Below are 60,948 nucleotides of genomic sequence, written 5' to 3' on the forward strand. Positions count from 1 at the left end.
ATTAATTATGGGTTAGTATTACCATCCCCATTTTATAGACAAGGAAACTAAGACTCATTCAGTTAAGAAAAACTTGCCCTGTGGAACAGTTTTACAAATTTACTTCTGGCTCAGCATGCCCTAATACACTTTGAAGTTAAAGGTACATAGTAACTTTATTTTAGTTCCCAGATAATATACCTCATTCTTAGTATGCTATAACTTCAAGCCATGGAAATGAATCTGAAAAAGATCTAAAGACCCAAGCAATTACATATTTTCCATTATCTCTATACTCTTGTTGGGTGGTGAGGAACACTTTTCAAATCCTTCATAAGCAACTTCGTGCTTCTATATATTTAATGGCATAAAGGAAGATAAGAATGATTGGACATAAAGTGGGTGCATAAAGCAGAGAAGAAATGGAAAAGGAAACCAAATAAAAATAAAAGAAAGGGAAGAAGGAGAAAGGGATGGAAAAAAGATGTTTCACTCCCTGGCTGATATACATTTTGTTTTGTTGTTTCTTTTTTTTTTTTCTTTTTAAGTTTTTTATTTGTTCAAATTTGTTGTACATGACAGTAGAATGCATTTGTACATTTTGATAGATCATACATAAATGGAGTGTAATCTCTCATTTTTCTAATTATATATATTATAGAATTATGTAGGTCATGCAGTCATATATGTACATGAGATAATAATGTCTGTTTGAGAAGAAATAGGTAAATTGTATATAAGTATGCATCCATAAGGACACCTTTCACAAGAGGGCACTGGTACACAGGATGAAGAGGTGACTTAGTGAATGTACCTCAGAGCAAAAGAAAGAAGGACTTCCTCACACTGTTTGGCACTTGTTAGAGAACCATTCTCTGTGCATTTCATGTCCTCTGTAATCCAGAGTATGCTCTGGGACATATGAAGTATAAACAGCCTCATCTGTCACTACATCCAGATGAACACAGACCTTTTTAGATCCAAATAGAAAAAATGAAAGAAAAATCATAAATTCTGTAATACCAAAGAAAGCCCAGCACTGTAAAGTATTATGTGAAATGGCTGATATTTTAGAAGTCTTACAAAACCCTTCCGTCTAGCTGTTTTTATATTAGGCAACAGTTGCACTCTCGCCCAAGCAAAACTGCAAAAATTGTTTTCATTGCTAGATCTATTTGAGGTCCTTTCTGAGCATTTTTACACAACTCAATTCAATAGACCTGTAAAAAAATAATAGTGGTTGTTTTGTTAAGTCTTTTCATTTCCCAAACTGGAAGGCCACTGGAGAGGCCATCAATCAGGTTTGAGTGAGATTTTAAGTTGAAAGTCAACTTTGATGGAAACAAACACTGCACTTAGATGGGGTAACTCAAAAATGCAATTCTGTCTGTGAAACTGCAAATGATTCTAATAAAAAGGAGAAAAGGTGGTGATATCCAAATAAACCAATGTCATCACACAAGTAGCTTTCTGATGAGTTATTTCAGAAAAAATATTTGTAATGTGAAAAAAGAAGCCACTATAGAATATTTATTTAATTGCAACATAAGCAACATTCTACAAAATATTTCCCACATGAACATTGTCTGATTGCAGAACTCCAGTCAGTAATGTGCACCCAAGGATTCACTAAGTAAAGCAAAGGGTCCTGTTCATCTCATTTGCCATAAAATATTAAAGAACAGTGAATAAGATAATTAATTTGTAGAGTGCTTTTGTGAACATTATTTAATTTGAGAACCCTTAAGGAATATATCGCTAATTTCTCCACTTTATAGAAGTAAAAATGAGAGGTCAGAGAAAAATAATTGACCCTGCCAATAGGTTGTGGCCCAGGGACTAGAAGTCAGTGCTCCTTTCTCTAAGAGCTCATGCTCATTGCTCTTAGTTATTTCCTTTTTCCTTTTATTTATTTTTTAAATTTTTTGTACTGGGTATTAAACTCAGGGATGCTCTATCACTGAGCTACACACTCAACTCTTTTTAATTTTTTAATTTAATTTAGTGAGACAAGTTCTCACTAAATTATTATTATTATTTTTTTGCGGTACTGGGGATCGAACTCGGCCTTGTGCTTTCGAGGCAAGCACTCTACCGCTGAGCTATCTCCCCAGCCCCTCACTAAATTATTTAGGGCCTCACTAAATTGCTGAAGCTGGCCTCAAACTTGTGATCCTCCTATCTCAGCCTCCTGAGTGACTGGGATTACAGGAATGTCCCTCCATGCCCAGAGGCTGCTTTTCTTTAAAGTGTATTATTGCCATAATTAACATTTTTACCCATCAATATATGTGTTTCTGAATATTTCTTTTTATACGATCCTAAAAGGAGTAATGAGACAACTAATATGAAAACTATAAAGCTTTTAATTTGTTCTGCCAAGTTATTTTCTGGAAATGTAAAACCTTTGTTAAGTTTTTATATACTTAAAATGGTGGTATGTTCTGTGGTACAAGCTACAAATACATGTTTTTTTCTTTTCTTAAAAACATAAACTGAATTGATTGCCATACAATTGAGAGAAGAAAGCCCAAATCTACTGTTTGTGTTTCACAGAAATTGACATATATATTTAAAATAAAACATACAACTGTTAGAATTAAATTTATCCTAAGACAAATAAGACTATGACTGCACTTTAATATTGCATTATAGTTGCTCCTTGGTGTTCATTGGAATGGGTTCCAACATTCCTCCCCTATACCAAAAATTCTTACATGAAATGGTGTGGTGTTTGCATATAACCCATACGCATCTTTCCATATACTTTAAATCATCCCTACATTATTTAATAGAATAACTTAGTGCAATTTCTATGTAAATAGTTGTTATACTATACTGTTTAGGGAATAATGGCAAGGAAAAAGTCTGCACATATTCAGTGGAGGCACAATTTTTTTTTTTTGAGATGGAACTCTCATTATGTTATCCTGGCTGGTCTCCAACTCATGAGCTTAAGATATCCTCCTGCCTCAGCCTTCCAAGTAGCTGGGATTTCAGGAAAATGCTACTACTCTTGGCTACAATTATTTTTTCCCAAATATTTTTTATCTGTTGTTGGTTGCATGCACAAATATGGAAACCACAGATAAGAAGGGCCAACTGTATTGTCATCTTCATAAATTTAAGAACTTTTGCTTTATTATTCTCCATCATTATGAAAGTGTAAGTTTCTGAATAATTGAGGTTTTAATTACACAGATGGCTTTGTCACTTTTAATGTAGATTGGAAGAGTTCATTTAAAATTTTTTTTAACTTAGTTTTGTCCCATTTATAGGATTCATATGTTAGCATTATAGAAAGTTTGAAAAAGAGAAATTTAATGTTTTTTAAACCAGATTTTCAGACATACCTAAATAATTATATTCACATTTTGATTTTACAAAAATTGAATTTATTTTATAGCCTTATAATGTAATTTTTTAAAAATCATTATCACTATCTAGTTCGTATAAAATATTCCTGTAAATGTAACTTTGTATGGTTGTAAACTATTGATCAAGTAATGTACTGTAATACTGATTATTAGAAGATGAAGTTCTCCAGTTTTCCCATTTTAAATTATGGTACTCTGAATGTGCATATGTATAAATATTCATGTAGGAAAGAAACTTTTAGCACCCAGAACATCTGAGTCCCTCACCTCCAATATAGTAATCTTATTGCCCTTTTAAAGCTGAATCAACAAAATGCATTATTTCAGGTAGTCTAAGTGCTATAAATGGAATCTTCATTGGATAAAATCTATTTTTTTAATATTCAATATTTAGATTTTTTAAATTTTTATTTTTATAGTGCTGAGGATTGAGCCCAGGACCCCCTGCATGCTAGGCAAATGCTCTACCACTGAGTTGCATTACCAGCCCCTTTTTAAACCATTCTGATAAGTATATAGTGATATCTCAGTGTTTTATTTGCATTTCTCAGATGGCTAGTGACATTGAACATTTTCTCATGTTCTTGCTTGTCATTTCTAATATCTTCTTTCATGAAATGTCTTTTCCTGTCTTTTGCCCATTTTCTACTGGGGATTTTTTTTACTGTAGAGTTTTGAGGCCTTTTTATAGATGATGGTATGAGTCCTTTGAAAATATATAATTTGAAAAAATTTTCTCACAGTCTACAGTTTTCATTTAAAGTTTGAAATTTGATGAAGCCCAATTTATCAATTTTTCTTTTATGGATTATACTTTGTATATAAAATCTAAGAACTCTGCCTATCCTTACACACCAAAGATTTTTCTCTTTTATTTTTCAAAAAGTTTTGAAGTTTACTTTTTATAGCTGGGTACAGTGGTGTGCATCTGTAATCTCAGCTACCTGGGAGTCTGAGGCCGAAGGATCCAAAGTTTGAGGACACCTGAACAAGTGAGAGTGACCCTATCTCAAAATAAAAAGTACAAAAAAGATCTGGGGTGTAGCTTAGTAGTCAGTGCCCCTGGGTTCAATTCCCAGTATCAAATAAATAAGTAAAATGTCCATGATCTATGTTAAGCTAACATTTACAGTAAGGTGTTAGGCTTTGTTCAAGGTTATTTATTTATTTATTTTGTTCTATGGCTATCCAATTACTTCAGCACCATTTGTTGAACAAATTATCTTTCCTCCATCTAATTGGTTTTACATCTTTGTCAAAAATCATTGGACATATTTGTGTGAATTTATTTCTGAGTTCTCTGTTCTGGTCCATTGTTCTATTTATCTATCACTCCATCAATATTGCACAGTTTTAATTATGGTAGCCATATAATAAACCTTGAAACTGGGTAGACTGATTCCTCCCACATTTTTCGTCTTTTCAAAAATGTTTTAGCTATTTCCCCCATGTAAATTTTAGAATAATCTCATCTATATCTACAAAAATTCTTTCTGGGATTTTGATAGGAATCAAGTTAAACCTGTATATTGACTTGGAGAAAATTAACAACTTTGTGGAGTCTTTCAATCCATGAACAAGATAATGTATCTGTTTATTTAGATTTTCTTTGAGTCTCTCCTCTGTGTTTCAGCATACAAAATTTGTACATTTTGTTAGATTTATACCTGCATGCTTCTTTATTTTCAATGACGGCATATATTGTTAGATTTTTCATTTTGGTGTCCATATGTTCACTGTTAGTATAAAGGAATACAAATACATTTTATATATTTATCTTATGTCTTGAGACATTGCTGAATTCACTTATTAGTTCTAGGAGTTCTCTGAGATCTCTAACATAGACAAACATGTCATCTGTAATGAGGGACAGATTTACTTCTTCCTTTCTGGTCTGCATGATATTTATTTCCTTTTCTGGCCTTATTATGTTGCATAGAATTTCCAGAAATATGTTGAATAAGCATGGTGAGAATAACCATCTCTACATTTGTTCATGATATTAGAGCAAACTCATTCAATCTCTCACTAATAAGCATAATGTTAACTGTAGGGATTTTATACATGTTCTTCCTCAAGTTGAGGATGTTCCTCCCTATATGTACTTTTCTGAATTTTTGTCATGAATGGGTGTTGAATTCTTTTCAATGTTTTTTTCTGTCTATTGATATGATCATGTGGTTTTTGTTCTTTATTCTCTGAATTTGGTATACTATATTGATTTATTTTTGCACATTGAACACACTTGTATTCCTGGGACATAATTCACTTGACCATGGTATGTAGTCATTTGCATATGTTCCTGGATTTGTTTGCTAGTATTTTGTTGAGGATTTTTGCACCTATAGTCATAAGGATATTGGTCTGTTGTTTTCTTTTGTGGTGATGTCATGGTCTTGTTTTGGTATCAGGTTAATACTATCTTCATAGCACTAATTGGTATTCTGTTTTCTGAAAAAGATAGTATAGAATTGATCTTATCTTGGTCTAGATTTTGTAGCTTATGATTTTCAAAAATGGGTCCATTTTCTAGTTCTTCAAACTTATGAGCTCAAAGTTGTTCAAAGTAGTCTCATCATTCTAGTAAGGAGCCACCAGTATCACCTAAACAAAAACTAGAAATAAAATTTTTCATCTGTAGAGGATTCATTAAATAGATTATTGCACATCTCTGATTGCCATTTTTCCAGCATGCACAAATTAAGGTAAATTGGTTAATAAAATAATGACATAATTCCAGAATGATCCATTAGTAGTTTCTGCTTTAATTATCAACACTGAGCGCACTCATCTAGCACTCTTGTCAGCTCAGTTTTTTCCACCAGATACCTTGAACCTGCACATAATCTAGCAACTAAAGGTGTATCCCTTGCACAGTAGGGGATTCAAGGCCTCTATTTGCTACAATGATTGATGCCCATTCTGATTGATTGGGGCTCAGGTCCTAAAGGATATGAAATATTTTGTATATCACTTGTTGGTCCATACATACTATGGAATATCATACTAAAGTTAATAAAGGGACCTCCATTTAAGCATAGCATATTGAGTAATGCACTTCTCTTCACTCATTCCTAAAACCTCACTAGAATAGCAAAAGGAACCTTTAAAAAAAAAAAGAAAAGGAAAAGCAAGTCACAAAACCTAAAAGGACAAAGAAAACATGAAAAAAGGTGACAGTGGAAAAGAAATGTCAACACACATTTTATAAGTTGAAAAGTAGATGGACAGGTGGTAACTGACTTAGCAGAGCAGATAATACCGAAACCTAAGCCTGAAACTGGGGAGAAGCCAACAAAATCCAGGCAATTCATGCTGCAGAACCTCGGAAAGTCTGAAGATTTGGAGGCATCAAGAATCTTTTGAGGTGGGGAGTGGGTAGTACTGAAAACAGAAAGATAGGTTGGCATTTGGTATAAAGAGCTTAGAGCACATCCCCCAAATTTGTTCACACACTCCTTAAGTAACTTCCCTTTGCTAATGCATGTACAAAACTGGAGATTTTTCTTTGCTGGAAAATTTTATGTAAGAACTGGCGTGAGTTGCCACACTGAAAATGGGCATATAAAGTCTGCATATTAAGTTATTCAATCTTTAGACTGCACCCACTCCTCTCTTGCACCCCAGAACACTGAAAGCCAGAATTGTAGCATCCTAAGGAAACTGGACTACTTCTATCTGGGGAAATTAAATTGCCCAATAGAAAGAGCTAAATATAATGACATTTTGGATAATCCCAGTGAGAAAGTTTAGTTTTCTCAACTTAAAGGGAAATTTACCATATAACAGGGCCTACTCATATATACAGAACTTCTAATCAACTTCTCAGTGTCTTGTTATTCTATCAAGAAGGAAAAACAAGCCCGGTGTGGTGGCACACACCTGTAATTCAAGTAACTCAGGAGGCTGAGGCAAGAATGTCACAAGTTTGAGGTCAACCCCAGTAATTAAGTGAGACCCTGTCTCAAATAAAAAAATAAAAGGGGTTGGGGATGTAGCTCAGTGGTAAATTGTCCCTGGGTTCAATCCACTGTACTACAAAAAAAAAAAAAAAAAAAAAAATGTTGCGGGGACATATTGAGGAATGAGAGAAAAACAATAGAACAGAAAAGGGGAACTTGTCAGAAACAAAGGCAATGCCAGAAACCAAAGAATATTTTAAAAGTCTTACCTTTAACATGAGAATACTCAAATACTCAGCATTCATGCACAATTGGCCATAAAGGAGAAGGAGGAGGAGGAAGAGGAGGAGATTAAGATTCAGAGAATGAAGAAAAAAGTTTTGAAAATTAAAGATGAAATAAAAATATTAGTGTTGGAATGTAAATTGGAAGAAACCTCTTGGAAGATAGAACAAAGAGAAAAAGATGGAAAATAAGAAGAGATAATCTGAGGTTCAGTCTAGAATGTCCAACATCTGGATGATAACATGTATAGAGAATAGAGAAACGGACAAAGGGCAATTATCCGAGATGGCAATAAATTTTTCCAGAACTGAAAAGTATGAATTCTCAAACTGGAAGGGCCTTCAAGTGCCTAATGTAATGAACAAAACCAGACTCATCAGAACAAATTATAGTAAAATTTCAGAATACCATGGAATCAACATTGACTCAACAGCAGCACTAGAAATTGTAAACCAATGAACCAATACTTTTAAAAGTATACACCATGCCAGGCATGGTGGTGCACACCTGTAATCCCAGCAGCTTGGGAGACTGAGGCAGGAGGACAGTGAGTTCAAAGCCAGCCTCAGCAACATCAAGGCACAAAGCAGCTCAGCGAGACCCTGTCTTTAAATAAAATACAAAAAAGGACTGGGGATGTGGCTCAGTGGTTGAGTATTTCTGAGTTCAATGCCTGGTAACCCCCCTCAAAAAAAGTATATGGACCAATTTTTTCCAATGTAGAAGCTTATACCCATTCAATGTTAATGGTAGAATAAAGTTCTTTTCAGACTTAACACGTTTTAATTAACATTTTTTTCTCTCCAGTAGCCTTGCACAGAGGAAGTTTGAAAGGTTGTGTTCAATCAAGATAAAGGACTAAAGCCAAAAAGCGTGTGTGGAAAATAATATTGAGAATGGTTTTCAAGGTCTTTCCATAAGAAGCTACAGAATCTGTCCTAGGCTCCCTCCCTCCCACCAGAGGGCCAACAAGGTAAAATCTATTTTAATGAGATCACTTTTGTGGGAAAAGTTGAATAGAATTGCCTGGATGAAAGGGGGAAACACTGAGAACATTAGGCAATGAGAATGTTTTCAAGGAAAGGTTTTCCAAAATTGCAAGAAGACACCTAAGGAAACTGTGAAAGGAGGAAGATGTTATAGTATTGCATCCTAGATACTCACATCAAGAACACCCCACTCTCTAAAATAGTCTGAAAGTTACTCTGGTGGATGAATAGCAGAATGGCAACCTGGCAGTTCAACTTCCCTGTGACTTGCAGACAATGATTGACTTTCAGGAAAATGGGAAATTGGGTAAATTGGTGTAACCATTTGGTTATATCTCTTTCCTTGCCTGCACTCAGATCCCTTATGCCATCATGCTTTCCTTGCCCAGCCAAACCTTATCACTACTTTAAATATACACGTCCTCCACTTAAACCGTTATAAAGCTTTGAAAAGCTGTCATCCACCTCAACTGAGATCAAAAGTTGCTCTTCTAGTCCTTTTCAACTAATTATCAGATATCTTTTAAGTAAATCTGTTCTAGGATGTTAATGACAGGTAATAATTGATATACTATCCAATTTGCATTTCAAGAAACTACTCATACAGACCAAAGACTATGAGGATCAACTTCCTAATTTTAAATAAGCTAGTGAGGAGAATATTTTTAAAGGTAAGACTCATCAGATCTCACAATATACACAGCCACCTATGAGAAAAACTACCTAGAAACTGGTGTCTAAACCATGTCAATACCTTTTCTAGAAATTCCTTACTCAGAGTCATGTTAAGACATACATTGCTCTCCAAAGTGAATGAATTTTAAAAGTAGGAATATTTTTCAGTTAATGGCATGCTTACTCTAGCTTGGTATGTAGGAACTTAAAAACAATTTTGAACACAACCCAAGACGTGTAAGAGGTTAATAAATTTGCAACTAAAGCATGCCTCCAATTTAAGATATGGCATGCTTAAAATTAAAGCACTGAGAGAGGATCCACTTAAAACTGCATTGTATCAAGATGTCATATTATAATCTGATTTAATGAAATGTCTGAAAAGGAATAGAATGTAATTACAATAGAAAATACAAAGGAATCATATGCAATCAACTCATTTATATTGGTAATGCAAATCATATTAAAGCATGTGGACCAATGTAATTGGCAACAGCATCATGCCCAGAATAACACTTGAGTCACATCAGGTCATTCTGAGCAAACATACTGGACAATTCCATAACTTTGAAATCTAAGGAAAGTGATAGGGGACTGAGGGATTTCAGTAAACACAGCAAGCACATATCTCATGTTTAGAGCTATCAAATTCACATTGTGAACTTTAGCACAAATCTCATTGCAAGTCAGGGGAGATGTTCTAATTCTGGTAATAGCATTTACCAAAGTATTTTGAGGACTTTAGCTAAATAATATCTAAGTCAAAATTAAAATCTAAATTGAGGCATAAGGAAGAATATGAAAATAAATACATTACAATAGATAAGGTGAGGATATTACTTAAGTACTTTGTAATGTACAATGAGGCCAGGAACACACTTTGGTAAGCCGGGTACAGTGGCAAGAGCCCAATACTCAATGCCACATTCTCTGAGGGGCAGGAGGCAATGATGCCATAACATTCCACAAACGTCCTTTCACATGGTAAAAATATTTCTGACAGTCACTCTGCCCAAACCTTCTTATTCATAACACTGTCCAGCTGGTGTGTCAATCATGGCAACAGGAAAGAAAAGAGGCAAAGATGATTTGGTAAAGAATATGGTAAGGTTAAGTCACTGTGTAGTGATGAAGGAGTTAAAGACCTGCCATCTCAAAATATGCCAAATTGGTATATTGATTACTTGAAGCTGAAGAAATCACTTGAGGAATGTATTTTCCTACAGGCAGCAGGCCATAAAGTCTCTTTGGGGAGGGATGTCCTTCACATACCAAGGCTGGAAAATAGTCTTGATCACCAGAGACTTGTCATCAGTGCTATAGTGAACCTGAATAAACAAACTGAAGAAACCCTTATCTTCCACAAGCTTCTACACCCCCTGTATCTCTTAGTAACCTCCCTAGAATTTACTACCCTAGTCCAGATATCTATTTGCTGTGTCATTCCTTAACGTACTTATTATTCTTTGCCTAAAATGTATTAAAGCATCATTCTTTGGCCTTCACTTTCTTGTGAAGATGCCCATGCACATGTAAAAATAATACATCTTTTGTATTTTTCTTTTGTTAATTGGCTTTTATATTAGTTAGTTTCCTAGATCCAGCCAAAGAACCCACATAAGAACTAAGGGGGAAGTAGAAGGGATCTCTCACTACCCAACAGTGCATAAGCAAGAAACACCTGAACTGCCCATTGTCACAGAGATTGTGAACACAGTCATATCCTAAATGATTAAGAGGAAAATAGTCCACTGGCCTTATGGAATGGATAGTTCCAACATTCAAGTGATTGCGATTTAAAATGATTATATGATGTCAATTTGAATCAGAATGTTAAAAAGTGGTAGAGTGTGAACACATCTTAGCGGGAGGAACACTTCATACAGTGATTTGGGGAGCACCTGTCTTAGTCCCTTCAGACTGATATAACAAAGGACCAGAGACTGGATAAATTATAAACAAAAGACATTTCTCACCATTCTGGACATTGAGAAGCCTAAAATGGAGTCATTGACAGATTTGGTATCTGGTGAGGGTCCATTTTCTGGTTCATAGCTGATGCCTTCTTGCTGTGCCCTCACATATTGAAAAGGCAAAGATCTTTCTGGGGTCTCTTTTATAGGGCCCTAATCCCTCCCTAACTCCCATTGCTCTGGGGAATAGGATTTCAAAACATGAATTTAGGGGGAGCATAAACATTCAGATCATAACAGAGCCCAGAGAAGCCTAGATCCAAATTAAATCTTACATAGAAGATCAATTTGTTAAACAAATTAAAAAGAGCTACTTTAATTGAAGGGTCATCTAGAACTTTCTAATCATTCTTTCTTAACCACCAGTTATCTTTAAGATGTCTCCAGGGAATTCCAGGGCTCTCCCCACATCCTTGGAAAATGACCTATCTAAGCCCCAAATTATCCTGTTCATGTTTACCTGTGATAATTTAGTGTCAACCTGGACTTTCCCCCAAATCTCCTGACTCCTAAAGCTACACACAATTCCCAGCAATACTCTATCATCCCAATGTCATGTAGCTATCTTTGGTTTCCTCATATGAGTACATGACATCTTTATTGTCAATTCACTGAGCAGTTTCAGCATATAGGAATATACATTGTACACAAATGTAAGGGACACTAATTTCAGAGAAGTGTTCACAATGTTAGAAACCAACTATGACAGTCTTAATTATAAGACATTTGCTACCTTTTTTTAGTATACTGACCAAATTGGATACCAGACCCATTGTAATTTCTCAAATAATAAACTATTTTTGCATTTTTCTGATTAGCATATAAATTGGCATTCTGTGGCAATTTCAGAAAGGATCCATGAGGTGCAAGCTGAACTATTTCCTTTTTAGGTACATATAAAATAGATGATTGTTAGGAACTTAATTGTCTTTGTAGAAAAAGTATTACCAAAATATTTGTAATATATTTGGATATGCCAAGCTGTGAACTATGTAAAAAATATAAATGTGACTAGCTGTGAAGTTTGTAGTCTTTATTTACAACTAACACCAGAGTCTGGCATTCAAATACCTGTGTTTCAAGAAGGAAAAAAGTGAATAAGCTGGCCATGGGGCATCTTAATACCCAAAACAATCTCACGGTTTCATTTCAGACTGTTTGTATAAGACAGCAATTGATCAAATCCAGCAAATTCTCCTCCCTTTGCCCTGCAAAAGTATCAATGGTCTTTTAAAACCCCAAATAGATTTGAGTGGTTTTGCTTTTGCCTCTACTCACATATTCCTTCCAAATGTCCCTCACTTGTCCTGTGGTTAGGAATTTCACAGCCACAGTAGTCACTTCTCCCTAGAAGCCGATCTTTTTCGTTTAGGGTTTCTTTTAAAGCAAGATGAGAGAGAGAGAGGTTCATGGCCCTTCTGCTCTGAACTTTTACTTTCATTTGTATTCAAAACACCCATGATTTTCGGCATTTCAAAGGTCAGTTTGATTTTGAAGTGCGGTGACAAAATGACCCCGGAAGGAAAACCTTCATATCCACAGTTGTCTGAAAATTTTTGTTAGTTTTATGACACCCATCTACCCAGCCTCACTACCCAATTCTGGATGGCTTCTGCTACTTCTACAGGCCGTGCAGGGTACAAAGGTCTCTTCCCATCTATCTTGACGGATATCTAGAAAGTCCCTTTACTGTGGGTTCAGTCAAGATAAGATTGATTCGTTGTAACCAGAGCTTTCATAAGAAAACTAAAAGACAATAAAACACAATCAGAAATACAGTGATAACATCTCAGAGCAAACTTGTTATTCTAACATAAAGTCCACTTCAGCTCAGTTTGACTAATGCAGTCAAAACAATCAAGTTTCTTTCCTTCACCTCATTCTTTCTAGGGCAACAAAGGTTTGGTAGAATAACCCATTCAGGCTTTTAATCTGTGATAGATTTCAGATGACACCCACTTTTAGATGGGCAGGTTCCTTGGTTTCTGTTAGAGCTTATTTCTCATAACTTTCTGAACGTGAAGTCTTCATTTCCTCCACTCTGATCCTTGACTGTTGCAAATTTCCACTTGGCTAATGCCCTAATTCTCTTAAGTCCAACCTCATTCAGGTCTCACTCAGTTCTTGGTATGCCTCAAAAGGAAGAGGAATTCATACTAGGTCTCAAAGATTTCTTCTTCAGTTGTAGGTTATCAACCCTAATTCCTGTTCCATTCATTTCAGACAGGTTCTGCCACCCAACTTAACTTCTTTTCGTAATGTTCTAGCCATTTTAGTTTCCTCAAATTTATCAGAGACTACTTACCTCTTCCTTTTGAAGAGCCTGTGCTCTTTTCAGGAATACTCACCAAGTTCCACTTGTCCTTGGTTCATTCTCAGAGTAGAGATCACTGGCATGCCCTCAGCCCAATGGATAGCCAGGACATTCCAGGTTACCAGATATGCTGGTTTCTCCATGTCCCCAGGAGGCAAACTCGTAGAAACCATGACCACAATTTTTTGATGCCAAAAATTCTTTGTGCATCCATTACGTAAAACAACTTCTAACAAAGTTAATGTTTCTTTATAGCCACATTTGTCATTCTATTGAAATTTTAGAAAATCACGTTGGCTTTTATCTATTCTCAATACTTTGTTAACACATAAACAGCTGGATTAAAAAAAACTGGCAAAGAAACAACACCCAGAATTGCTTAGTATGAATAGATATCACAGAAACTCCTTCTCAACTCTTGGGTAGGATCTGAGGAACTGAATCTAGAGTAAATTGATATGACATCCTTCATTATTTATTCACAACTATGCATAACCAAAGAATAAATAACATGCAAACTTGACCTTCAAAATAAAAGATAGCTAAGAAATGCAACTTTCAATAGAATGTTACATTTAATGTATTTCATAGGCAAAGGTAAAGTAGCATGTTGTCACAGATGAGTAGTTTGTGTAATACTATAAAACTATATACATAAGTAGTTAAAGAGAGTCACTATGGGTATAATGTGGATGCAACAAACATGGTAGTTTGAGATCAAAAAGTTTTGTCTTAGAAGGGCTCATTTGGTAATTTGGTCATGACTCATTACTCAGAAACAATAGCTGACTTCTGCCAGTATTGGTTCTTCCCCTGATCTATTCTTGCCCACATTGAAGCCAAAATGATTACCAAAAAAATTTAAATCATGCCAGGCATGGTGGTGCACACCTGTAAACCCAGTGGCTTGGGAGGTTGAAGCATAAGGATCTCAAGTTCAAAGACAAAAGAACTGGGGATGTACCTCAGTGGTAGAGCACCCCTGGGTTCAATACCCAATATAACAAAAAAAATTAATATGATCATATTGTTCCCCTGCTTAAGACCTTATAAGGACTCTCCTTCACATTTCTAATAACATGCAAAATTTAAAGACTTCAAAGCCCTACATTATCTGGTTCCTACCTGCCATTCCCATCTCTTCTCATGCTAATGTCCAGCTCTCACTCCAATCTTTAGCCACACTGAACTTTCAGCTACTCCAGAATGCTTTACATCTTCATAGAGAATGTTCTTTCTTCCTAGAACATTCTTCCACCCACCCTCTGCATGGCTGACTCCTTGGAGAAAGCTTTCCTTTCACCTAAGCTAAACAACCAAATTAAAGTATATAATTCCAGTTGTTTTCTCTTTGTGTATCTATTTGTTTCTTCTGTAGAATTTACCAATATTTGTAATTATGTATCTATTTGACCAGTTAATTATCTAATATCTCTCCACTAAAGACTTCATGAGAGCTAGGAAAAATACACTTATTTTATTCTAAGAATGTAATGCCTAGTATAGACACTGGTACATAGGAAACAAATCAAAAAATATTTCTCTATTAAATGAGTGATAAATAGAAAATTCGCTGCCAAAATTAGTTTTATTTAAACCAGGAAAATAAGACAAAATTGGCCAGCTGAAAGGAAGAACCTGATTTCATTCATAATTATAAACTTGAGCACAACAAGCTTTTGAAAGAAACGTATTAGATGGTATCAACATATTTCTTAGTACCTTCAATTTACAAAAAGAAACATAAATGATTTTTAAAATGTTTTATTCCACTTGCTTCAACAGTACATATACTAAAATAGGAATGATACTGAAAAGATTGGCATGGCCCCTGCATAAGGATGACATGCAAATTTGTGAAGTGTTCCATATTTATGTCATCTGCAGGAAAATGGATGGAACTAGAGACCATTATACTAAGTAATATAAGCCAAACTCAAAAGTTCAAGGGTCATAAACTTTCTCTCATATGTAGACACTAAAGGGAAAAAAGGATAAGAAATTCAGTGAGATCTCATGAAATTCAAAGGGAGATCAGTAGAGGAAAGGGACTAAGGAGTTGGGGGTGGGAAAAGACAGGGAAAGTGCTGGGGAGCAATATTGGCCAAATTATATTGTTATATTGTGTGCACATACAAATATGTAACATCAAATCCCATCATTACATACAACTATAACACAAAATAAAATGTGGAAAGAAAGGAAATGCTTTCTCTTCAATCTAGTTCTGACTGGTTGAGAACAATTTTGTTTTCCTAAACAAATATAATTTCATATATTTTAAGTTAATTTTTAAAAAGTTACAGGACTGAGGTTATAGCTCAGTGGTAGAACATTTGCCTAACAAAAGCAAGATCGAGATCAATTCCAAGCACGAAAGACAGAAAGAAGGAATAAAGAAAAAGAGAGAGAGGGAGGGGAGGGAGGGAGAGGAGGAAGGAAGGAAGGAAGGAAGGAAGGAAGGAAGGAAGGAAGGAAGGAAGGAAGGAAGGAAGGAAGGAAGGAAGGAAGAAAGAAAGAAAGAAAGAAAGAAAGAAAGAAAGAAAGAAAGAAAGAAAGAAAGAAAGAAAGAAAGAAAGAAAGAAAGAAAGAAAGAAAGAAAAGGTACACATTTGGTTCCATATACTGTAGAGTAGCACTAAGGATAGGCAATTGAGATTCATTTGTCTCCTTTGCTTTTAAAATGAAGCTTGCCAAAAGATAAGATTATGATGCTACATTAATAGATGTGCAAACTGAGGTAATCACTTCAGGGAAGTAGAATTTTGAAATTACGTTTAAAACTGCTCTTTAGATCAAAGAGTAGAAATATGACATGTCATTGTTTTAACCTGACACCTTCAAAAGGAAAATCCAGAGGTAGTGCTAACCTTCTAAGTATTTAAATCCATCTGCCAAAACAAGCAATTCAATCCTTGTTGCATACACGTTCATAAGGAAAGAAAAGGAAACATTAGAAGAAATCCTTGGTCTATGAAAACCACGCCCACTAACTTTCCCTAGGAGCTTCTAGAAGACTGTCAAGGACTCTATCTGGCAGGGTTCTGTTCAAAATAATCCAGGAACTCAGCAGAATAGCAACAGCTGCCACAACACAAATCCTTTTATCACTGTGCTAACACAGGTCCAAAATGGCGCATGCCTTAACTTGCAGGGAAACACATTAAGTTCTATTTCACTATTTTGGAGCTTTACAATTTAGTACATTTATTTGGTTTTTTTTGTTTGTTTGTTTGTTTGTTGTTGTTGTTGTTGTTTTTGATTTTTTTGTTTTGTTTTGTTTTTTTAAGCCATGTGCCAGTACCATACTGCTTTAATCACCATATTGTAATTTTGAACCAGATTTTATTGTTACAATGAATCCTCCTCATTAGTGTTCTTCTTCAGAAGATATTTGTTCCTGGCTATGTATTCTTTAGAATAGAGTTTAAAATTACTTCATCAAGTTACAAAATATTTGGAATCTTTTTCTTTTCTTGTTCTTTTTTTTTTTTTTTTTCTTTCTGGTTCTACAAATGGAACCCAGGGTCTCATGTATGCTAAACCTGCACTTTACTACTTAGTTACCCACTATACTCCCAGCCCCATCTTTGGGATTTTTCTTATAAATTTTATTAAAACTGTTTTAAAGGAATTAACAATACAAAAATTTTTATCTTAACCATTTTTTTGGTGTTACAGTCAATGGGTTCTCCACTGTGTTTTCTAACTGACTACTGAAATGTTTAGGGGAGCTGGTAAACTTTTAAACTCACATTTTAAATGCATTTCATTTTGATACCCCTGGATTAGGAAAGTATCTTATTTGTAGATATTAATTGAGTCTCTTGATTTCCAGTATTTCTGTTTCCTGCTTTATTGTACTGGCTAAGGAATAAAAATATTAATTATAATAGTGATAGTAGGTCTTTTTATCTTGCTCCTGATTTTAATGGGAATACATCTGTAATGTTTTACCACTGCATATGATGGAACTGATTGATTTAGGGCAGACACTTCCTGGCCCAGTAAGGAAAAAAGAATATATGGCTTCTTTGTGAATTGATGTATCATCCTTGCTCTTCTAATCTTCTCCATATTGTTCCAAATTTAGGACATGTGCCACACAAGAGAGAACTGCATTATTCTTTAACTAAAACTGGTCTGTCATATTTAAATGTCTTTTAAAACATTTTGAGGGGAAAGGTCAAAGCATGTTTTCAAAGCAGTCTGCATTAAAAGTAGGGCTATAGAAGTTTGTAGCAGGTTGTAAAATATTCAACCTGAAGCAGTATGATAATGAAAGCTTTTTCTATGGATATGAGCCATTCATCTAGAAGAAGTGAAGTTAAGTGAATGAGATGGTAACTTGGCTGCCAGAAAGAGCTGTTCCCTGATTCGAGGTCAGGCATTTAAGAAGAAAATAAACGAAAGAGGACTGAACCAAAAAGCTTTTTTCCCCCTGAATATTGAAGAAAAGTGGACTTTGCACTGCCACTTTCCTCCAAATCTAATTAGCAGCCTTGAGAAAGGGAGTTGTTTCCAGAAAGGGGAGAAGAGAATAGTTAACAGCTTTTGAAACCTGTAGAAAGGAGAGGGAAGGAGAACTTGACCACTAAAGATTTTTAGGTATGGTAGTGTCATTGGAGAAAACTACTAGCCCTTGTCAGGATGCTGTGAAAATAAGAACACCAGACCTTTTAAGAGCCTGGAAATATTGCAGCTGAGAATGGTAAACAGTTTACTTGAGCACCAGAAGATATAGAAAGCTTTATTTTGGGTGATTACCAATAGTTGAGCTTGATGAATAAAGAGGCTAGCCTAAGTCATGGTAATATTTCTTTTTGTTTTGTGTATATTGCATATCTAAGCTAATACCTACTTGATATAATGTATGCTAAATGTTTACCCTTCTTTTTTCTTTCCCATTTATTCATTCTAATTTAAGATATTGCATTTCCACAACACCTTTCGGCATTTTGAAGCGTTTTCCTTCTCTCTCTTTATATGAACTTACTGCTTATAAAATAAATAAGCATTTTAAAAAGTTTAAATCTAAGTTTAGGATGATTTATTAAAACAGGCTACCCTTTTGTACTACTTGAATTATTTATTATATGGGTATTACTTTTTCAATGAAAAGCTCTTCTATTAAAATAGTTTATTAATAATATATATTCATCATGACAAATTCAAAAATGGAAAAGTGGATAAAGTAAAGTTTGAAAATACACTAGTCCCCCCTTATCTGCAGGGGACAACTTCCTAGACCCCCAGTGAATGCCTGAATGCACAGATAGCACCAAATTCTACATATATTATGCTTTTTTTCTTCTCATTCTTACTGTAGATCTTAGCAAACTTAGCATATGATTTTTTTCCCCTAAATTGAGAACATCTACCTTTTCACTTACTGGAAGCACATCTAAGGCTTCTCTTTGGCATATTCAAGTCACCAACATCAGTGCTCTTGCACATTGGGGCCACTATTGTGTAAAATAATGTTACTTGATCCCAAGTGGTACAATATTGTCACAGTGGATCTGATACAGCTATTGAGTGAATAACAGGTTGGTTGTGCATAACATCATGGATGTACCCAATGATTCACATCATGGTCATGAAGAACCAATGTAGTGCAAGAGTTCATAACACTACTCAGAGCAGTGTGCAATTTCAAACTGATGAATTATTTCTGGAATTTTCCATTTAATATTTTTGAACCACGTTTGACCAAGAAGTAGCTGAAACCACATAAGGTGGGAACAACTGTAGCTGTCACATCCAACCCTATTATGCCCAGGTAGCTACTCTTAACAGTAATTATTTCCTTTGTATTTCTATTCATAAGCAAACATGCAGTTTCTCAATGTAATCATATCGCATTACACAGATTTTCTGCAATTCACTTTTCCCCACCACAAAATTGATGTCTTTCCACATCTACACATCAATTTTATTAATACTTACATTTTTTGTAGAAAAATCAGAACCTAAATTTCTACTTTTTTCTATTGTAAATTGGCCCTTTCTGGGTAAATGTCACAATTGTACCAAGCCTGTAAACCTAATTTAGCACCATCCACTTTGTGGCAGCTATTGGAATTGCTGGTAACATCTTAAAATAGTGATTCTCAAATTTTAGCGTACATCAGAGTTGTACCACAAAATTATCTTCTGCTCAGTTCTTGGGGGACAAGGCTGATTTATAAGTTTCTTGAGAGCAAGGCTTTGAAACTGAGAGACTGTTCCTTCTTCCAATCACCCACTACAAATCACATATTAACTATTCACTAACACAACACAGTTGTCCTCCTAGCAGAACAACAAGAGAACATGCAGATCCTTGTCTCCAGGACAGCTTGGGTCAGCAGTTCTTAAACTGTAGCATGCACCAAAAATCACCTGGAGGGCTTGACAAAACAGAGACTGCTGGGCTCTGACACCAGAGTTTGTTTCTCAGATTGGAGCCTGAGAATTTGCATTTATAACAAGGTTCTGGGTGACACATCTCCTGATTCCAGAACCACACTTAGAGAAACATAGTCTCAAAGGAAATAATAAACATCAGCATCCATTTTCCAAAGTATTTGACTTAAGATAAACAAACATCACATAACAGAAATGATCAAAAATCAAAAAAGGATACCCAAACTAGTGTTCTTAACCTCTGGCTGTTAAAACCTAACTGAAGTAACAAATGCTGAAACTCTCATCTCTATCCACTGAATTGAAAACACAACTTTTCTTTTTCCAAGATTGTTATACTATGTTTTGAATGTTTATGTCCCCTCAAAATGCATGCTGAAGTTAACTCCCCAAGGTAGCAGTATTAGGAGGTATGGCTTTTGGGAAATGATGGCGTCATGAGGGTGGGACATTGAAGGTGATCCTGATGAGAACTCAGGAGAGAAGATATAAGGAAAGCTTCATTTTTCTCAGAGATTACTTAAGTAGTCATGACATCGAAGATTATTCTAATGAAGTCTCAGATGGAAATATAGAACAAGGTATTAGAAACTGGAAGGAGGGCCATCTTTGTTATGAAATAACAAAGAACTTGGCTGGATTATGTGCATGTCCTAGGACTTTGTGGAAGGCATAATTTAAGAAGGATGAACTAGGATACTTGTTAGAAAAAAAATCAGCAAAGTATCCAGGATGCTGTGTGGTTTCTCTTAACCTCTTTTAGTAAAATGCAAGAAAAGAGAAATGATTTGAAGATGGAATTTATAATTAAAAGAGAAGCGGAATGTAAAGAACTGGAAAACTCTCAGCCTGGCCATATAAAGAATAAATAAGCATGAGCTGGTCTTGTGGCTCAGTGGTAGAGCACTTGCCTGGCACATGTAAGGCACTGGGTTCAATCCTCATCACCACATAAAAATAAGTAAATAAAATAAAGATATTGTGTCCACCTACAGCTAAAAAATATGTTAAATTTTTTAAATAAAAGAATAAATAAGCATGCTCAGGAGAGAAAACAATAAGTATAGCAAGCTATCATTTGATAAGGAGATTAATATCAATAAAAGGAAGCCAGGTATTATTCATCAAGACAATAAGATAGTGACACCAAAAGCATTTTGGAGATCTCTGGGGCTATCACACCAGTCACAGGTCCAGAGTAGTAGGGTCTTCAGGACAGAATGATTTTGGGAGAGGGGCCCAGAACACCCACTGGGCAATACTGCTCAGTGTAGCCTCTAGTCTCTGCTCCCTGCGTTTCATTGAAATGCTTCTTAGTCACCCCAACTGTGTCTCAAATGGGCCCAGGTGTCAGCTTGAGCTGCTGCTCTAGAGGGCACAGGCTATAAACTTTGGTGGTGTGCCTGTGATCCTAACTCTACAGGCATGCAGAATGTAAGTATGAAAGACTGCCTCCGTCTAGATTTCAAAGGATGCTTCATAGAGCCGCAGGGCCCACAGAGCTGCCACAGGAGTGGAGTTGCCATAGACACTCCCTGGGGCAATGCCCAGCAGAACTGTGCAGATGGGGCCACTGCTGAGTCCTTACTAGGGCAACGCCTAGTGGAGTTGTGGGAGCAGGGCTTCCCCCAAACCTCAGAACTATATAACAACCAGCATGTAACACAGCCTGGGAGAGCAGCAGGCATGTAACTAGAGTTCCCCAGAGCTGAAATGAGAGCTGTGTCTCCAAAGCCATGGGGGTAGAGCTGCCTGAGGCCTTGGGGACCCAACCCCCAGCCCAGTGTGTCTGGATGGCAGACATGGAGTCAAAAAGATAATTCTCAAGCTGCAAGATTTAATGATGTTTGCCCAGTTGGGCTTTGGACTTGCTTGAGGCCTGTTACTCTCTTTTTCTATTTCTCCCTTTTGAAATAGAAATGTCTATCCTATGACTGTCCCACCACTGTGTTTTGGAAGTACATGAACTGTTGAATTTCACAGGCTTATAGCTGGAGGGAAATTGACCTCGGGATGAATCATGCCTTGAGTTTCACTCATATCTGATTGAGATAAGTCTCTGGACTTAGATTTTTAAAGCAGATTCTGGAATGACTTAAGACTTGGGGCTATTGTGATGGAATGAGTGTATTTTGTAACATAAAAACATGAATAGAGGGGCAAGGGTGGAAAGCTGTGGTCTGAACGTTTCCTCTACAAAATCCATATATTGATAATGTTATAGTAGTGAGAGGTGGGGTCTTTAAGAGACGATTAGGACATAAGGGCACCTCCCCTGTGAATGGGATTAGATACCTTCATAAAGGGGCTTGATGGAGGCCATCAGTCCTTTTTTTGCCCTTCTGCCTTTTGTCATGTAAAAATTCAAGTTCTTCTTCTCCAGAGTTCAGTGTTCAAAGCACCATCTTGGAATCAGAGGGCAACCCTCCTCAGATTTCAGGGCCTTGATCTTATATTTCCCACGCTCTAGGACTGTAAGAAATTTCTATTTTTTATGAATTACCTAGACTGTGTTGTTTTGTTGTAGCAGCATAAACAGACTTAAACATAGGTCTTCTTATCTTCAACTTAACTAGGTGCCTAGTTAAGGATGGATCAGACAGCATCTAAGAGCCACTGCTTTTTTAAAACCTATCATAACCCTAGAGTAAAAATGAGTGCCTACAAATGGTTCATTAGTATATTTCTGTTCAGACTAAATAGAAGCTACTGGCAGAAATTGAATATTTCATTGAAACCCTTTTTTATTCCCAGCATCAACCCAGGTTCTTTTTCTATCCAAGTGATTCTTATTGTCCAACATTCATCTGAAAAAAACATAATAAATGGGCAAAGAGCACTGGGCTCCAGACTCAGGTTCACATTTCCTAGCTGCAGGTTTACCTTCAGTTTTCTCATCTATAATATAGTTATGATATTAACACTTACTTGAAAGGTTATCAGGATTCAACAGGAAAATGCATGTAAATCATGATAGTATCTGGTACATAATAAATGTCCATAACTAGATATTTCACTAATACTGCTAATTCATAGCAAATAATTTGAAAAGAGAATTGGGTTACTGGGGAAAATCTCTTTCTTTGAAAAGAAACATAACTAACAATGTGCCATTAAATTTTTTTAGGTTGGGTGTTAGGATCAAATTTGCTTATTGAGTAATTTGTGTGATTGTTGTATGAAGAGTGAACTATAGATACACATAGATTGAAACAAGAGACTAGCCAGGGAATGATGGCAATAATTGAGGTCAGAGATCATGGTGACTTGGACTAGAGTAAAGGCAATAACAGTGAATATGAGATTAATATGTTTCTGTCAGCTTTCCATCACTACAAAAAAATGTTTGAAATAATCAACTTATGAAGAAAAAAAAGCTTATTTTGGTTCATATTCTTGGAGTTTCCAACTCATAATTAGTTGTCCCCCTTGTTTTGGGCCTGTGGCCCAGAGCACATCATGGTGGAAGCATGTGGTAGAGCAAACCTGTTCACCTCACGACCTGGAAGCCGAAAGAGAAAAAGAGGAATTGGCTGATGCCACTAATCCCTTCTGGGGCATGCCCTAGGGACCTTAATACCTCCCACTAGGCCCCACCTCTTAAAGTTTCTACTACCTCCCAAATGGCAGCACCACATTAGTTTTGGGGGAACTTTCAGAATACAAACTATGAAAATTAGAGAGATTTTAGAAATAAAAACAGACTTGGTGATGGATTAGATATTAGAAAGTTGGAAAACTTAAAGATAACTGCTAATTCTCTGTCATGGGTAATTAGGGGAATGCTGATATCATTAACTGACATGAAAGTAAGCAAAGTTTTGGGGGAGTAGAAATGGAAGCAAAATAATGGAAGTTGAGAAATATCTGCTCTGGACCCAAGTACTCCTGCAAGTCATTGGCCAGCAAAGTCATACTGCAAATCCTGATCATTCTCTGATCCTAAACCTTGTTTTTAGCTAGTCACATAAACAATGAAGTAAAGTAGGTCAAGGTATGACTACCATATAACCACCATGCAACTCTCTCATTCCTGTAATGACACACTGTGTTGTTTACTGCTTGCATTAAAAGGTACTCAGGGTTCCTCAAGTTGCATGCAACTTATTCTATGTGCGATTATCAACAAGGCCCATTGTGGTGTTGCATGGGACTTAGAGCAAGGAAACAACATGTGAATGCTCTTTCTGCTTACTGTGCTGTGAGTAATTGTCTTTCTCTGATCCAGAGGTCAAAAAACTTCCTGGAAAGGAGCAGATAGCAAATATTTTAGGCTTTACAAGCCAACTGAAACAATTGCTCAATTTTGTCACAGTAGCATGAAAGCAGTCACAAACAATGCGTAAACAAGTGAGTGTAGATGCGTTACATTAACACTTTATTATGGACACAGAAAGTTACCTGTCATGTAGTTTTTATCTGTCGTGAAATGTTGTTCTTTTGACTGTTTTAACCATTAAAAATGCAAAAAATGTTCCTTCTATACTAAAACCAATTGCTGGACTGAATTTTGCCAGAGAGTATATTTTGCCAAACCCATCTCTGAGAAACTGACTTAAGTTGTCTACTTTTTGACATCAGCATAACTGTGCTAAGTGAAGCTGCTTGTTTGATTACTCATCTCTTTAAGGCTTCTGTTGTTCCTTAGTATTCTCTATGAGATTTGGAATTCTTTCTTAACACTGGGTGCTTTAAACATGTTTCACTTGAAGTCTGGCATGGTGGTACACACCTGTAATCTCAGCTACTCTGGAGGATGAGATAAGGGGATGGCAAGTTTGAGGCTAGTCTCACCAACTTAGTAGGATTCTGTCTGAAAATGAAAAATAAAAAGGACAATGGATGTCACTCAGTGATAGAGCATCTCTGGATTCAATCACCAGTACTGGAAAAATAAATAAATGAATAAATGTCTAATTTGAGGTATAGAACTATAACTCCTGAATTGAGGATATGCATGCTTTTCCTTAGGAAAAAAATCAGAGGTAAAGATATATATTTGAAATACGTTAGTCGAGGGATGATATTTAAAACTAAGAGAATGACTAAGTTTGTTCAAGAATTATAAATAGTAAGAAAAGAACCAGGGAAATTATGTGAAATCCTGATAAACCAGTACATTTACAGTGGTAGTTCTCAACTGGGAATCATTTTGCCTCCCAGGGGACATTTGGAAATGTCTAAAGACATTTTTGATTGTCACAGCTGGCAGAAGTTGCTACTGGCATCTAGTGAGTAGAAGCCAGGAATGCTCCTAAACATCACACAATGCACAAGAGAGTTCCCTACAACAACAATGAAAAAAATTCTCGCTCAAAATGACAATAGTGCGGGGCACAGTGGCGCATGCCTGTAATCTCAGTGGCTTGGGAGGCTGAGGCAGGAGGATCTCGAGTTCAAAGCCAGGCTCAGGAAAAGTGAGGTCCTAAGCAACTCAGTGAGACCCTGTCGCTAAGTAAAATACAAAATAAGGCTGGGGATGTGGCTCAGTGGTTGAGTGCCCCTGAGTTCAATCCTTGGTTGACCCCACAAAAAAATGTCAATAGTGCAGAGGCTAAGAAACTCTGATTTAGAGGAAAGAAAGAAAAAAAATTAGAAAGAAAACAAGATCCATAGAGCACACCCAGTGCTTAGATCATGGATTGTAATATCATTCCAAATAAAAGGAAGCAGCAATACTTAAAGAAGTGGATGCTTCTAGGACTGGGAATGAAAAAGTACAAGTGAGCGTGGGTCATCTTGTGGTGCCAGAAAGGAAGATTGTGCTCTCATACATGTATGTGACAGTACACATGTGTGCATGCACATATGCTCACACACACTGATGGGATATGTCAAAGGAATAAAGGAGCCAACTGATAGAGCTCCTGATGACTAAAGTTGGGACAATTTGAGTAACAAAATAAATATGTTGTATTGGATTATAACAGCCTGTTTTTCAGCATTATAATAAAATAGTTGAAGTCAACTAACTTTAAAAAGAAGTCTATTTAACTCACCATTTGGGAGACCAAAGGTCCAAATATGTTTGCAAAGGCTGTGGCAAATGTGTCCCTTGGCTGTTTCACCCCATAGTCGGTGGTAATGTTGCCAGACTCAGGCTTTTCTAACAATCCTCTTGAAACAACTACCAGGAGTCACCATGATAACTACATTAATCCTTTCTGAGGGGCAGCATACTCAATGACCATCCCCAACTTGGTCCCAAATATTAAAGATTCCAAACCATCTCCCAACATCACCACACTGAGGACCAAGCTTCCAACAAATGAACCTTTGGAGGACACACTTAAATTATATTCAACTCATAGCACAAGTCAAGCATAAAATATATATCCATGAGTTCATGTTGATATAAATGAACAATTGAAAAAAATAAATAAATGAGAGTAGAACCAAATCTCCAGTGCAAAAAAAATGAAATACTTTATGTAGATACTCCACCAAAAAAGGAGGTAAAGTACCACTACCCATCCCATTCCAATCATATGGTATGAACTATATAGAATGACTTCCTTCCAAGGAGAACAGTGTGAAAAGGGAGAAAAATCTCTATCCAAACCAGGCAATTAAAGTCAACATCAACTGATAAATCATGTCAAAGCTCGTCAATGCTAAGTACCCTTGATATAAAGTGAAGAGAATGGCAATATACTTCTGTCACCTTCTTCCCCCAAACCCAGAACCCCAGTCTATTCATGAGGAAAACATCAGACAAATCTTAATAGAAGGACATTCTACAAAATACATGACCATTACTTCTCAACACCTTCAAGGTATCAAAAACAAGGAAAGTTCTTAGAGCCTGTCACAACCAAGTGGAAGCTAACAATATAGGACAACTAATTGCAATATAGTATCCTATGTGGGATCCTGGGCCCAAACAAACAAAAAACACATTAGATAAAACCAAAGGAATTTGAAGAAAATATGTACTGTAGTTAGATATAACATACCAATATTTTTTTTATTAATTGTAACAAATACACCATACTGGTATAAGATCTTTTTTTCTCTTTTGATATCAGGGATTGAACCCAGGGGTACTTAACCACTGAGTTACATCCCCAGTCTTTGTTATTTTTAATTAGAGACAGGCTCTTACTAAGTTGCTTAAGGCCTCACTAAGTTGCTGAGGCTGGCTTTGAACTCCTGATCCTCAGCCTCCCAAGCTGCTGGGATTACAGGTGTATGCCACCATGCTTGACCTGGCATAAGATCTTAATAGAGACAACTGGGTATGGGTTTATATGGGAACTCTCTGCACTATCTTCACAATTTTTTTTTTTTACTTTTTTAAATTTATTTTTGTGTGGTGTTGAGGATTTAGCCCAGTGCCTCACATGTGTGAGGCAAGTGCTCTATCCCTGAGCTAAAACCCAAACCCCTCTTCACAGTTTTTCTGGAAACCTAAAACTATTCTAAAATAGTTTTAAAGTTTATTTTTAAACATAATTCTCAAGAAATCATGAAATTCTTTTGGAAAAATAAGAGACCCAGAATAGCCAAAGCAATCTTTAGCAAGAAGAGTGAAGCAGGAGGCACCACAATACCAGTTCTTAAACTATACTACAGAGCTATATTAACAAAAACAGCATGGTATTGGCACCAAAACAAACATGAAGAACAATGTTACACAATAGAAGACAGAGACAACCCCACATAAATACAGTTATCTCAAACTAGACAAAGGTGCCATAAACATACGTTGGAGAAAAGATAGCTGTGCAGTGGTTAGAATCAATGGATCAATATGGGCACATCATTATCACACAAAGTCCATAGTTGACACTAGCAGTGTATATTCTATAGGATTTGGGCAAATGTATAATGACAGGTGTATCTATCCTTTATAGTATCAAACAAAACATCAAATGATGTAAATATCCTCAGTGCTCCACCTACTCATCCTTCTCTCCTCCCAACCTATGGCATCCATTGGTCTTTTAACTGTCTCTATAGTTGAACTTTTTCCAGAATGTGATAGAGTGGAAATCATACAGTATATATTCTTTTCAGATTGATTTCCATCATTAGCAGTATGCATTTAAGTTTTCTCCATTTCTTTTCATGGTTTGATGCCTCATTTATTTTTAGCACTAAAAAAAATTCCATTGTCTGGCTGTACCAGTTTAGCTATTTACCTACTAAAGGATATCTTAATTGTTTCCATGTTTGAGCAATTATAAATAAATATTCTACAAACATTCATGTGCAAGATTTTGTGTAAACATAAGGTTTCAGCTTTTTATTTATTTTTATTTTAAAAAATATTTTTGGTACTGGGGATTGAACCCAGGGGCACTTAACCACTGAGCAACATCCCCAGCCTTTTTTATTTTTTATTTTGAGTTGGTCTCTCTAAGTTGCTGTTTTGATATAGATGTGGTGTCCTCCAAAACCTCACATGCGAGACAATGCAAGAAGGTTTAGAGGAGAAATGATTGTGTGGTGAGAGTCTTAACCCAAACAGTGAATTAATTCCCTGATAGGGGTTAACTGAGTGGTAACTGAAGTAGAAGGGTGTGGCTGGAGGAGGTGTGAATTTGGGGCCTGACGTTGGGTATATATTTATATCTGACAAGTAGAGACCTCAGTCTCTGCTGCCTGATCACCATGTGAGCTGCTCTCCTCTGCCACACTCCCCCACCATGATGTTCAACCTCACCTCCAGCCCTGAGGAATGGAGTCTGCTGTCTATGAATTGAAACCTCTGAAACCATAAGCCTTCAAATAAACTTTTCCTCCTCTACAGTTGTTCTGGGCAGATATTTTAGTCACAGCAGCAAAAAAGCTGACTAAAGCAGTTGCTTAGGGCCTCACTGAGTTGCTGAGACTGGCTTTGAACTTGCGATCCTCCTGCCTCAGCCTCCCACACACTGGGATTACAGGCATGTGCCACTGTGCCCAGCTAAGTTTCAACTTCTTTAGGTAAATACCAAGAGGCATCATTGCTGGATTATATAGTAAGAATGTGTTTTGTTTTATAAGAAACTACAAAACTGTCTTCAAGTGACTACACCATTTCGCATTCCTACCAGTAATGAATAACAGTTCCTCTTGTTCCACATTCTTACCTGTACTTGGTGGTGTCAGTGTTCTGGATTTGGGAATTCTAAGAGTTGTGTAGTGGTATCTCATTGTTGATTTAATTTATCATTCCCTAATGATATATGATGTGGAGCACATTTTCACATGCTTATTTTCCATCCGTATATCTTCTTTGATGAGGTGTCTATTAAGTCTTCTGCCTTTTTGTGTGTGTTTGTGTGTGTGCTAGAGATAGAACCCAGGGCCCTCTACATGGTAAGAATGTCCTCTACCACCAAGCTATACCCCCAGCCCAAGGCCCATTTCTTGATCAGGCTGTTTGTTTTCTTATTGTTGAGTTTTAAGGGTTATTTCTATATTTGGAATAACATTCGTTTATCAGAGATGTCTTATGTAAATATGTTCCCAATCTGTGAATTGTTTTATAATTATTGATATAGTAAGACTAATATTCACCATATTTTTTACTGTTTTCTATTTGTTGTCTTTGTTCTTATCTTCATCTTTCACCCTCTTCCTGCTATTGTGATTTTAATTGAGCATTTTCAAATTCCTTTTTCTCTCCTTTCAGTTATCCTTCCTTTTTCTCCCAACTTTTAGTGATTGCCCCGGAGTGTGCAATATAAATTTGCAACTAACCCAAATCCACTTTTGAACAACACTATACTTCTTCATGGGCAGTGTGCATCCCTTGTTATAACAAAACAATCCTTATTCCTTCTCTCAGTCTTGCATTATTGCTGTCATTCATATTACTTAAGCATAAACAAACATATATAAAAGAACATACATATTTGAATACGTTTTGCTATTATGTTGAACAGACTGTTATGTTAGATTAATTAAGAATGAGCAATATGACACATGAACAAAAAGGGAGAGAAATACCCTATTTTACCTTCATTTATTCCTTCTCTAATACTTTCATTTCTTCATGTAGATCCAAGTTTCTGCATATTTTATATTCCTTCTCTCTAAAGAATGTCTTGTAAAATTTCTTGTAAGACAGGCCTACCAGCATCATACTCCCCCAATTTCTGTGTGTCTGAGGAAGCTTTTATTTCTTTTCTATTCTTCAAGTATAATTCTGCCAGCATACAGATTTCTGGTTTGGTGACTTTGTATCTCAATATTTAAATATTTCACTCTTCTCTTTTGCTTGTATGCATGGTTTCTGAGAAGTCAAATATAAGTCTTATCTTTGTTCTTCTATAGGCAAGATGTTTTATCCCCTAACTTCTTTCAAGTTTTTTTCTTTACCTTTGATTTTCTGTAATTTATTTGAAATATAATAGGCTCAGATGTAGGTCATCATGGTTTTCTGATGTTTTGGTTGTTGCATTAATGCTTCTTGGTGTTCTCTGAACTTCCTTTATCTGTGGTTTAGTGTTTGACATTAATTTGGAGACATTTTCCATCATTATTACTTCAAATGTTTCTTCTATTCCTTTCTCTCTTTTTCCTTCTGGCATTCCCATTATGTGTATATTACACTTATTGTAGTTGTCTCATGGTTCTTGGTATTCTGCTCTGATTTTCTTTCACTCATTTTTCTCTTTGGGTTTCAGTTCTGGAAGTTTCTACCATGATATCCTCAAACTCAGCAATTATTTCCTTAGTTGTATCCAATCTATTTAATGCACCCATCAAAAGCATTCTTCATTTACTTTGCAATGTTTTTAATCTCTAGCAATTCTTTTTCATTCTTTCTTACAATTTCCTTCTCTCTGATCACATTGCACATCTCTTCTTGAATATTGTCTATTTTATCCTTTAGAGTTTTTAGCATGTTAATCAAACTCTCTTCAAACTCATGTTCTGATCATTTGAAAATCCTTACTATACATGAATCTGTTTCTGATGCTTGCACTGTCTCTTCAACTATTTTTCACTTTTCAGGTGACTTGTAATTTTTGATGAAAGGCAAATCTGATGTACTGGATAATATAAGCTTCTATAAATAGGCCTTTAGTGTTATGGCAGAAAATTGTGGAGGAGGGAAGTGTTTTATGGCCATAAGATTTGATCTCATGCTTTAAGTGAGCTTGTGCCTCTATGCTGTCTACTTTTTTTTTTTTTTAACATGCTGTCAACTTCTTAAGTGCTTCATATTTTTCCCGCCTTATGTGGGACAGGATGGCTGGAGTGGGTTAGCCTTGTATATTTTCCTTCCTCTACATGTAAAACTGAAGGGTGCTCTAAATGGGTATTTCCCTTCTCCCAGGTCTATTAGGTTCTGGAAAAAAAACATTAATTTAGGTTTTGTTAAAATAATTTCTCTTTAAGACAGGCCTGTTAAGAAGAACAGAATGTTCCTACATATTTTGAAATACTTTCTTCCCCCGCCCCTCTGAGTGGAAGCTTGAAGGAATTTTTCTTTGATCTTCACTGTGAGAACCCGATTATGCTACTGGAGGCAAAGTTCACAAAAGTGTAAGCATACCCCTGCCATGGCTAGTACCCCTTGAGTTTAATTCTCAGAGTTGAACAGTGGGATTCTGCTTTGGTGACTTGTGCTGCTTTGTATCCACCCTTCTGTCTCTCCAATTTGGGGAGCAACGATTTGTTCTATGACCTCACTTTTTTTGGTGGAACTAAGAAGAGTTGCTGGGTTTTGTTTGTTTGTTTAGTTTGTTCAGCTTTTTACTTCTTGTTAGGATTGAGTGGAGTCATTCAAACTCCGTATGTGCAGGATTGGTATACATAAGTCCTGAATTTTTCATCACTCTTGTAAATAGACCTTATTTACAAGACCTTATCTTATAAATATCAACACATGATATTGAAATCCATAGAGCATGCTACTGCTTCTTTACACTATTCCTGAGAGTTGAATGGTTTTGCAAAGGCTTTGTCCGCACATAATATCAGTACTCACAAGGAAACAATGTGATTCAATGTTGTAGTTTAGATATAAGATATCTCCCAAAAGCTCATGTGTGAGACAATGTAAGGAGGTTTAGAGGGGAAATGATTGGGTTGTAAGAGTCTTAACCCAAACTGTGTTGGTGATTAACTGAGTGGTGAATGTAGGCAGGTAGGGTGTGATTGGAGAAGGTGGATCATTGGGGATGAGCCTTAGGGGTATATATTTTGTCCCTGGAGAGAAGAGTGACTCTCTCTCTCTCTCTCTCTCTCTCTCTCTCTCTCTCTCTCTCTCTCTCTCTCTCTCTCTCTCTCAGTATAATGTCCTGAGCTCCTTTTCTCTCCACCACATACTTCTGCTGTGATGTTCAGCCTCACAAAACAGGTGACTCTCTCTCTCTCCAGCCCTGAGGAATGGAGTCAGCTATCTATGGACTAAGACCCCTGAAACAATGAGCCCCCAAATGAACTTTTCATCCTCTGATTATTCTTGTCAGTTCCTTTGATCACAGCAACAAAAAAGCTGACTGAAACATTTAGGAAGCACAAAATGAAAATCCAACAGCCTGTAAAAGTAAAACATTCTGTGATTCCATGACAAACTGAGCATTCACCATGTGTTGGTTCCCTAACGCATTTTCCCTGAAGCAGAGATACTTTTTGCTCCTTTAAAAAATTTTGTTAATAGACAACATTGATAAATGTTTCTGGGTGTCATGCAGGGCATGTATGAAACGTCTCAGGCCCAGAGGCAGAGGCCTAATATCAGGAGCCCTTTCATACTGTTGAACAGGTTAATGGCTGGACCTCAGTCAAGTTTTACTCTTCTTCAACCTATCTCCCTTCTGCAAAATGAAAAATATTACTTCTGAATGAACCTATTTGGACTGGTAGAAGACCCAACAACTTCTTGAGTCTAAGTGCTTTTAGAAACTGTTTTGCTCTTTTGAGCTGTTTAGTTTCAAATTAAACTTGCCACACCAAGCAAGAAGATTGCCTCAGTTAGTCCCAGAAAATAGGTCACCCTCCATGTCATGCTCCCTTCATCCCTACAACTGCCTCAGATGACTACCAGCACACGTAGGTATGTCTTTCTTCAAACTAATTGATGGTAGCACTTCCTTTTGAGCCAGATGCTGTATTGTTAATTTGCTGGAAGACATGCTATTATTAGCAAGACTGGCCTTACACAAAGATGGGATAGGCAGCCTCTTAGTGTTATTTCAGTGACAACGGGAAGGCACCCTTTGCCAAAAATATCTCTCCAGGCTGTTCTCTGAGGCTTAAAATCTTTTAATGAGGACTTTGCATTCCCTCTCAGAGTTGGAGATAAAGATGATAAATCAGATACCCTTGAGAGAGAGAACTGGACTCCCACAGTATTTGACTCTTATCTGGCAAAGCACTTAACTATGTTACTTTATAATTTTTCTGTTTGCTTGTCTGTCTACCCCCAAGAGGTTGTGGATTCCTTAAGGGCAATGGCTGGGTCTCACTTTCCTCTGACTTTTCAACCTCGCAGAAAACAATGTGTATATAAAATGGCAAAGGAATAGATTGATGAAAGAGCAAACCTGTTTCTCATGAACTCTACAAGACTAAAAAGAAACACTTTCTTAGGAACGGGGATGGAGGGAAAAACAAAAACATTATCAGGGCTCCAAAACAGGTGACTCTCTCTCGAATAACAATAGCCATGACCGCTGAATGCCCACTGCCAAGGAAATTGTCATCTTTCTCTTCCAGCATTGCTGCATTCATTTACTTTTCAAGACGCTACAACTGCGGGTTTATATTTTTTTAAGAAAAAAATATTGAGCCCATTTTCTAAATGTTTTATTTCTAAAGAAGCCAAAAAGGCTTAGCAGAGTTTGCCTCCCAAGGATTGGGCTTTGCAACTCTTTTAGAAAATTACCTCTCACTACAGGAGGTGATTTGTGAAAACTAATACTGAACTCCAACCTTATATGAAATAAAAGTTTGTCTGAAGTTCAAGCCTATATTGGGGAAATTAAAAACCTCAGCCTGCCTACTTCATTCTTATGTTCTGTGTTTGGAATAAGATGCACACTACACAAATGAACTGATTGCAATAATTGGGTTCATGATATTTTAACACACTAAAAAAACCCAAGACATTAAATTTTCAGCTCTTAAAAATGTCAAATAATTTGTTCATTTTGCAAGTATTTATTGAGCACCTGCCACATGATAGCCTCTGCACTGAGTGCTGAGCTTTAGTGAAGAAGGCCAACAAGGTCATATCCTGTCACCAACCACCTTGCACCATTTATGACTCCCAATCCTTTCATGAGGTTGAGCTTTACTGAGCCTTGCTGAGAAGTTTAAGGTGGTGGATGGAATAAGTGCCAAGAATGTCGGTGGTACCCATTGCTTGTTGATAAAAAGTAATGTTTTAACTAGCTGTTTTATCAGAATTATTGTCACAAATTGTGTAATTGGTAATCAGAGTTGGTTAGAAAGATGATACAAGTCTTTAGTGTGTGTGCGTGTATGTGTGCAGTGTTTTGTTTTGTTTTGTTTTTGGTACTAGGGATTGACCCAGGGACGCTCAACCACTGAACCACATCCCCAGACCTTTTCATATCCTATTTAGAGACAAGGTCTAAGGTAAGTTGCTTAAGGCCTCACTAAGTTACTGAGGCTTACTTTGAACTTGTGATCCTCATGCCTCAGCCTCCTGAGCCACTGGGATTACAGGCATGCACCACCATGTGTGACCCATACATCTTTGAAATACTTTGCTCTAGGTAGAACATCTGGTTGTGTCCTGAAAGCCTATGCCTTAGTCTGGCTCTATCAGGATATAAGGCAAATCAGTTAAACTCTATGTACCATTTTTTCAAAGGCAAGGTGAGAATCATCTTTCCTGCTACTTTGATGCCATAAGATACTTTCTTTTTTTTTTTTTTTTGATACTTTCAATGATAAGATTTATGTTAGTAGGAAACAACAATAATAGTGAACATTTGGGCACACCTATCATGTGCCATACATGTGCTAAGCCTTTTTTATAATCATTCAACACTTATGACTGCATGAGATTGGTGCCACTATTTTTCAATTAGATTGTAGGTGGATAACCCAGCTCAGAGAGGCTAGGTAATTTGTTCAAGATCAGACAGTAAAACGGAAGATGGAATTGAAACTTCGATTTGATCTGTTCCAGGGACTGGGTGTAGCTCAGTGGTAATGCAAGGTCCTGGCATGCATAAGACCCTGGGTTTGATCCCCCACACTACAAAAATTTTTAGTTAAAACTAAATTTAAAATTAAAGATCTGATCTATTCTGGACCCTGACCTAGATATGGTAGTATAAATACAGCAAAGCAATTTAGCATGTTATATCAGAGATAGATATCAACTTTATTATAAATAAATTCATGATATCCTGAGCTCTAGGAACTGAAGGGGAAAAATGGTTAATGGTTATCTATTTGGGACCTATCCTCCAGTCTTTAACCTACTCTCACTTATTATTGGAAAGATCTGATCACAAAATTCATAGTAAAACTCTATTGCCTGACAAATGGTTTACTATGTTATCCTTCTTAGGTCATTAAATTATATCAGGTAATATGAGCCACAAGAATTGTGAAGAAGGCATTTTTAGACTTAGGAGACTCCTTTAATACTCCTTATATTAGATTCATAGACAATCACTCTGCTTCTGCATGGAACCAATATTTTATATCTTCACTAAAATTATTTGTACAAGCCGAGACAAATACTACAGATAAAAATCAGGGAGCATGTTTAAAAGTTTATTATTCTTGAGCCTTGTCTAATTGTTTATATAAGAAATGCTTATTGAACACATACTACATGCAAGGGATTTTTATAAGCAGCATTTCATTTGATGCTTGTAGCCACTTTATGAGCTAAATATTATTATTTCCAACTTTTCAGATGCATGAACTGAAAATAGAAAGGTTGGACAATTTGTACAATATAATGTAGCTAATATACACACAGAATAATAAACAGTCTGACACATGTGATTAGAGTTCCAGCCAATAGGCATTTCTCACTTTCTCTCCTATCAGATCCCAATATTTTCAAGGTGACCACATGTCCAGACCTAGAGGATAAACCACATATCATTTCCTCCAGCAATGTGTTTCTATAACCCTTTACCAATGAGTAAAACTCAGCTGAATATTCTGAAAAAGTCATAGGAGGAGAAGGTTTTCTGGGGACATCATAGTGTCACAACATGGTATGTGGAGCTATACAGAGGAGCCATTTTTAGATCATGTGGAAAGTTATCACTAACTCACAGAAGAAGACAGGACCAAAGTATCTGGCTCCTTAATGACATTGTGGAGATGCAGATCAACCCTGGGTCCACTTCCTTCTTGACTGCTATATGATCCAGCTGCTATTAATTATTTTATTATCTGCAACCAGAAGCATTTTTTTTTTAAAGAATGAACTTTTTTTTCTTTTTTTTTATTGTAAACAAATGGGATACATGTTGTTTCTCTGTTTGTACATGGCATAAAGGCATACCATTTGTGTAATCATAAATTTACATAGGGTAATGTTGTTTGATTCATTCTGTTATTTTTTCCCTTCCCCCCCAGAAGCATTTTTAACAACTACTGCAGGATTGAAAAGATAACAAGAGTCAAATGAATGGTGTATCATTTGAGTGCTAGTTAAGAGCAAGAACAGATCCTGTAGGTTGAGTTTTTTAGAGAGAGGGACCTGAACTAGAATGATATAGAGCTGGGTCTTAAAGGATGGTGAGCATTTATAAAGGAAGAGGAAGAGTATTTCAGGCCAGGAGCACATTGGTCTTATTTTCTTCTGTAGTTCCCGTTCTTTGCACAGTTCACAGCTTATAGCAGGTGCTCGATAACATGTTTGTGAAATGACTTAATAAATGAGCAAAGACATGGAAGCAAGAAAGCAGGGAGCATTTTAGACACATAAGGGCTAAGAAGAATATATGGGATGAGGAGTGGTGGGAGCTTAATGTAAGGCACAGGCTGAAGATTGAAGGTTGAAGCTGTCCCTTGAAAGATTAGTCTTTTATCTTACCCCTTCTTTTCCTCCCCAACCTAATAATCATGATAAAATCAGACAGGGAATTTGACATGGTGACCTACAGCATATCAAATGTACATTTGGTTGACAAAACAAACAAATTAGGAAAGTCATGGGTCAGAAGCATTGCTAGGTGGCCTTATAAACTCAAATATCACAGAAAACATTAAAATAAAGAATTTAGCATCTGGAAAGTAACTAAATCAGTCTTTCAGCTTAGATAGTAGACTCTAAACCCACACCCCAATGACTTTTCCTCTGAACAAGAAATATGTTTGTCTTGAGAAAGCTTTTCTCTATGTTAAATTGTTGCTTCTCTTCTGATAGTGATTTCTTGGAAACTGAGCTCTGACACCCTTAACAGTATTCTTTTGCAGTTGCCATATTGAGTGCTGTGGTATAACAGACAAAATCATTTATCAGGAGCCAATACTTGCATAAAAATTAAAATTAGGTTACTAAGGTCATTTTCTACTCCAATGCAATGAAGCAAGCTAATCTTTAAAAATCTAAAATAACACATAGATATAATAATAAAATAAACCTCATCTGTAATGAGACTTTACAAACCGTGAAAAAGTTAAGAGTGAATTGGAATTCCATGAAACAGATCTAATCCTCATCAAGTAAATTTTCTAATCCCCAACCCCACTTTCTAGTCCTAACTATTTTACTCTCTTCCTAGCAATTCTGGTTCAGAAAAATGTCAGAAACTCATTCACAGCAATGTATCAATGTTTGATAATAATAACAGCTATCATTTACTAAAAACTTTTCACTGTAGTATGCTAATTTTAAGTCTTGGGGTATAAACCAAGGAGTGGGATAGCTGGGTCAAATGGTGGTTCCATTCAAAGCTTTCTGAGGAATCTCCATACTGCTTTCCAGAGTGGCTGCACCAATTTGCAGTCCCACCAGCAATGTATGAGTGTGCCTTTTTCCCCACATCCAGGTCAATATTTATTATTGCTTGTGTTCTTGATAATAGACATACTAATTGAACTTAGACGAAATCTGAGAGTGGTTTTAATTTGCTTAAAACCAGCATACTACAGTGACATAGCCACATCAATGTTCATAGCTGCTCAATTTGCAATAGCTAGATTGTGGAACTAATCTAGATGCACTTTGATTAATGAATGGATAAAGAAACTTTGGTATATATACATCATGGACTATCACTCAGCCATAAAGAAGAATAAATTTATGGCATTTGCTGGTAAATGGATGGAGTTGGAGAATATCATGCTAAGTGAAATAAACCAAGCCCCAAATTCAAAAGCCAAATGTTTTCTCTGATAAGTGGATGATGATTCATAATGAGGGGCATGGGAGGGCAAGAGAAGAATGGAGGAACTTTGAATTGTATAGAGGGAAATGGGGTGGGAGGAGTGGGGGAAGGAAAGATAGTGGACTGAGACAGACATTATTACCCTATATACATGTATGATTACATGAATGGTGTGAATCTACATTGTGAACAATCATAGAAATGAAAAGTTGTACCCCATTTTTGTACAATGAATCAAAATGCAGTCTATAAAAATAAAAATGTTAAAAAGGGAAAATAACTTTTAATATGCAAGGTGCTATTATGAGTGCTTTACAAATATTACCTTTTTAAATACATAGAATCTTGTGAGATAGATGTGATGATCATTCCATAGTCTACACGGGAGGAAATAAACATTAGGAGAGGCAATACAACTTATTCAATATCACTCAGTACAGAGTAGGACTTACATTTGAACCCAGGTGTTTCAGTCAGCTTTTTTGCTGCTGTGACCAAAAGATCTGACAAGAACAACTTTAGAGGAGGAAAGCTTATTTGTGAGCTCACAGTTTCAATGGTCTCAGTCCATAGACAACTGACTGCATTCTTCAGAGACTAAGGTGAGACAGAACATCGTGGTGGAAGAGTGTGGCAGAGGAAAGCAGCTGAGGTCATGGCACCAAGAAGCAGAGAGAGAGATTCCACTCAACAAAGACAAAATATATACTCCAAAGGCATGCCCCCAATGATCCACCTCCTCCAACCACACCCTACTTGTTTACAGTCACAACTCAGTTAATCCCTTTCAGGGGATTAATGCACTAATTGGATTAAGGTTCTCAAAACACAGTCACTTCACCTCTAAGCTTTCTTGCATTGTCTTACACATGAGCTTTAGGGGGACACCTCATACCTAATTTATAACACCAAGTGTTCCACCTTGTACGTCTATTAGTTTACCCACCATCCTATGATATCTCTCATACATTTGTTTTGCTTTCTTTTAATATCAGAGATAAAATTTTAGAAAAGAAAAAATAAAATCCTTCAGGATGAATTTCACTTTTCAGGGGAGGGGTATAATCGACTTAATGTTTCAGCACCTTTCCATCCATGTTGGGTATATACTGCCAGATTAAGGACATCATTTTTTAGTAATTTTTTCCCCCAAGATCATTTAGCTCTGGAAATCGACTATATTAATTTGGTTGATGTTGCTGTTATTCATCTTCTCACAGAACCTATCAAATGACCTGTGTCAATTGAATATGAGTTCATGCTGATTTAACAAATTTGTTGCCTACAGTTATTTTTGTACTGTATTCTCATATGTGCATGTTTATTTGTATTCTTCTTGAATTTCTTCTTCTAACTTAATTCCCTGCCTGTCTTTCCTAGTGTTTGTCTCACATGTAGACAATAACTCAGACAGAAATAGATCCTGCTACTGTACCACTGTGCAAGGAATACCCTTTCATTTAACAGCCCAGTCCGCGGACAAGATCATGATCACACTATTTGAAGAGCATCCAGTTCAAATACATCAGTAATGACAAAAGACATTCTTAAATCAAGACCTATAGCTCACAAGTTACTTTTTCTTCTTTTTTATTGTACTTATTTTTTGTGGTGCTTGCATTGAACCCAGGGCCTTGGGCAGGTACTCTACCACTGGGCTACCATCCCAGCACTATTAAATGTTACTTTAGCATGAGTATGTTTACACCAATATGCAAATAATTTCAAGTATCACTAACAGGGAGTTAGGATGTGCTTTCTTTCAATCCCTTCATGAGACCTTTAGTCAAAAGGATCTGTCCTGGCTGTAGCCATGTTGTCATTCTTTCTTCTTTTGTGGTATTGGGGATGGGACCCAGGATATCATGCATGCTAGACAAGTATTCTAACACGGAGCTACATAACCACTCTTAAGTTGTCTTTTTAAAAGTTTTTTAGTTGTTGATGGACCTTTATTTTTATTTATTTATATATGGTGCTGAGAATCAAACCCAGTGCCTCACAAATGCTCTACCACTGAGCCACAACCCCATCCACGAGTTGTTTTTTTTTTTTTTTTATCTTGTCTTCATCCATGCTCTGTGTCCTGGTTTTCTTAGAGTTGATATGCAAATTTCAATCTCTCTGCATACAATTATTCAAAATCCAAATTTCTAAAGCAGTGTTTCTCAAATATTGCAGATCATCCAAAGTACTAAATTGGAAACTCCAAGTAGTGAGGCCTAAACTCGTATTTTAAAGCAACCCAGGATATTCATCTGGATTTGAAAACCACTGGAATAAGTACAGCTTTTATCAAATGTATTTCTACAGCTCTTCCTTTGTATTTACTACTGCTGTGGTATCTATAAATGTTTTTAACACTAAAAGTGGTGAGGTTCTTCCACATGTGTTTTGTTCAATATGCTATCTCCAGAACTGAATCTATTACAGCTGCCTACAAATATTTTCTTCTCTCTATGCTACGGTGGGGGAGTCTCTGTGGATGCTTGGCCTTTCCTAAAATGTAGTCCATGTAATATTGATGCCCTCCAGAATGTTAATAAGTGTTCTTCCTTAGTAGTTCCCAATGTTCTATAGTTAAATGAGTTTGAGAAATGGTAGGTTGAAGAAAGGTAAACAAATTTCCTTACTGGAGTGACTCTCAGTGCTAATAATATGCCAATATTCAGGATGAATGCCAAAAGAAAATTTATTGTACAGTATTTCCAAATTAACTTTTTAATTGTGAATATAAAACATGTAGCATACAATTTGTTATCCATTTTTAAGCATAAAGTACAATAGTGTAAACTAGAACATCAGATCATTGTGCAACGGATTTCTAGAACTTTTTCATCTTGCTTGACTGGAAATCTATACTTATTGACCAACAACTCCCCATTTCCCCCTCCTCTCAACACCTGGAAATCACCATTCTACTTTCTATTTGTAAGAGTTAAACTACATCAGATACCTCAAATAAATAAAATCAGGCAATATTTATCATTTTATAAGTGGTTTATTTTGTTTAGCATAAAGTCCTCAAAGTTCATCCATGTATAACATATGACAGGATTTCCTTGTTTATGAAGGCTGAAAAATATTCTATTATATATTTCACTTCTTTGGGGTAAGTACCCAGAAGTGGGATTATGGGTTCATCTGGTAGTTCCATTTTAATTGTTTGAGGAGACTCCACTCCATCTTCTATAGTGACTCCACCATTTTACATTTCTTTCCCAAATTCATTTTGAACACGGAAGCTTTTTCCCTTAGAATATTTGTCAGTATTTCAGAGAAAATAAGAATATCAAAAGATATAGTTTGGGAGACACTGTTATAGATGTCCTCAGATTATATTTGGGGGTGGAGGGGCTTGAGTTTTGAGAAGGAAAAGTACAACTTCTAGGATGAGTACTACCTCGAAACATACTCTCCCATAATCCTGGATATTGTCTGTGGTTTGCCTGCCACTAGACATACTACCCTCAAGAAGTTCACAAGAATTTAGGGGAGACAGAATTTATTCATGTTTAATAGTAAGTATAATAAAAGTATTTACTGGAAGCTTAAATTTAAGAAATTAGTATGGTGTTTTTAATATTAAAATAACACAGAAAATGTTTGCATTTAGGACACTTAGGTAATGTTGATCTCATTTTTAGGCTCTGAATTTGCTTTGGCTTCTAGGAAACACAAGGACAGGTGGTCTTTATTATCCAATTACCCATTATCCAAGTCCCAAAAATTAAGAGGATGTGAACGGAAGCAAATGTCATCATAACACAAATTATAGACTAATGAACTGACCACTTTAAAATTAGTCTGTACTGAAGCATCTCTTCGTGCTTAATATGAGCCCATGTTGACCAGTTTCTCACTGATTTTTTGATAAAGTCAGACAATGCAATGCAAACAGTTTCAAAGTGAAATTGCAAATCTTGCAAAACATTTAGAACTGCATGAAGTTGATGAACATGATGCCGAACAACAACTCTGATTGCATGCACTGCCATTGACAACTGAAGATCTGGTAGAGCGAGATCAGCTAACAAATGAAGAAAAGAAAATGAACAAGATGTATACATCAAAAGAAAATTACTTGATTATCAAAGGACTATAAGAAGTCCTTGGGGGAAATTAATAAAGTCCTCGGGTGTTTCAGCCTTTTAAAAATTTCATTCTGAAAAAATGTAAAACTATAAGTTTTTCCCAAACTTTGATACATGTTAAATTTTATTTTCATAATTTTTAGTTTCCATTTTATGAAATTGTCACTATTAGGGTTTGACTTGACTTGTGTATATCATTACCAGTCAAACAGAACATTCCTTTTTTCTGCTTGGGAAATTAGCCAAATACACTGCATTTTCTCAGTTATTTTGGGAAAGAATGGTTGCACTTGGAGGCTTCTTTATTTACTTCAGTTTGCAAATATTGTAGACATCTGCAGGTGCCAAATAAACAGGGTAGCATTCTACTTCATTTATCTCCCCTTCCAGATGGAGTACCTGGCATAATACTGAGCATTTAGTTGGTGCTCAAAATAAAAAAAATAAAAACAGTGATTAAATTAATTTGAATCCCTTCCCTGAAGATTCACAATCAAGAAAGTTTAACCACTTTGATTTCCTAGGCATTTAAAATAAGTTCCAAAGCAGTCACAACTGAATACTTGTTCAACCAAAAAGGGAGAATTTGGTACATAGGCTCAGATGAGGTACAATCATTGCAAACACTTTGTGGATACCAAACATGTAAAGATGGAATCCATTATCCTGGACAATATGATAGTTTGAATATGTAGATGGGCCTGTGCTTCAGTTTTCTCGAGGAGATTTGTCTGTGACTAAAGCACATAATTTGTTCAGGATTAACATTGTATAGACATGCTTTGAATTAGAAAAATCCTAAACATTATCACTTCATTTGTATCTTTTCCAGAACATTTATGTTTTTAAGATACATGGTATTTCCATGTATGATTATTGAGTAAATAATTCAGTATAATTCATAAAGTATATCAAAAGTATTAATGCATTTTTTAATAATGAGATATGTTTGAATTTATTTTATTCTTTTTAATTAAATGTCTGAAAGGATTTTCTACCAGCAAACTAAGCACAGAATTCATAATTAAAGTATATTTGCTAAAAATTTTCATTCTTTGAGGAAGCATTTAATCCATGATAGAGGAGACTACAAAGACAAAGTACTTTAATAGCTGGATGTGGTGGCATATGCCTGTAATCCCAGCAGCTCAGGAGGCTGAGGCAGGAAGATTGTAAATTCAAGGCCAGCCTCAGCAATTTAACAAGACTGTGTCTCAAAAAAATACGAAAAGGACTGGGGATGTGGCACAGTGGTAAAGTGCCCCTGGGTTCAATTCCTGGTACTAATAAAAAATAAAAAGACAAAGTACTTCAATAATTGAATTGTGGAGCCACAGCTATAGCAAGAAGGGTAATTTCCTCCATGGATAAGCTTGTAAAGACATGATCAAGGCAATTAAAGAGGTCTAAACAATTAAGTAATCTTCCCTTTGCATCAGCAGAGTTGTTTGTACCTTCTCCTCTGCTCTGACCTAGCCTTCAGTGGTGTTATCACTGGTAAATATGGTGCCTACCCAGAGAGAAAACCAGACAAAATAATTCATGTACTTTTTTCCATCACTGAAGAAGAGAAGTTAAAGGGAAAGAGACTTTTATGACAAAAAGAAATAATGACCACAATTGTTTCTGCCTTCACTAAACAAGTGATAACTCTGTTAACTGTATGAAAACTTAATGGAGTTTAATGTGTGTATTAGACAGGGTTCTCTAGAGGAAGTATGATTATAAAAGGGGATTTATTAGACTGGCTTACAAGCTGGATAGTCCACAATGGCCATTTGCAGGCTAGAGAGCTGGAAGAACCAGCAACTGCACAGTACAAGAGGCTCCACAGCAAGAGAGATCAACAGTGCTACCCTAGTCTGAGATCAGTGCTTCTGGAAACTACCTGGAGAATCACTGGCAGAGTCTGCTTTGGAAGAGTGAAGAAGCGAGAGTCCAATGTCCTCAGAAGATCCAAGCAGCAATCAAGAACCAGTTCAAGAAGAGCTGAGCTTGCATCTGCATCTGCTTCCTTGTTCTTCCAACGTTTATTCCATCCTATTGGGCAGTGCTGCCCATGCTCAGGGAGGGGGCTCCACTTCAGTTCACTATCCCACATTCCAGTCATTCCTAGACACGCCCTCATGGACACACCCAGAAACCTCTTAATCATCGGCATCTCTTAATCCAATCAAGTTGATAGTTCAACTTAACCATTACAATGTGTATGTAGAGCATCCTACTAAAAACAGCAGTTCTCAAATTTTCTGTCTGTAAGGGGAACAAAAAACAATGTTGCAACATTCCTACCCACTCCCATATGCTTCTGCATCACTGCAACCCATGGACATGTTCTCTCATGCAGCCAGCATCATTTTTTGAGAAGCTTACTATTTGCCTGCTATTTAAACTGGGATTTTGAGATGGTTTGGAGACAAATCAGAATCCAGAAAATGTCAGGTTCTCTAAGATATTCAAAAACCTTATAACAACCCAAAAGTTTTTAGAGGCAATTTTTTCCACAGGAGTTCCTTAGTGTCTGAAATTTTAGTATGTTTCATTTATTCAGGAGGCATCCAAAGTAAATGCTAATTCGAAGGGGAAAAAAAGCATTAAACACATACTTCTTTTTGGCTTTGCTGTAAAAATAAAATCCTAAGAGGAATATGTGTTCAGTATGCCACATGTTGAAGAAAAGTAACATTCATCAAGCTCATTTCCTGCAGAGCAAACCCTCCCACATCATTCAGTCCATCCACAACATCTGGATAATTGGCCCCAGCCTGGTGGGAGCCAGCTCTCCCCCCTCTACACACACACACACACAAGATTCCTGGATAATTGCTGATCATTAGGATGCAAAATCTCCTCAGAGCTCACCTTCAATGTGTTTTCTCCTTTCTTTCTCATCTACTATCTTTAGTTTCAGCTGCTCACTGACTATCAAAGCATGTAAAGAAATTCAAAATAATGCCATTTGAAATAGGTGCTTTATAATTTAAGAAAAATACACAAATCCAGAGATGAAAAGAAGGCTTCTCTTCCTCATGGTGATGAAAATGATATTTTCTCTCTCCTGTTTTACTCAGTTCTTCCTGACCAGTTCTTTGGGGCTCCAGAATAAAGTAATTCCTTCTGCTATTGATCTTGTACAAAGAACAACCCAGTGCTTGCCATTTTTAGTTTGTCCAAATCATTAGACTCAGGGTTTCTTATGAGAACAGAGTAGTTATCTTTCTAGATTGAAAAATAAATCGAAGGTAGTTTTCAATCCTTATGTAATTCTAAGACTAGATTTTAAATCCTATTAGATCATAGGTCTTTATATAACTGATATTTTACACGGTGTGTAGCACATAGTAGGTTTACAATAATACTGGATGAATGAACAAATGAACAAATGAAGGGCTGTGTTTGTAAACTGCTTTAGAAATCATCTGACAGGTGTCAACGCCAGTACTCAGCTGATATGCACAGTTTCAGCCTTCCAAGATTCAGGGGTTGCTAAGTCATCTTCAACTGTTGGTGTTCATTTTGTTCTCATTGTTAAATAGTTTTAATATCTCTGTTAGAAATAGAATGTCATTAGCCTACATATTGTTCACTTTAAACATGTCTTCTTAGGGTACGTAAAAATCAAATCAAAATGATTCAAAGACCTAGGAATTGGACCAGAAACTATATGACTCCTAGAAGAAAACATAGGTTCAACACTCCAGCATATAAGCCCAGGCGACAACTTTCTCAATAGAACCCCTAAAACTCAGGAAATAATGCCAACTGTCAATAAATGGGATGGCATCAATAAATTAGAAGGTGAAAAGAGAACCTACAGAATGGGAGAAGATCTTTGCTAGAGGATTAATATCTAGAATATATAAAGAATTCAAAAAACTTTATGCCAAAAAATCAAATAACCTAATTAATAAACAAATTAAACAAAATCTGCCTTTTGAGTAGCAATGACTGAATTTACCCAAGTTTTAAAGTATTCAGGCATCAAAGAAGTGAAACTTTTAGAAAAAAACAAAGGCACATGTGTTCATATGTCTGGAAGTGTGTGAGGGGTAGATATTATTTTATTATGCCTCCGTTTAAAAAATGGAGTTTAAGATGTAGAGTTGTGATTTTCCAGAGGTGAAGGTGTCGGGGACACAGGAAATCAGAGTAATGTTGTTATTTAAAGGTCAAGAATAAGAGAGGTCAGAAACACAGATTAAATAGCATAGAATATGAGAGATCCACCCAAACCCCAGGAGAAAGTTTAAACTTCACGGACACCTAGCACCCATTCTTTATTAGCCCAGCCCAGATTAACACTTGTTTCCCCATCAGCCTACTCCCTCACTTAGGCTTTCAGACTACTGGCTAAAAAGAAATATCTACCTTCAGGGTCTACTAAATTTTCCTCTTCCAGTAAGCAAGGCAGGGAGTAAGGGGCAGGAAGGTGTATGGATGGCACTCTGGTACTAGGTTAGTGTTGTTTCTTTGCATGCTAAATGAAGTCAAGTTTATCAAGATATTTCATTTGACCTTGAAATAGAGATTTTAAATGCCAGACACACTCATGTGGTGAGTGTTTTTGACCATGTATGGGTCCTAAATATGTGCCATTTAACCTCTCTTACCTTACTAACTTCTCCTAAGATCAACATTGTTATGGTTTGTGTCTAAAATGTCCTCCCAAAACTCATGTAGAAGACTTGGTCCCCAGGGGAGCAGTTTTCAGAGGTGGGACTTTGGAGAAGCGATTGGATCATGAGGTCTTTAACCTCATCAATGAATTAATACATTGATGGATTAAAAATTTAATGGGCTACTGGGAGGTGGTAGAAACTGTAGGAAGTAAGGCCTAGTGAGAGAAAGCAGGTCACTGGGGGCATGCCCTTGAAAGCTATTACCTTGTCCCTGGTACCCCCTCCCCTGCTTCTTGCCCACCATGTGGTGAGCTTTCTTCCTCCACGACATACTACCACCATGATGTTCTGCCTCCCCACAGACCATAGCATTACAGTGAAGTGACCATGGACCAAAAACTCTGAAACTATGAGCCAGAATAACCTTTTCTCCTTTATATTTATTGTCTCAGGTATTTTGTCATGGCAATGAAAGACTAGGACAAACATACTGAGGAAAATTGTCAAACCACTAAAGATATACATTCTATCCTTAGTTCAGAAATGAAAGTATTAAAATCCTAATCTACACCTCTCATTCAGTGCTTACAACTTCAAGGTACACCAGTAGAGTCAATATTGCTTGATGGTTTCTCACATTATATATTATATGTATATGGAGGATATGATGAAACTGGGGGTTTTTTTGTATGGGAGATTAAACCCAGGGACATGTAACCACTGAGCCACATCCTTGGCCTTTTTTAATTTTGAAACAAGGTCTGGCTAAGTTACCTATGGCCTTGCTAAATTGCTGAGGCTAGCTTTGAACTTGTGATTCTGCTGCCTCAGCCTCCACAGGTACTGGGATTATAAGCATGTGCCACCACATCTGGTTATGATGAAACTCTTGATTAGATTCTGATATTATTTCTTTTCTTTCTTTTTATTATTATTTTATTGTTATTATTATTATTTTTTTTTTTTTTTTGGTACTAGGGATTGAACTTAGTGGAACTTTACTAGTCAGTTACATCCCCAATCCTGTTTACTTTTATTTATTTTGAGACAGGTCTCACTAAATTGCTGAGGTTGGCCTTGAACTTGTAATCCTTCTGCCTCAGCCATCCAAGTTGCTGGGATACAGGTGTGTACCACTTTGTCCAACTCTGTCTAACATTTTTAATATCCCCTCCAAGAAAGGGTTCTGGATGGTGAAACAGCATGGATCAATGTTTACTAAATCAAAAGAGCAGATGCTAATATTAATCCTACTCCAAATATGCAGAGAAACCATCCAGACCAAGTCATCAGAATACAGGTGGCACCTCCCCCAAACTCTACAGGTCTAATTCCCATTCTGACTTTGAAAGAGTATATTAGCCCTTTGTTGGTTGACTCAAGGTCATAGAGTACATCTCATCAAAGAGAAAGGATAATGCTTAGAGAGTTTACCATCAAAAATTCATTTTTTTCATTTTTTTATTGTAAACAAATGGGATACATGTTGTTTCTCTGTACATGGCGTAAAGGCATACCATTTGTGTAATCATAAATTTACATACAGTAATGTTGTTTGATTCATTCTGTTATTTTTCACTTCCCCCCACCCCTCCCACCCCTCTTCTCCCTCTATACAGTCCTTCCTTCCTCCATACTTGCCCCCCTCCCTAACCCTAACTCTAACCCTAACACTAAACCAAAAATTCATTTTTTAAAAATATTCTAGCAGTACCACATTACATTACCTTTCTTTATATAAACATTTATACTTCAAGGTAATAGAGAAAAGTGGTAGCATTTTCAGAGAGTAGACAGCAAGATGCTTCTAAATACTGCAGTGTTTAACAGCAGCATGAAACAGTGGTTGTGAGTGTAAGATGGCATGACTTTATCTTGTTAAGACACTTTGCACAACTCTTTCACAGGACCATCCTGCAAGGTTCTTACCCCTTCAGCAGTAAAAAAATAATAAGAGTTCATGTGGCTGAAGAGCTTCCCTAGGTATAGGCAGTGTGACTCCTCCACTGAGATGTTTGCACTTTTAACAGTAAGACTGTGGTGTAGTGACCTCTTAGGAAGTGACCCAGAAAACATTCACATCTGTGAACATACTGGTCATGGGAGGGATAATACATTTCTCAAAGTGTCATCCAAAACATTGGGAGGTTATAGGAAGTACAATGATATGGGCACCAGTTATATGTATTTACTTATCAACCAAACAACTTGAGGTTATGAGCTCATATTTAAAAGGTAAAAAAAAAGTAGTTTAAAGAAACAGGAAAAATGGAAAACAAGAAGATCAGTGACTACAAGTGCATACTTATCATCATATGAAAGTGTGCTTAGAATTTTACTTAAAGCTATCTACTGATGAAAATGAAGAACAAAACTTGGTAAGTTATAACTTCACTGAGGGCAGGGAAGAATTATGAGAATACAGCCTTTACATCTATTGGCACAAAAGTTAAAATTGTATTTCAGATCAAGGCATAAAATGTAGTAGCATCGGAGCCTCAGGTATTCATGACTATTTTAGAAAAAATGTTTCTATCCTAAAAGTACTGAACACGAAAGACAAAGATGGTAAAAAGTAATTTTAAATCTATGAAAAAGAAGCTTGATCAATTGATAAATGAATTTTCAAAATTCTAAATGCCTTGCCTTACAAAAAATAAAATTGAAAAACCCTGAAATCAGGAAGCAGCAATCAAAATTCAGGTCTTAAAGCACTCACTGAAATTCTTAAAGAACTATTTTATTACCCAAGAGCAGAATACATGGAAAAAAATCAAGAGGAACTGAAAGGGAGAAAAATCAGCTTTTGTATAAATTGGCAATGACAAATGCCACAGGCTACCCCTGAACTGAAGAAAGCACCAAGTGTTAATTTTGATCCAAATCTAAAACGGTGGTACTCACAAAAGTTGCTCTACTAAAGCAAAAGGAAAGGGTCTTAAGAATGAAATCTTGATGGTAAAGCCATTGAACTTTTTATTATGTACTATGAGGAGACTTCAGTGCCACAAAAGAAGAGAGAGTAATATTGCTTATGTGGCTACTATAGCAGCTGAAGTAGAAGAACCTAGAAATTCTGAATAACCTCTTCTAAGGGAAACATCTTCACTCCCCAACCCCTATCCTCACATCCTTGCTAGTCACAAGACTGTGTTAATCATGGTAGGATGAGCATGTGTACTTCAGAAGCCTAGAGTAAATTTATTTGTGTACCAGAAGAAATGGGGGCCATATGGTTGCATAGTAGAGTTCTACTGTTCCAATCAACTCAACTTCTTCCTATAAAACTAATCCCAAAACTAAGAAAAATGAGTCAAATTGAAACTTTGGGTTCAATTTCAGTGCATTTAATCTCATGTAAATATACAGTGAGTCTTCTTATGAAAAGGGAAAAAAACAATGATGAAGCAAAAAGTTAAAGCAAGCAAACCACCACCAACAACAAAACCCTTACAAATGTGCTTAACAAAGGCTGATCAAATTCCAAATTTAGACTTTACAGTGCTACAGATATGATACTGACATTTGCAAGGTGTGTGTTTACAGACCAGAACATATACATTTGAATAATTGTCATGAAAACACTAGTCTCTCTTTTCTCCTAGATTTAAAATTTTGCCTTATTAAAGTTGAGAAAATATAATGTAATAAAATTCATTATGTTCTTCCAATCTTACTACTGATAATAAACATTCTTAGAATTGAACATGATTTTACACCATTTTTAAAAAGTGCTACTTAGCTGAATTTACAATAACTAGATTGTGGAACCAACCTAGATGCCCTTCAATAGATGAATGGATCAAGAAACTGTGGTATATACACAATGGAATATTATTCAGCCATAAAGAAGAATAAAATTATGGCATTTGCAGGTAAATGGATGGAGTTGGAGAATATCATGTTAAGCAAGATAAGCCAATCCCCCCTCAAAAAAAAAAGGCCAAATGTTTTCTCTGATAAGTGGATGATTATTCATAACGGGGCCGGGAGGTAAGGGAAGAATGGAGGAACTTTGGATTGTGTAGAGGGAAATTAGGGAAGGGGAGGGTTAGGGGGAAGGAAAGATGGTGGACTGAGGGAAACATTACCCTATGTACATGTATGATTACATACATGGTGTGACTCTACATCGTGTACAACTAGAGAAATGAAAAGTTGTACTCCATTTGTATACAATGAATCAAAATGCATTCTGCTGTCATGTATAACTAAATAGAACAAATAATTTTTAAAATCTGAATGAATTAAATAAATTAATTAAATAAAATAAAAATGCTGCTTAGATCCTACACTTATCAAGTTTTAATATTAATGATTTAATATACTTATTAAAATTATATAAAATGTTCTTAGGAAATCATTTCAGAATGCAAGAGACATCATCAATTGGGCAGTCCCTCCACCTCATAGATCACAGAGAGAGCACTCTAGAACTGATCCCAATCTTTCCTGTTCAAATGCTGCTCCCCACCCATGGCAATCCTCTTGTCCTTTTCAGACACATGAATTGAGTTCTCTCATATCCCACTTTTCTCTATCTCTAGACCTCACCTTTGCCATACCTTCCTCCTTACACCACTGTATTTTCCTATTGCCATTATTAAAAGAAAAACTGAGACCAGTTCTATATAATAAAGTCTACTTGAGAAAAAAATTAACTTTCTAGAACCACGTAGTATTTCAGATCAAAGATGGTTCTGAACCAAATGACCTACCCCATCACATGTACAGGTTATATTTATAGCCACAGAAAAGGAAGTGACAAACAGAAAGAACCTGATTGGTAAAACTGCCTTTGCTTTATGTGGGCCTAATTTGGGAGACTTCAGCTAGGAATTGGCTGAATGAAAGGCTACTGTGATTGGCTGAGGCTCAGCTGCTTAATTATGAGAATATATACCTTGATTAGGCTACAACCTGCTTGCATATTAAGCTAGGTTGTAGTTTACTACACAAGAATTCCCCTTTGGGCCAAATCTGTGTTTCAAGTGCACAGGTTGTATTGGGCCAATTAATTTCAGCTCAACACCATCCATCCTCTCTTCCTCCCTCTCAGAGAATGAGGTGCCAGCATCTTTACATCCTGTATAACTACCCATCCCTGTTCTATCATTTGCTCCTTCCCTTAAAGTATCTTCAATCTCTTTTCTCTATGTATATATAGACATGCCCATTTCTTCCCTCACTCCCACATTTTAAAAACACCTATTATTAATCCTGTATCTTCCTTCATTTGCCATCTTAATACTCCCACCTCTGTACAAATATTTATCAACTGATACCTCCATCTCCTCATCATGCATTTACTCTTTACCTTTTGCAATCTGATTTTTGTCACAAAAGGTCCACGGAAATTACTTTTTCCAATTACTTTTTTGTTCATTCATTTAACAAATATACATTGACCGCCTTCCATGAACCAGGAACTGTGCTGGGAATATGAATGCAACATCAATAAAATTAAGTCTTTATCATAAAGCAGCAATGTGACAAATGAATAGATATCGCAAGTTAATCATCCTTGATTTCTCTGCAGATGTATTTGAAACTATTGACTTGCTACTCCTTCTAAAAGATATCTCTTTCCTTTCCTCTTTTAGATATATTTCAGTTCTATTTCTCTGACCCTGTATAGCATTGCTAATTCCTCCTCTAACTCCATAATGTGAATTTTCTCCAAGGTTCAGCCCTAAAATTCTTTTTGCTTCCTGTACTCTCTCCCACAATGGTCTCATTCCTCTTCTAGCCTCAGCTTTCTCCTCAGCCTCTTTCTCTACAATTCAATTACCATCCTAAGAGACCATCATACATTCAAAGCAAATTGCTGGTAAGGGACATCAAAAGGCAATTAGAGAGGAAAAATTAGTTCTGTTTTTTTTTAATAGCGCAGTAGGGTAATTATTGGTTAAAACAATCTGTGATATATTTCAAAATGACTAGAAAAACAGTACAAAATAGCCAGTATGTAAAAATGATTAATGGTGGAAGAGATGGAAATACTTATTGCCCTGATTTGATTATTGCATGCTGCATTCATATATAGAATTACAATAATATACCCCATAAGGATATACAAATATTATGTCTCAATAAAAAAAGTTAAAATCAAATTGTGAAATAACATCATAGAATATGTTTCCTGATCATTAAACTTGACCTGTCAAAAACAGACCCCACAAGCCAGACATGGTGGTGCATGCCTGTAATCCCAGTGACTCTGGAGGCTGAGGCAGGAGGATCACAAATTCAAAGCCAATCTCAGCAACTTAGTGAGGCCCTAAGCAACTCAGTGAAACCCTATCTCAAAATAAAATGCAAAATAGGGCTGGGGATGTGGCTCAGTGGTTGAGTGTCCCTGAGTTCAATTCCCTGTACCAAAAGAAAAACAACAACGACGACAAAAAAAAAAAAAAAAAAAAAAAAACAGACCCAACAAAGCAGCAGCTCTTGTTCCAGACTTCCATTTATTCACTAATAAAAATTTTTTAAAGTAGTAACAAAAGCAATCATTGAGTAATTTCTATGTACCAAGTACTATTATATAATTATTTACAGTTAATATCACACATATCTCAAAATGACCTTAGAGAATGGACACCAGTATTATCCAAATTTCACAGAACAGAAAACTGAGACACGAAAATTATGAAGTAATTTGCACAAAGTTAACAGCAAGTAAATGAGGGGGACTGGCTTCAAACTGAAACACACTAGGTTAAACAGTTAAGGACCTACTAATCTAAGCAGCAGAAATTTGAAATTTTCAAAGATTAATGCTTTGTAATTAAAGCTTGATTCATTTTTCCAACAGTCCTTTCTGCTAAATGCCAAGGACAGCATGACCCAGCAGCTGGGGTTATAGGAAGTTGAGTAGGGGAAGGAAAGTTATACTTGTTTTCTTTCTTTAATGGGTACCAGTGAGACATCTAAACATCTCCTTTATTGTACAAGATAATTACCTCTGAGTTCATCCGTTCATTCAGTCATTTACTTCCCATTTGTTTAGGTAGTTACTATGAGCCTAAATTTGAGGTCAATCTGCATTTTGCCATAAAAACATAGAGAAACAAACAATTGGGGGTGAGGGACTCTTTTATGAACTCTCCATGGGAACTTTTGAATTTCCATGGCCAATAAATACCTCAGCATGGTAATTCACTGACTCTGCTTGTACTCTTTGATCATAAGGGCATTAAAGTCTCCCTTTTTATGTCTATACATGTAGTGACATATGAGCCTAACAAGAAATGTGAACACCTTAGTCCTTTTCATATGGGAAAGAGAAGAAATACATTGAGATTTAGACAATCTATGTATCTACCACACCCATTCTGTACCAACAAAAGCCCCAAGGGAACAGATCAGGGAGAGAAAAAACCCATCTTGGCTCAATGGAGGTGTACAATGATGATAATTCATATTTACATTGACACTCCAGACTTCAAAGTATGTTCACAAAGAGACATCATTTCATTTTGTACAAAATGAAACACAAAGCTTGCCTTTGGCAAAATAAGTCTATCCTTTAGGCATACAGCCAGGCCACCCAACTTATATCCTTAAATGCCTTCCCTATATCCTTTTGCCATTTTCTTCTCATTCTCTGTATCCTTTATATATACATTTCTTTCTGGTACTTATGGCCAATCGCCCAATGCAGAAAGTCTTTAAGAGAGTGCCTATTGTAATTATTCATCCATTCATTTTAAAAAACATTTATTAAGCCCCTAATGTATACTAGGCACTGTGTTAGGTGTTGGATATACAATTGTTTGCAAGAGCATATAGTGCCTTCTTTCATTGGGGCTTGCTCCACCACTACCTTCATTAGTTGAGGCTCCTATAACAGAACACCATAGTCTGGATGGTTTCAACAACAAGCACTTATTTCTCAACATTCAAGAGGCTGGAAGTCCAAGGTCAAAGTGCCAGCATGGGTCCTGAGGGACAGTGAAAATCAGTGGTAGAGTGCTTGCCTAGCATGTCCAAGGCCCTGGGTTCCATCTGCAGCATCAGAAAAAACAAAGTTCCAACATAGCCGGATTCTACTGAAAGTCCTGACCATGTACTGGATTATAGGCAACCATCTTCTTCTCATTGTATGCTCACAAAGGAGAGAGAGAGAGAAAGCACAAAGGAGAGAGAGAGTGTCTTCTTACTAAACCCATCATGAGGACACCAACTTCATGACCTAACTACCTCCCAAAGGCCCCACCTCTTAATACCAGCACATTGGGTATTAGAATTTCAACAGAGGAATTTGGGGGAGACACAAACTTTCAGTCTATCACAACCACACAGAACACTACACACATCAGGAGAAAAGAGTCCTGTCTCCACTTTATTGGTTTTTAATATCAGATTTGGCCTTTCAACTCTGGTTTTTGTTTGCTATTGCTTAGACTTGGAAATACAGTTTCTTGAATTAGCTATCAGAGCTTAGTTCATCAACAACTCTAATTTAACAGTATATCCAGTCTTTGGCATGTTGTTTCCCGTCTATACTAGTCACGGGACCTCTCCATCTGGCTTTGTTATTTCTACCTCCATAGTGAATACAGCTGGGCTACAGCCCCATTATGGAAACTAAGATAGGATCCTTGCCTCCTTTCTTTGAATTCCTGCCCTTACATCTTTCTCTTTTATCCTATTGTTCTCTCTTCCATATTGGTTTCATTTTCCCCTTCCATCTCTCTTGGCTCCCCTTCTTTGTCCATTAGCCTATATCCTTTAAAACCCTGGTAATTCCCCCTGGTAATCTCCAAAGTCATTCTACAATAAGGCCTAAAGACACATAACACATTTTTTGCAGGGCTGAGAATGAAACCCAGGGCCTCACACATATTAGGCAAGTACTCTACCACTGAGCTACAGCCCCAGACCCCATAATATTTTTCTTTTCTTTTTTAAAATTTTATCCTTCCCATAATGCACTTAATGAACTGTGCATATTTTCCATATTTCCTGAATCCCAAAGCTATCACAGCTATCACAGAGCCCAGCTTGCTTAACCAGAGAAACCTACATCAGTGGTGTCATCAGAGTCTCCCAAAGTCACTCATTTTCTCTGGAATGTAGGAATTTTCTTCAGTACACAGCCTTCTAAAAAGATCGTTTTCTGGGTCATTTGCTCTTCATGATGGCCACTGATTTTGGACAAACATTCAAGCTTCCTGCTTTGGGAGGTATAAGGCTTCAATGTTTGGTCCTCACAAAAAGGATTTGAAAATCTCTCAAATGTCACGGCATAAGAAGATGTCCATATTGCCTCTGTGGAAGATTGCTTCCTGGTCCTCAAACATGTCCTGGAGATAATGCAATGTAGTAGAACAAACACTGGATTGGGTATTAGAAAATCGGGGTTCCCCTCCTTGCTACTCTGTTGATTTACTTATGGACTCTGGACAAGTCATTTCCCACAGGCTTCAGGTAACTCATATGCATGAACAGGCCATTCTAGACCATGCTACGATTGTTTCCAGCTTACAGTGTCCACAAGTCCATCTCTGTAGCCTCTGTAACTAATGAGACTTCTGTACCCGTTTTATTTGACTTGAACATCCACATGTTTATGGTTCCCTAAACATTGTGGCGGTGCTGGGTAAAGCTATATGAAAACAAACAGATAAATGAAACCAAAACAGAATAAAAGACTGACTGCAGGTGCTTGTGTTTTACATCTAGACACAGCTAATTTCAGTGTCATGGAAATGGCCTGTGAATATTATAAGAATCACAAGTAAACTGATAGCACCACCGCTGTCAAGTAGCTAGAAGCAGAGGCCTCTGTGTAGACCACGATTTTCTTCTTTGAATTTCACCACTCCAGTAACAGGAACCAAGCAGCAATTCCCTTAGACATTTAAATGACTCACAAATTTCAGTGCTTGAACATCAGCTCTGTGAATACCTAAAATGGGACTAAGTGAAAATTGGATAACATTTGCTTGACATTGTCATTGGCCTTTCTCTAATGTCAAAGATGGATTTGCATAATTATGCTGAAAGCAAGGAAACTGCCCCCAGCAGGAAGCTTCCTGGCTGGTGTTAGGTTTTCGTTCTATTCCAGCTGTGACTCTCGAAATGAAGAAAATCTCCTTTCAGAAATGAACAGAGTGCACACTTGCTAAGAGTGTAGTAACCGCTTAACAACAATTTACTTTGCATAATGATTTCCGAGGCCTAATTAAGATAGGTCTGATAAGCAACTGATTGACTGAACACCCTTGTGCTTGGTAGAAAAAGGGCTTCAGAGAGGACAGAGTCTGAGTGATGTTACTTCATAAACCTCGTCCAGATTAAAATTCTTTCAATCTGGTCAGCTGCCAGATAGAAGCCAACTTCTAAAGACTGCCACTGTAGCAGGTGTGTATCTGTGGTACCATCCTGACTTTCCAAGGTCACTGCAGTCATAAAATGTCCCTTTTGAATGTGGCTCCAAAGGGAAAAAGCTGAAGCCAGTAAGGCCTCTCCAAAAGGTCTCCAACTTTAACCCCTTCCCCAGGGTACTTACTAACCTCAGGCTCCAATGCATTCCCCGTAAGCTTTTTCATTTCCCAACTCTGTCCTTAAGAAGGATTCAAAACCTTTTAACAATCTAGAGAATCACTTCTTAGAATGTCAAGAAATCATCTCAATTATTTTTATACTTCCAATTGTAAATAACAACAGGTCTGTTTTGCTATAATTGTAAATAACACAAGTGCTTGGGATATGTTAATGAGAAAAATAATGAGAAGAAGAAAATTCTTTTTTTTTTTTGTACCAAGATTGAACTCAAGGGTGCTTTACCACTGAGCTACATCCCCAGCCCTTTTTATTTTTTATTTTGAGACAGAGTCTCACTAAGTTGCCCAGGCTGGTCTCGAACTTCCAATTCTCTTGCCTCAGTCCCCTGAATCTTTGGAATTACAGACATGCACCACTGCACCCAGCATAAATATTTTAAGCTTCTGGAACAAAACTCCAACTAAAAGTGAACATTCCGATTGCAATCAATTCACAGAGACACACATTGCTAAGGGCAGCAGCTCACCTGACACTTGTGAAATCATAGCATTTAAATCAATCATAAGATCAGTTTTCCAAAGCATTTTCATGAGACCTAAAAATATATTTTACGTTGAGGTTTTGAGGTTTACAAAACTTTATATGCTTATTGTTCACTCTTTCATTGATCAAAAGGATTTCTCTTTTTTTCTCTCTCATTTGTTTGTTTTGGTTCTTATTTGTTCTGGTTTTTATTTTCTGAGATAGGCTCTCTCTAAGTTGCCCAAGCTGGCCTCGAACTTCCAATCCTCATGCCTCAGCCTCCCAAGTGGCTGGGACAATGGGTACATGCCACTGTGCCCAGCCCAGAAAGAATTTCTATCCTAGCTCTGGGTTTCATTACAGAATTAACAAATATCCAGAATTATATTGTGGGGAAAATCACAGATGAAAAGTAGCCCTCTTCCATTTACTTGCACTGCTTATTATGTTCAAAATGTGACTGTTGCGTTGTTTGGTTTTACTGCTTATTTGACACCATTAAACAAAACCTGTGTATGTAGTTCTCTGACCGTGTTATCCTGTCTTGTATAGAGAGAACTTTTAACAGACTTCAAATGCTGCAGAGCACAACATACCTTCCAGCTTATTTCTGGTCTAAAGCGGAGGTTACTGCTTGTGCAATTTGCTAAACAGCAATTCACTTTAGAACAACTTCGTAAACACAGAATAGGAAGATAGACTGATTCAGAATCTCTGATGTTTTTCAAAGGGCAAATGCCTAGCTTCCAATGTAAAAAGGCAGTAGCTAAAACAAAAACTACATCTATTTTTTAAACAGATTGTTACAGTTATTATAACACATCACACTTGTATAGCACCTTATAGTTTACAAAGCCTTTTTACAACCATTATCTTATTTGCCACTGCCACCAACCCTGTGGGCTAGGCATTCATTAATGTAGGTATTTGACAAATGCAGAAATTCCTGGCACAGAAACGTTAAGTGACTTACCCCAGGATACACTGTGAGTTGGTATGCATAAGAATCAGTTGACTTTTGCACCAGATAAATGAAGAATGGTGATATCTGAAGAGCTCACGATTCTGTCCTCTATGAGTCCTCATTGTGAAGAAAATCTCACAGCAGTGTGCAGGATTCTCATCTTTATTTCAACTAGTGTTTGCAGAAGCAGCACACATGCAGGTTGCTCAGTGTAACTGGCATGATGCAAATGTAACAGGTAATGTTCAATAATGAACTAATGCTCAGCATTATCTGCCACATAATCAATGTGCAATGTGACCTAAGAACCACAAAACACACAAAGTGTGAATTCATTTGAATTTCATGGCTTTTCCTGATCAATTTAGTAAATTAAAATCTGCCCCTTAAGCCAGGCCTGGTGCTGTGCATTTGTAAACCCAGCAACTTGAGAGACTGAAGCAGAAGGATCTCAAGTTTGAGGCCAGCCTAGACAAGTGTTCCAAAACCCTGTCTCAAAACAATAAATAAAACAAAATATAAAATGAAATTCTGCCTCTTAAGTAATCGAGGGAGTAATTTTCTTACAGCTTTTTATTAACCATCAACCAGACCATCTAACAAATATTGAAGAATAGCCTGTCGTTGAATATTCAATGTGAGAGCTACATCTCAAACATAAGCTATCCTGCAATATCTATTAGGAACGATTTCCAAGACCTGAAATAGCCACGTTCTCCAATCTCCCTAGAGCCTAACAACAAATGCCAACTATTGAGAGCACAGGGATACTTCCAGATCCCCTTCTTACTGTATTGTTTTAGAGGCAAAAAAAGAAAAAAAGAAATGGAGGTTAGAGCATTTTCCATGAAAGTGGTTTTTCTAAAACAAGAAATGGGAATTTGTAGCATTTTTAGCAAAACTTTGCATTCCTCAGAGATATTTTTAAGGTAACTTAATAGTCAGTATTTTAAAGGCTATTTCTATGGGAGAAAAAGATCTATTCACCATTTTATTATTGAAAAATAACTACTAAACCTGCTAGCTGAAATGTGTTTATGTGAAAAGCTGCACCCTGAAGTAGGTAATTACTACTTTTATACGTTTCCATTGCCACTGCTCAACTCTCATTTTCATAGCTTAAAAAGAAAAACAGGTTTAAATAATGCAATGCTTATTAGCATATGAATATGGACCTAATTGTCCCTTTTTGACTCTAAGAGGTAATTGGGAATGTCTCCTATATAAGTGGGTTAAGGAATGCACCACGTGCAATTATAACTAAAAACTTTCATTTTGAAAATTGCAACCTTATCTCATTGTCTTTTAGTAGCACAATAACTGCCTGTCACTCTGTACTTTCCTTAGAAGATCTGTTATAGGAATATGTGTACAATTGTAACAACAAGTATATTCAGTGTATTGAATTACAGCAAAGTCTATCAGAGCCCTGTAGCACTCTGTAATATTGCAGATACTCAGGTTGCCTCAAACAAAGCCAAGAGGACAGTTGAAAAATGACAAACAAAAACAAAATGGTAATTTGGCACCAAATAGACTGTGAGAAAAACCCCAAGATTTTGTTGTTGTTGTTGTTGTTGAATTCAGTTACTTTTTGAACTGGACAAACCAATTCAAGAAGTGGCACAGCCTGAATGTTCTAGAAGTTTCTCAGAAATCTCTTCGGTGACTTTTTCTGAGACTCAACGAAAAATGTTTCCACCTAACACTGCAAGTTTCTCCTTCCTACCAGCTTAGAACCAAGCCTGCTGTGTTTTAAAATGCATGCTAGAAACTATAGAGATTTTTGTTAAATTTGCTTGATGATTATAAACACTCATTTTTAAAACTCCAGCTCATTTGTATATGTGATTGCTCAACCTGCTAGAGTAAAAAATTTTCTTGAATAACCAGATTCCTTTTTGGCTGCGTATTGCCAAATGCTAGTTTGGCTAATTGTATTTGTTTGGTTGGTTGGACTTTCATCCCAAATGACTAATCAAACTGCCATTTCATAGATCTCATATATATGAATTTCAAAACATCTTTGCTATGCACACTTTGTATCCCATGCA

General features: G+C 36.6%; 1 long non-coding RNA gene across 1 annotated transcript; it reads right to left on the reverse strand.

The window, feature by feature from the left end:
- Window positions 1–22,858: 22,858 nt before the first annotated feature.
- LOC306651911 lies at window positions 22,859–59,047 on the reverse strand. Its single transcript, XR_013761240.1, has 3 exons — window positions 58,904–59,047; window positions 24,635–24,715; window positions 22,859–23,404 (listed from the first exon to the last, which is right to left on the reverse strand). It is a non-coding gene; the product is annotated as an uncharacterized lncRNA (long non-coding RNA).
- Between the last annotated feature and the right edge of the window lie 1,901 nt (window positions 59,048–60,948).

Source organism: Sciurus vulgaris (assembly GCF_902686455.1).
Source record: "Sciurus vulgaris genome assembly, chromosome: X".
Taxonomy (NCBI): Eukaryota; Metazoa; Chordata; class Mammalia; order Rodentia; family Sciuridae; genus Sciurus; species Sciurus vulgaris.